Source organism: Chinchilla lanigera, unplaced genomic scaffold, assembly GCF_000276665.1.
Source record: "Chinchilla lanigera isolate Chin_1 unplaced genomic scaffold, ChiLan1.0 scaffold00004, whole genome shotgun sequence".
Taxonomy (NCBI): domain Eukaryota; kingdom Metazoa; phylum Chordata; class Mammalia; order Rodentia; family Chinchillidae; genus Chinchilla; species Chinchilla lanigera.
The window spans coordinates 32,430,821-32,502,536 of record NW_004955405.1 but is presented as its reverse complement, the minus strand read 5'-3'; the positions used below and the strand labels follow the sequence as shown (position 1 = coordinate 32,502,536).

The window sequence follows — 71,716 nt, the reverse complement described above, 5'->3', positions numbered from 1 at the left end:
GGACCCACGGCGACGCCTGGCGGGCGGCCGCGGCCCCTCCCCGCCGGGAGGCTTCCCGGGATGCGCCCTGGACCCCGGGCTGGCGCGGGGCCGGGGATCCCGACTCCCCTCCCCTCTGGGGGTCCTCCCGCTGGGCACCGCGGTGGGGTCGTGCCCTGCAGGGGAGGTGGCCCCCAGAAGTGGAAACCAGGCCGCTGGACTCGCTGTTTTCTGTCAGCTGGAAGATTTGGGGGGCGGGGAGCAGCAGAGCCTAGCAGTGGGGTTCAGGATTGGGTTGCTCCGGGAAAGGGGCTGCTTTGATTGTGGTCAGGCGTGACCGGGATGAGAAGAGGTCGGATGTGCAGAAGAGGAGGCAGTTTCTGTCTGGGATGGCACTGGACACAGTTCCTGTCTAGGGGCGGCTTCCAGCGGGGGCCCACTTAGGGTACAAGCTGGGATTCTCAGGAAGAGACCTTTCTGGTCACTCGCTGTGGCCTAACCCAGGCCTTACCTTTCCTATGCTTGGGAGCTCAAGGGGCAAGGCGGTGACCAGCAGCCCAAGACTGGAGCCCCTGGGGAAGCTCTGTGGTCCCCAAACTGTCCTCCCAGGCTGCGAGTGGAGAGCTCCTGCCTGGCCCGAGTATGCCAGGAGGGATGAGGGTGCCCATGGAAGAGCCCCTCACCCTCAGCCCTGTGCAAAGCCTTCCAGAACCTTCCAGTCTGAGCTCCAGACCTAGGCTTTCAAACTCCAGCGTGCAGCAGCCTGACCCGAGGGACTCGTTAAAGCCCTGGTCGCTGGGCCTCACCCCCCAAGTTCCTCTCGCTGTCTGTCTGGGGCGTTTTTGAGCCCTGGCTAGCGTTAGAGTCACCTGGGGAGCGCTTTGAACACTCTCCAACAACATTCTCAACCCAGACCAATTAAGCCAGACTCTCTGAGGGCAGGGCTGGAGTCCCTTCAAAAAGACCACATTCTTAATATTTCCTCCACCTGCCTTGTTTCTATTTTTGCCATCTCTCTGAAAGATGATTTGTTTACAAATCACTCACTACTATTATGTCAGAGCTTCTAAAGGGCAGGGATTAGATTTTACCGAAGTGAGTGAGGGTTTCTTCCCCAACCTATCAGAGTACCTCACTGATAGGTCGGACATTTTTGTTTCCTGTTAGGGATAACCCACTTGGACAGGGGTACAAGGTCCCTGGACCTCTGAGAAGGATGGGAAGACACGGGGGCGAGGGTGGGGTTCAGGTAGGAGACCGAAGCAGGAGAAGGTCTGGGAAAGAGGGCTGTTTACCAGCCTTTGATTTTCCACAGCTAATTTTCCACTTTGGGGATTATTGTTTTAAACCCCAAGTCAGCTTCTCCTGTCACTCAACAGAACTCACACTGCGCCCCTATATGTTCCAGCTGTCTGTGGACTGAGAGAATGTAAACTTATTATCCTGCCCAGAAACACACACACACACACACACACACACACACACACACACAATTAAGGACCCATGTTGTCTTATTTTAGAAACTGTATACTTGGAAGAAACCAGTCTGAGAAGGCTACAGAGCATATGATTCCAACTGTATGACATTCTGGGACAGGCACCGTGATGGAGACAAAGGACAGGTGGATGCCAGGGTTTGTGGACAGGCAGAGCGCCGGAGTTACAGGACGCTGAAACTACCCAGCATGGCTCTTGTACTTTCAGGTGTCTTGGGCTTCTGTTGTTTGCATTCTAAAAGAAAACTTTATTTTCCATGATTTCCTTCTTGCTATCAAAAAAGCAGCCGAAGGCTGGGGATTTAGCTCAGTGGCACAGCGCCTGCCTGGCAAGCGCAAGATCATGAGTTCGATTCCCGGTACCAGAAAAAAAAAAGAAAAACCTTACCAAAAAAGCAGCCGATGACCCACGCTCCTAGTGCTGTACCTGTGTTGTAAACAGTCAGGAATCAGGATTGTGTGGGTTGTGGATAAGGCTTCTTCAGGAGTTCTTCTTAGCAGGCAACAGTTTAAAGTCGAACAGTTCTGCTAGGTGAGAGAAAGCTGTCTCGGCTTTGATGGGAACTACTTCGAGCTCACCAGAGGCGACGCACAAAATCTGCAAGTTTGAGAAATGGGAGTTGGTCAGTGTGCTCTCTCGAGGGTACGCAGAGTCAGCTCAGCTAAGCCTTAAGATGAAGAATGGAAGAGGGCTGGGTCTCCAAAGGAAAATCAGCTCCCCGGTGCCTGAAGAAGGGGTCTCTTAGTCAGCCTAGGCTGGAGTAATACTGTATAACAAACGACTCCAAGAGTTGGCTGCGTGGACTTCAGGAAAGCCGAATCTCCAAGAAGAGTTCCGGGTGGCTAGTTGGACCTAAATTCAGAATGAAGTCTGCTAACCCTTGGCTGTTGGGGTGAGGCTGCCCAACGTGCCCTCTCTTCCTGGAGTATTGTGGTTTGGATCAAACACGTGCTCAGGGAAGTGTGCATACTTAGAGATGAGGCTTGCAGAAAGTCGCTGGCTCATGAAGGCTTTGACTACAGCAATGGACCGAGCCATGTTTAATGTGCTGTTAGGAGGCAGGGCCTGGGTGGAGCGGGTGAGGCACTGGGGCTGGGCCTTCAGAGGGTAGATCGCTCCTCTGGCTCTTGCCTGGCTCTGCTTCCTGTGTGCCTTGAGTGGAGAGGCTTTCCTCCGCCGTGATGTTTTTGGTTTGCAGCCAGCCTGCCATGGACTCAACCATGAGCCAAAATAATCTTTAAATAATCTTTATCTTTAAATTGTGCAGAGCAGGTATTTTATCCCAGCAAAAGAGCACTGACTAATACTTGAAGACACCACAACCCGACCTTTCAGGCCTTTGCAGGTTCTTATTTCAACTGCTGAGGTGAGCAGTCTTCTGAAAGTCTCATTTTGCTGCTCAGACCTGACTAATGAACTATGACCCAAGTCATCTGTAAATATCAGCCAATCAGGAAGGGGCACGCTTGCATCTCCAAGGCATTTGCATTAGCAGAGAGGGTGCTAATGGGGCAAGAAATACTTCTGTGTCAACTGGGCCCTGTCTCTGTCCCTTCGGAGCACACTTTCATTTTGTATCAAAGCCTGTGACTCCCAGTTTGCAAACTTTTTGTTTCTCAGAGCCTTCCTTCTCGTCGTGCACTCCTTCCTAGTGAGTTTTGGTTGACGGCAGCAGCACAGGCATCCAGCTAGGCTGGGCTTGGCCACGGTCTGCAGAGGCGGAGTGTGCGTCTGCTTCCCACGTCTTCGCATTCTGGCCCCAGGCTAACGGAACAGACTCTGCTGGGGACCTGTGGTTCTCTGGGTGGATAAAGAGCTTAAGAGGGGAAAGTAGGCCTAATAACCCGGGACGCCTATTAACACCTCTTCTTAGGACCAGCACTCTCTCGCTTCTGCTCACATTGCCCTGGGAAAGCAAAGCATTAATGCCAAGTCTCCAGTGGGTAGGACGAGGCAGGCAAGGAAAGGAGAACTCTGAACAAATGCTACAGTAATACGATTGGCTGCCCCATTACTGAAAATTACAGATAGATGAGAAAGCAAAATTAGAGTGGGAGCAGAAAATGAGTTTTAGGATAAAGCAAAAATATTCTAGAACAAAAAAAAAGGTTTGAACTGTATGAATTAAGGACTTGGGGGTGGGGCCTGGAACGTGGTTTGCCATCGTTACTTGGGCAACCATGTCAATACCTCGGGCCGGGTGGGGGTTCGGGCTTGGGGAACAGTGCATGTGTGGGAATAGGAATGTTGGGACCCAGCCCCACACCTGCCTTGTTCTAGCTCTGCGGCCTTGACTGAATTATTCACCCTCACTGAGCCTGAGCAAGCGTTGGTTTTTACTGATTTTTAAAGTGAATGCCAATTTTACATTAAAACAACATGTATTATGGGCTAGGATTTAAAAAAGAGTTCATGAATTTCATCTAAAGGAGCATTTAAAAGCATTTTACAGACTTGTAGGGTGACCCCTCTGGAAACTGGCATCCCTGCCTGTGTGTTGTGAGGATATTTCCTGCGGGATATTTGAGAAGCACAGATTTGGACCACCTTTTCGGCCCTCAGATTGGCCACCCGTGGGCCAGAAATTGGCACAACGACAGCATGTTCGTGTATGGCTTCATAAAAAAAGAATTTGCTTTTTAACTGTAGTTTTAGAAAATAACAACATTTACCGTGTTGACTATTTTGAAATGTATCATTAAGTTTATTCACTTTACTGTGAAACTGATTTCCAGAGTGGACTTGTCTTACTCCCTTCCACCACCCCCAGCTCCTGGCAACCTCTGTCTACTTTTGTTTCTATGAATTTAACAAGATGTCCCATTTATGTGGAATTATGTAGTATTTACCTTTTTTGTGACTGGCTTATTTCACTTCACAGAATGTCCTCACTGTTAAAAGCTGAAGAATACCCCATTGTATATGCACAACACACTGATGGGCTTTGAGGTTTTTGTGAATCATAAGAATTTACATCTTTAAACAGTTAAAAACAAATTTTAGAAGACTAATTTTTTTTTTGAGACAGTGTCTCACTTTATAGATCAGGCTGGGCTTGAACTCACTATGTAGCCCAGGCTGGCTTTAAACTTGCAGTAATCTTCCTGCTTCAGCCTCCCAAGTGCTAGGATTATAGGCGTGCTCCACCATGCCTGCCTCCCCTGCCAAAATGACTAGTATTTTGTAACATGTGAAATCCAAATTTCAGTGCCCATAAAGTTTTATTGGAACGCAGCCATGGTTGTTCATTTACATATTGTCTAACACATATTGTCTAATCCTGTTCTTGCACTACAATGGCATTTTTAATAGCCGTGACTGAGACCATGTGGTATTTAAAGCTGCAAATATTTACTTTCTGGCTCTTACAGAAAAAGTTTGTCAACCTCTGACAGAGCAAATGAGATCGTGAGCTGTTGTGTTGGTCTGGATTTTTAGCAGCGTTTTTTTCTTGTTCCAGAGGAAGCCTTTCCTTGCCACACTGGATGAAAACCTTTACATCTCTCAATTTCATCTTCAAAGGAGACCAACTCCTGGTGCTTCATTTCATTCCCATCTTTGGTCTCCTGAAGAGGTAGAAATAGCTGGTCTCACAGTCCTAGTCCCTGAGAGGGACACTTTGGTCTTCCAAGATTTCTCTGCTCCTGGTGTCTGAACAGACCTAAGCCACTGTTCCCTGTGGTTCCCAGCCCTCTTTGCACAATGGAAGCCCACCTGGCAGTCCCTCGGCTCCTGGGTGTCTGAGGTGGAGTCCAGGAATCTATATTTCTCTGAAGCTCCGTCCAGATGATCTCTTTCCTTATGAAACTCTTATAAAGGTCTTACCTATGCCTTAGACTTCCCTCAAATCTATGTGTATGGTTTCGATCTAAAATGTCCCCACTAGATCTCACGTGTGGAAACTGATTGGGTTGTGGGGGTGCTACACTCATCAGTAGATGGGGCCATTGGTGAGTTTGGTAGCTAAATGTACAGTTAAGAATGGGGCCTGGTTGGAGGTGGGTCACTAAAGGTGTGACCTGGGAGGGTGTATTCTTGTTCCTGATTCTTCCCTCTCCCCCTCCCCCTCCCCTCTCCTCTTCCCCTTCTCCCTCCCCCTCCCCATCCCTCCCCATCCCTCCCCCTTCCCTTCCTTCTTCCCTTCTTCCCTTCTCCCTTCCCTCCTCCTCCCTCCCCCTTCCCTTCCTTCTTCCCTTCTTCCCTTCTCCCTTCCCTCCTCCTCCCTCCCCCTTCCCTTCTTTCTCCCTCCCCCTCCCTCCCTTTCCCCCTCCACTTCCTTTTCCCTCCCCCTCCCTCTTCCTCTCCCTCTCCTTATCCCTCTCCTTGTCCCTCTCTAATTCTCTCTGCCTGCTTCATGGCTGCCATGAATTGAGTTGATTCCCTCTGCTACACCTTTCTGCCTTAGAGCCAACCAACCATGGACAGAATCATACGAAAACCATGAGCTAAAAATAAACCTCTCTTCAAATTTCGTGTCTCAGAGATTTTATCCCAGCAAAGGAAAAGTGACTACTACACTAACCTCCTCTAGGAAGCCTTCTGAGATCCACTAGATGAAGCTCATGACCCATTTCTCCTATAACCTCACAGTATTATGTTTGACCTTTATGGGGACCAATTGACCAATGTGTCCCTGCAAGTCAAATTCTTCAATTCGTTCTTCAGCTGAACAATTTGTCTCTGTCCTGCAGGTTAAATTTGCGAAGAGGAAAATATGCTGTTTTTTCTTATAGATAGTACCCATCTACCAGCAATCGGTGATTTGGAAATTGATGGTAACCATTCAGCTCAAATTCTGCAGTTTATTTTGTCATCCATAGTTCAGCCTGGTTTTAGCAATCACTCCAGTTTGTGCACTGCATATAGTACATCCAGCTCCTCCCTGGTTTCCACCATGGCCAGGTTAACCCTAATGATACCAACTTCCACTGCATCTTGTATTTGGCATATTAAATAAATAAATATATATATATATATCCAATTGGAATAAAAGTAAGCAAAGTACAGGACTATAAGAGGAGAACAGCTCAATGTGTCAGACTTACTTGTGGCAAAATTTATATAGCACAATCAATTTGAAAATAACATTTTCAGCTACATCTTACAGCATATGTTGGAAGAATTTCCTGTTGACTAATACGATGCTTTGAATTTGTTAGTATGTTCCAGTACAAATACTGAGGAACATATTCTTCAGTTGAATAAGTTTCAGAAACAAATTGCTCAGTTGACTCCTTTATGACTTAGTTTTTTATGACTCGCTTCTCCATGAATTTCATATTTCTATCCTTTAATTATTTATTTTGTTCTTTTTTTTTTTGAGACAGGGTCTCACTATGCAGTTCAGGCTGGCCTTGAGCTCACTTTGTAGCCCAGGCTGGTCCCAAATTCACAATGATCCTCCTGCCTCAGCCTCCCGAGTGCTGGGATTACAGGCATGTGCCACCAAGTCCGACCCATATTTCTATCCTTAACACCTGCTCAGAAGTGCTAGATATTTTTGTTAAACCAATCATCAGTAGTCTTAGTTACTTTGTTTGTTACTATGACTTGAGGTAGGTTTCTGTTTGTCTGCCGTGAATTTGTTTTGATGATACAAACCTTGAATAAGTTTCAGAAACAAATTGCTTTGGTATGGCTTCCTCTCTATTTTACTTTGGGGAATATGATGGCTAAACAACCACCACCATAGGGCTACACGAGTCAGAACATTCTGACGATTGTTCTGCTTCTGCTGTCTATTACAGTAAGCACATGTGAACCTTGTCTTTGCTGCCACTTGACACCTGCCTCTCAAGGTGCCAATTAAACCTACTGCCCTTGAATAACTACGGTCCCCACTGTAAAGTTTGGCACAAACAGAAGAGCAAAGACAGGGCTGTTCAGGGTGCCGATCTCCCCTCAAAAATTTGTTGTTCATGGTGTTAGTGCAGGGTACACTTTATGGATCATCCCAATTTGGAGAATTTGGGTTAACATGACAAATCCACTCCAGTATTCCCATTTCCCTAAGCCTCTGAATCACCTCCTCAACAGTAAACCAAGGAATATCAGGTATCTCTAACTCATTCATAGTAAGCCATCTTTTGAGCCATACTTCTGCCAAATAAACTATTAACACCTTCTTTTTACTCTATGACCTGCAACACTAAATTCAGACTCTCTACCTAATGGGTCCATATTAACAAACTCAGCCTGACTCAGGTGTACGTTTTTGCCACCATTGCCCACACTCTTAAAAATCCATCCCTACTTGTGCATCAGGCCTCTGCTTATAGGAGTTAGAAAACTCAAGAAGTTCTTTGGGAGTATACCAGACCTACTCATGGGTCACAATGTGTACCTCACCCTTGGGAGCCTTCTGTGATTTGAGCCTGGTTTAGGCCCAGAGACAAAAAAGGGTGGTGAGGCTGAGTCCTGAGGAGTGTCAGCACTACTATGCTTGGTCAACACAGGATTGTCCTCAGGTTCTGTACAGAAGGACAGCCCAACACCACAGGGGGTGGGAGTGCCTCCACCGATGTGGGTGGGGCAATCTCTTCCTCTGGCAAAATAATCTCATTTTCTGTGCATGTTTTAAGCTCATTATTTTCCTTCACTAGTTTTTCCAGAAATGCTAAAAGCAACCAGCCACCATCATTGTATTTCCCACTGTGTCAAAAATATTTGAAAGTATCATCTATGTCATCACTAAATTCCTTGCCTCTCACAGGTGGCAAATTAGGATAATCCAATGGATCTACATTGCGTATAACTTTAAGCAGTTCACATCATGGACTATCAGTACTCTGCACCTCTACACATTACCAGAAGGAGAGATCATGGCATCTATAGGTCTCATCAAATTAGAGAGCCACCCCAAGAACCACCAAAGTCATTAAAGAGTGCATCTTTACAATCTGTTTCTCCAAAGCCACTTCTAGTACCAAAATATCAGTCAGTGCTCACAAGATTATGAATTTACACGGCAGGTTTACAATGGCTGCAGTCAGGTATGAAAGAGAACAGAAAACCTGTCTGCGTGCTAGAGAGCCAAAGGATCCAGTCAAAAGTCAAAGGTCAAGAGCTCATGGTAGAGTTCAGTGCCAGTCTGTGTCAGGAAGCTAAAGGGCCTTTGCTGGAAGGCTGGAGTCAGTGCTAGAAGCCTGGAGATGGACATCCAAGTGAAGGTGAAGAGCGGAGTTCTTCTGAAGAAACAGCAGCAAGAATTCCTTCCTTTCCCTTTTCATTCCATCCAGGCTAAAAGCGTATTGGTTGGTGCCACCCACAGGCACAGTGAGTCTGCTGTCTTCAGTAAATCCCTGTAGTCACACCCAGAACTATGCTAAGCCAATCAGTTAGGAATTTCTTATTCAAATTTACACAACAGTGAGCTATGACAATAGTCAATAATTAAAGGAATCGCTTACAACAAAGTTTTGTAAATGATGTTTTACAACACTAATTGAGACATATGAACAATCACCAGGAGGGAGAACATTGACCTTTGGGGAAATTAAAACTAAAACCAGACTTCATATTTTTGCATTGAAAAATTGATTATAATTTATTAACACCCTATACTCCCAGACCCACACCGTATCCACACTGTACCATGAGAAGGCAAAGGAGAGTAAGTACATCATTGATGTCACAATTCCAAAAGCTATGGCACCGCCGTCATTTCCATGTACAAAATAGGACCCATCCTGAATGGCCAGTCACCAGTCAAAACCACTTCCTGCATGATATCAGCTTGATAAGTCCAGAAAGGCTCAACTGGTCTTGGGCCTTGGTGCTTTGGGTGATGCCTTGAGTTCTATGCAAATAACAGTTTTGGATTGAAAGGTACAGATCAAGAAAATTGAGTGCTTTATGCTTGATCCTAGAAGGTGTTGGGCAAGGCTTTGTAGGAAACTATAGCTCCCCCTCTTTCTCTAATCAAGCAGAATCAGACAGTTACTGGAAGCTCAGGAAACACCATAAAGGGCAGGAAGTCATGCTGTGCATTAATGGCAAAGAGGGGAAGGTGTGGTTAGGGGGGTTCAAGAACAGCTCCTTCATAGTAGCCAAAGCTACGGCATTGCAGGTCAGCTATCACATTTTTTAAAATCCCTGAAACTCAAACAAGAATCACAGTTTGAAAGCAACAAAGAAGGCCTGGGCCACGAGCTGGCCTGCGGGCATGGGAGTGGATGCAGATCTTCAGAGCAACTAGAAGTTAACACCAGTTTCATAAATAATTAGATTCCTCCTCCTTGGGAATCCATGTGTGTGGATGGGTTGGCTCTGTGAGCATGGTGGCTGGGGGGAAATTTTGGTATAAAATCAGAAGGAAAAGAATCTGTTTCCTGTGAAGCTTCAGGATATTCTGCACCCAGGTTCTTCCTGCTCTGGGGGCTCAGTACAGAGAGGAGAAGGAATTGCCCACGCCAGTGTGGAATCCGGCTTGCCGCGGAACTCAGGAATAACTAGGGGAGACTGTTGGGAAGGCTGAGTTCCCACGAGAGCAGGTAGAGTTCAGCAGTGCCATCGCTGGGTCATCCCTTGTCTTAGGGCATCCTGTGAACAGGATGCTCTACACAGGCCGACGAGGCTGCTGACAGAAGCCAAGATGGAGGAGGAGAAAAACACCAGTGGTACGCTGCTCCCAGGAACCACCACTGTGCTCTGGAGGTGCAGGGTGCAGGGTGATGTGATGCTGTTGGACTAAGTGACTTTAATCTAAGTGACTCCTGTAGGCCACTATGAGGGCTCTGAGGATAGAAGGAGATGCTGGGGTGAAATAACATCCACTCCTGGAAAGTGCTAGTGAATACTCTGAAGAGGGTGAGCCTTGATTATATGACTTCCTTCTCAAAGTAATACATATTTCTTGCTGGGTGTGGTGGCACACGCCTGTAATTCCAGCACTCGGGAGGTTGAAGCAGAGGGATCTCCATGAGTTCAAGGGCAGCCTGGGCCACATAGTGAGTTCAAAGCCACCTAGAACTGCATAGCAAGAACTTGTCTCAAAGTAAGTAAATAGATAAATACCTTTATTTAAACTTTAAAATTAAAAAATATATATTTATTGAAAAAAATGCCATGAATACTCCAAGAGCAAAAATTAATCATCAGAACCTATGTATAATGTCTCACATTTCAAGATATTCTATTAAATAGATTCATTCGGTTGTTCCCTACCACTGTTCTACTGTTTTATATTGGATACAACTGAGCAGCAGGAAGGTTAGGATTTTTGAACATAAGATCACACAGGTAAGAAGTGATAGGTTTGGAACTAAAATCCAAGTTTTCTGACGTAAATTCAAATCTTCTCTGCCATTATTTGCCGTATTATAATAGAAGACCACACCAAAAAATAAAATAAAATAAAATAAAATAAAATAATGAAATAAAATAAAAAGCCCTGGAAGGGGAATCAGGGAAACTATAATCAGAGGCCTGGTTCTATTATTAACTTGTATCCTTTTTCCCGGACTCAGCCTTTTTACCTGTAAAACAGGATTTTAGATGAGAGAATATCTGAGATGTTGAGGGACTACACAGCAGGTCAATCTATAGAAGGCCCGGGAGGGCCCTAGCATTAGGTCACTGTCTTAGTCCATTCAGGCTGCTAACATCAACTACCATAAAGCAGGTAGCTTAAAAATAACACATTTCCTTCTCACAGCTCTGGAGATGGGTCAAGCTGCTGGCAAATTCAGGGTCTGGTGAGAGCCTGGCTTCTGTTTCATAAGATGTACCTTGTTTCCATGTTCTCACATGGCTGGTCATTCAAGGGGGTCTCTCTCAGGTCTCTGTTTTCAGGGCACTAATTCCATTCCTCAGGGCTGCACCCTCATGACATAATCACCTTCCAAAGTCTCCAGGTCCTCACACCATCACCACTAGGTTTAGTATTTTAACACATGAATTGACAGGAGGGACAAGCTTTCAGACCAAAGCATTACCCACAGTGAATCTGCTTAAGAAGCACATGGTCGTAGTAACCTGTCTGTAGAAGGCTGGGACATCTTAATCTGCTCCCCAGAACAGTGGATTGAGAACTTTATCTCCAATTTACAGGACACAGTGGAATTTACATCTAAACCCAATACACACCTGTATACACAATTGAAACAAGTTTCACCAAACAGTACTTTGCCACTTTTATTTTATCTCATTTATCTGTGCTGTATTTAGATATATTCTACTCTGTTGTGCTTAGGAGATGTTGGTTGCGACCCACCAACTTGATTTCATGATCCATAAATGGTTTAAGGTACAGCTTAAGAAGCTCGAAATTAAGGGGTCGTGATCAAACAAAGCCTGGAGAGAAAAGGGGACCCAGAAGGCAAATGAGCCAAACTTGGCGTAGTAGAACAGAAGCATGTGTAGCTGTGTGTGAGACGCAGTGTCCTCCCTAACACTTCCCTGCACACTGTCTATTGTCTCATCAAGCCCATATTGATTTGTCATGGACCCATCTTCTAAAATAGAATATTTGAAAGATACCTTGAATGTCCTAGCTTAGTTATCAGTGACTTAATTCATCAGCCCATAAATTTCTTAAGGGACACTCAATGTGTCCACTGTGGGCTGCTCTATGTAAAATGATGGGATGTGATATTTTAAGGGGGGTCACATCTGAAGGTCAGGGTCTCACCAGGGTATGGTTGATTCTCCATGGGTTCGTCACCTTCGTGACAGTCCAAGCCTTAGCTGACAGAATCAGACATTGCATTGCACCTGTATCTCTGAGTATGGCCATTTGGCCTTGGGCCTCACCGCATAAGACCTCCTCTAACATTATCTCCAGCTGGTCTTACGCATGAAGTTATCTACGCAGCTATAGATGGCAAGATCAGAAGATGCTTATCACACACCTGTAATCGTATGTCCCGTTCTTCAACCACACTGCTTAAGGTGCACCAGAATTAATATTTTTGTAGGTCTTATAATTATATTGTCACTAGCACAATAATATCACATTGTATTTTTATGTTTTAAGTATCAATTGGTTCAAAAGAAAAACACTTCAAATAGACTACATCTTTTATAACTGTCTTTTAACTTTTATTCATTCAGTTGTGGGGTTGTTGTTGTTTGTTTTTGATTCTAGGTATCAAACTGAGGGCCTTTGTGTATAGCAAGCACTTGCTCTACCACTGAGCTACACCCCTAGGTACTCAAATTTTAAAATACCTGAACCTTAAAAAAAAATAGCGATGGCTTGAATCTTTCTCAGCTTTGAGAGGGCCCGCCCCCAGGAAGACAATATTTCTTGGTAACATTTTTCTTGGAATATTCACAGGAGTGAAAACAGAACATTTTTTTTCTCAAAGTGACTGAAATGTTTGTGCCTCCTGTCCTGTCCAGGGGACCCTGAACACAACCAGGAAGCCAAGTTAACGTTTGAGTTTGTTCTCAGTACCAAGTGATTAGCTTGAGGGCTGTTTCCCGCAGGTCATGATGAGGTTTAACGAACAAACCCGTCATCACAGAGGGTTGTTTCTGGAAACCAGAAAGCCCCAGTCCCCACGTATTGTGCCCCCCATGCCATATTCTGCTGAACAGTCAGGCAAGGATGGCCTTTCTCTTTGAGCTCAACCTAGCCTTGCTTTAGACATCAGACGCTAGTCAAGTAGCTGTTCCAGACCTGAAGATATCAGGTCTTTTCTTGTCACATGTGGATTCATAGATTTGTTTAATTTCATTTTCAGAAAGAAAACTTACTTCTGAGTTGCTATAGTGTAGTAAGTGTTCCTCCAAAGTGTATGTGTGGAGACTTTGGTAGTCAGCCTGTGGTACCGCTGGGTGCTGGAGTCTTTCAGAAGCGGAGCCTAGAGGAAGGAAGTGATGTCATTAGGGCATGCCCTTGAAGGGAACATAGGGCCCTGCTGCTTCCTGTCTCTGTCTCTGTCTATCTCTTTCTCTGTGTGTGTCTCTCTGCCTTTGTCTCTGTCTCTGTCTCTCTGTGTCTCTGCCTCTGTCTTTGTCTCTTTATCTCTTTCTGTCTCTGTCTTGCTGTCTCTCTGTCTTTATCTTTGTCTCTGTCTCTCTGTCTGTATGTCTCTCTCTATGTTTCTGTCTCTGTCTCTCTCTCTCTCTGTGTCTCTGTCTCTGTTTCTGTCTGTCTCTCTCCCTCTCTGCTTCCAGGCTGGATGTGGTGAGCAGTTTGCTCTGTCTCACATTTCCACCTTGATGTATGGCATTGCCACAGGACCAAATACAACTGGGCCAACTGACCATGGACAGAAACCATGAAACTAGGAGTCAAAATCAAGCTTTCTTCTTATTAAGTGGGTTCATCGCAGGTGTTTGTTACCATAACGGAAAGCTAACACACAAGTCCCAGGAGGAAGCTTCATGTAGGCTCCCCACCCTCACAACCCAGCATGGTACAAAACAGACTTGAGAAATTTACCAAACTAACATGGAAACTTAAAAGGGGAAATCTACTCAATACACATAAACTGGATAGAGAGTGCTGGGTGGAGAGAGCCACAGATTCAACAGGGACTTAGGAGTAGTCAACAATCTTTGGAGGCCACATGCTACATGGGGTCAGATAGTCCTAGGTTCAAATTTGGCTGTGCAACCTTGGGCAAGTTCCTGTATCCCTTCCAGTCTCCTTGTCTGTTTTCCTGTCCACTGAATGAGCTTGATAAGATCTAGTTAGCAGTGGTGAGAGGGTTAGAGCTCAGATGTACATAGAACCCTACAGACAGTGGATTTAATAAAACATCTTCATTATTACATTCTCAACCCAGAACATCTGTTCTGTAGTCAAGCAGTTGGACCGATCTCCTCCAAATGGAAATCTGACCTATTACTTAGGAGCTTCCCATGTCTCTGCTCAAAGATGAAGATCTCCAAGAGTCCTCTAAGGCAAGGCCTTGGGTAATGCAGCCTCAGTACCCCCTATCATGGGTATTTCCTCTCTCTCCACTGCTCCCTCTACAGTGGGCCACATGCTTCCCTGCTCTTTCTCAGCTGTTTGTCCCTACTTAAGGCCCCTGCTGTCTTGATTTCCTGGAGTTGCTGGTTCTCCACCAACCAGGGCTCAGCTTAAATATCACGGTATCAGAAGTCTTTCCTACCCACGTGCTCTCCAATTCACTCACCTCTAACTCATTATCCTGCTGGTTTTCTGTAACACTAGCATCTATTTATCTTTTTAAAAATTTTTTTATTTATTGTCTGTCTCACCTCCTCGAGAATGTAAATTCCCCACAGGTTGATATCTTCTCTCCGTTCTTCAGATCTCCCCCAAACCAAGACAGAGACTGGCATTTATTGGGTACTTGATACATATCTTTTGAAGGTGTATTGTTGCTGTTATCATTAGCATTTGGTGGCTGGAATTTACCTGAAGATTCCTTGGGTAATGTATGTTACCCAGAAGAAAAAAGTGGTCCCATGCCTGAAATACAAAGCTGGTGAGAGGGCAATTTCAGGAACCAGAGGAAGGAGGGTATGGGGTCTGCAGGGCATCATTTCATGTAGTGGAAAGAGCTCTGGATTTGGAGCTAAAAGGTCGGAATTCCAGACCTCATTTTATCACAAGTACCTTTGTTCCTTCACTTCTCTGGTCTTAGTTTCCTATACATATAGTTTTAAGAAGGTTGAATTAACCAGGCCTTAAATATTCCCTCATTCTTCTTTTGGTCCCAAGCGCTTCAGGAGCCCGATTACAGAAGACATGGCCCTGTCTAAAAAACAGTACTTACACCAGTCCCGAATAGAAATGACATCAAGAAACCCCAGTCACAAAGACATAAATCTGTTAGGGGTTGCACCTCAAGTTCCTGAGGAACAGAGTTTTGCCAAGTCCAATGAGGCCTGAGAAGGCTGCAGGCCACCAGGCCAGGGCCAGAAGTGCATGTGCTAAGGCTATCGAGGCCGCCTAAAGGCCAACACCCCAAGGTGTGTCAGCTGCAAGCTCCATCCACTTGCTTCCCTCCCTGGGCTCTGGAAGTGTGCTTGCTCCCACACTGCTGAGGGGTTCAGGCTCTGCCAGCCAAAGACTAAGGGCAGGGCCCAGACCCAGGTTACAGCTCCAGCTTGGTTCACTCAGGCACCCAGTGGTGACCAGGCCCTCTGGCAGGCTCCACAGTAAATGCCCCTGTCTGTCAATGGGAGGACAGAAGGATTAATGTCACTCCTGGGGTGCCGTCTGCATGGGGCTGGTGTCCTCCAGTGTTGTTTGTACAAATAAACCTGAGGCAGGGACATTCAGCTGTGAAATTCTGCTTTTAGGTGGGACCACCTCCAGGGAAGCCCTGAAGCAAGTGTGTGAGATGTCACAGGACAGCTGCAGAGAAGGGACTGATGGGTGAGCCACTCTCCATGTAGAACCACTCAATCTTGCCACCCACCCATTCCATAGTCAGACCTTCCCCAGCCACCTCACTTCCGGAACAAGGTCTGAAACACAAGTGCTGACTGATTGACTGAAGAAATGTCCCATGGAACCAGCAGAGATTGGGAACTGACAACTTGGTGACTCAGGAGAAAGGACCACTGAGTCACCCAAGCCACTTCCTGCCTTGTTCAGGCCTTCAAGTCAGGTTCCAGGAGGGTGTCGATGAGACTCAGAAATGATACTCCAAGATGGTGCTTTGACATGTTGGACTAAAGAGGCAGCCTCAAAGTCTTGCTGATCTTCTCAGCACCCCCTTTCTCACTCCTCTTTCTCCCCCTAAGAGCAGGAAGGGGCTTTTCCTGAAGTTCCCTTATCTCCCTGAAGACCAGGTCCACCACAGAGGAACACAATTGGCTTCAATCCTTTTACCAAAACATCATTAACCAAGGCAGATTAAACTCATATCACAGAGGAAGAGACTGAAAATCAAACACCACACCCGGAGCCAAGTGGACCTTTGTCCCAGACTTTGTTCCCAAGGTTCATTCATTTCCTTTAACAGTCATTGATTCCCCCTCTGAAGTTGTCTACAGCCCTGCTACCCCAGCTCCCCTCTGTCCTTTGTAGAAGGGCATTTACCTTTCTCCATGTGGCCCTTTCTTTGAGTTTTTATGCTTTGAATGGCTTTTGTGCACACACACATTAATAAATTTGTTATGGTTTTTCTCTTGTTAATCTGTCTATTGTCAGTTTAGTTTCCTAGACTATAACCTTAAAACCTTTGGAAGAAAGGTATGAACTTCCTTATACTAGAAAACTGGCAGAGTTTAAACTCTAGTAGGTCTACACACAGCAGTGTGGCAGGTGTGTGTCTCAAGGAGAGGCCCTCAGGGTCAAATTGGGGGTGGGGGTGAAACAGTCACTAAACCTGTTCTCTGCGACAAACCCAAGCACACAGCTAAGAGGTCACACAGCCTAATTCCTTTCTAAGAGCAGTAACATCATCTTCTGGAATGTCAACTATAAGAGAGGTTGTATCAACTGTTTTTTTCTGCATAACAAGCCATCGAGTGGATTAATCCGAAACCATTTTATTGTCTCACAACTATAGACGAGCAATTTCCAATGGGTTGGCTGAGTGATTCTCTTGTGGTCATATGGGGATCACTCAGGTAACTGCATTCACCTGGGAATGTAACTGGGGTTGGGTGCTCCAAGATAGCCTCACCAAGCATCTGATGCTTGGTGCTGCTAGCTGTGGGCTGGTGCTCTCTCCCCACGAGACCTTTCATCCTCAAGAAGGCTCGTTCAGGCCTGCTTTCACCACCACATCATTGCAAGAGTCGCAGTGTTAGATGCAGGACTTCTTAATGTTTACACTGAAACATAATGTCACTTTTACCCCATCCTATCAATCAAAGCAGTCACAGGGCTCGCCCAGATTCAACAGGAAGGAAACAGATTTTACCTCTTGATAGGAGAAAAGGCAAAACTGTGTAGCAAAGGGAGCCAGCATGCACTGAGGGGAGAGATCGTGGCCATCACTGCAATCTTCTATGGAAGCTGTGAGGTTCATGCCGTCCTCTCTTCTACAAAAAACAACAGTGCAATGCAGGTAGGTTAAATGCCTTAGTCACATTCACAGACATTTGGTGGCACATTTAGAATGGAAACTCAGCTTTCCCACCTTTTGGTTCAGTGCTTTCCTACCTTCAAGGACTTCCGCTCTGTGGCCTTTCTCTTCTTTATCTGATCTAGTGACAGAGGCAATCTTCGGGACCATACCACTTCTCGGGCTTCCTCTTCCGGGTTAGCTGACTGATACAGTTACAGATTTAGGAACGGAACCCAGGAACCGTGTTTCTGAGGCTGCAGCTGCCTTCATTCTATGAATCTCTTTAACAAGAGAAGAAGACTCCGTCCTTCTTCTGGGTCTTTGGAAACCTACCAAGCCATAGCCGGGCTGGACAGCCCACACTCATTTCAGTGAGTTCTGTTACAGCCATTTTATCAAGTATAGCTTTGAAGTTGTGGGATTTTAAGGCAACGTGTGTCTAGCATATCTTGGAAGAGTTGTAAACAAATCTGTTAGACATCATACCACTCCAAAGAATTAGTTCACCAGCAGAGTTTCTGAGAGTGAAGGCTAGAGGGTCTAGTAACAGTTATTTCACATTTATTGAGCTCTGGCTACATCCAGGTACTGGACACAAGTACATGCATGAGCTCAATCAATCCTCTTAACAGCCATGTGACACAGGTGTTACTATCACGATTCCTACAGTTGATCTCTCAAACATTTTCTGTGTCCAGTGGCCAAATCCAAGGTCTTTTTTTTTCTCCACCAACATCAACCCCCTTAGCTGTCTGCATAATTTGAAAACACATCCTTATTGGTCCACACATTCACTCCCCCAGGTGGTAAGACCTGGTCTAGGGGTAGAGAATCTAGCAGTAAAGAAATCAGAAACACTTCTTGTCCCTGTGCACTTTTCTGTGCAGGGTCGACAGGCATTGACCGGTAATAGCCAGCAGGATGGGTAGAAAGAAGGAGCTGGGGAGCCCTCTGAATGTGTTCGTCTCTCTTTGGTTTCTGGCAGCTGAATTTTCCAGATTCTAGTTCCTGTTTTGCTGACTGCTCTTACACGGAGTCCTTTTCCTCCATGTGCCCTTGAAGTCCCAGGGCTGCCCGCAATCTGTCCCCAGAGCTCTGCCTTCAATCCTCTATGCCAGTCCCACAGATCTGGCCACCACCTTGGCCCTCCTGGGATACGAATCTTGTCCTCCTCCCTTCTGGATTGCTGTGCTAGACCTGGGCAATTTCCAGTGCTTCATGACTTCAACACCTGCCCAGGAGTCCCAAACTTGCTATCGGTCTCACATTTCTAATTCCTTACAAAATGTAATGGACACAGGCAGACCAACGCTTTGGCCATTCAAACCTTCTGCCTGACAATGTCAGTTCCCCCTTTATTTATCTTGACCTTTTCAGCTTGCTCAAATCCTCTTCACTTCAGTGACAAGCAGCTCTTCTGGAAAGTCCGCCCCACCTTCTTCAAGGGAAGCAAACGCCCTCGTCCTTTGAACTCTTCTGCAGGTTTCTTCTTGGCTTCTCCCAGACCTCTCACTTTATCCACTAATGTCTATAAATTTTGTGGGGCTGGCTTCTCTGCCAGACTCCGTGCTCCGAGGGCAGGGACCAGGTGTTTATCTTTACCTCCCTGTGTGTTGCACAGCAGTTAATTTATTGCATACCAAACTGGTATTAGTCGACTTTCTGACATTATCACAAAATGCCTGAGATGACCAGCTTAGAAAAGGCCTATCTGGGCTCAAAGTGTTAGAGGCTTCAGTCCATCATCAGTCGGCTCCTTAGCTTTTGGACCTGTGACAAGTCAGCAGGTCATGGTGGGGATAGCTTACGGCATGGCCAAACAGCTCCCCTGATGACTAGGACGCCAAAGAGGAGAGGAAGGGGTTGCAGTCTCATGGTCTTCCCAAATGCTAAACCCTCTGACCAGGCCCTGTCTCAAAAATGTTCCGCTGTCTCCCAGTGGTGCCACCCTGGGGACAAACCCTTGACACATGGGCCTCTGAATTGTTGAAATTTTCTCCATTCTCCAGCCGAAAGCAGCATGGTTTCATGGGACCACAGTCCTTTTAGAATTACCTGATTTTAGAATTGTCCGATTGTGCTGGCCTCTGTCACAAGACTGTAGACAAGTAATGTTTCTTAAGCAGAACTACCTCCTCTACAGTTTGTCCTTTACCTGCCAACATCCCCAGTATCTGTCACGTGGTGGAAATATTTGTAGTCTAGAGTCATTCTGTTGCCTTGGTTCATTCCTGGTGAGAGAGTCATTCATTCATTCAGGTACTTACCGAGCAGGTGCTGAGTACCTTCTTTGCAACAAGCATTACTCAAGGCAAAGTCTCTGTCCTCAAGGATCTTTAATTCTAGTGAAGGACATGAAAATAAGCAAACATAAATAAATAAATAAATGAATAAATAAATAAATAAATAAATAAGAAAACATCACATTGAATAAGAGCTACGGAAGGAGTGCACAGGCTGAGGAGCTGGAATGTCACCCGGAGGGCTGCCTCTGGGGAGAGAAAGGCTCAGGGTTGGTCTGAGGAGGCAACGCTGGAGCCAAGACACGACTAATAGGAGGAATCGGGCGCGAGACAGTCCAGAAGAGACTCCAGATGAGGGGGACACAGGTAAGACACCAAAGGGGTGTAAGGTACACTGAGTGGAGTGAAGAAGCGAGACAAGATAGGGCAGGGGAGGTGAGCGGGGGTCAGGTTAGAGGGTCTCCCTGGCATACGGGGACTTTTGCTGCTATTTAAAGCAAATTAGGGGTCCATTGAAGGATTTACGCAGAGGCAAGACCTGATCTAATTTATCCTGTGAAACTAGCTCCCTGCAAAGAGCATGGGGAGGACGGAGCACACACAGAAAAGTGGGTTAAAAGATTTTTAACCCTAGTTAAAAGATTTTGGGTTAAAAGATTTTTCTAATAGTCTTGGCCGCTGTGCTAGGGCTTGGGGCAGGGTGGGAAGAGACGGCTGTTCTCCGTGTACGAGGATGGTACTGTCTGCTCTTGCTACCGCTGGAGGCATCAGACCAGCTGGGAGAGTCCTCCCAGATGCCACTGCATGGCCAGGGGCCTTGAAAAACCCAGATGTAGCAGGTGATTGAGAGGTGGCCCCTGTCTTCCTGTCTCTCACTGCCTCCTTGGCCCTTTCTTCTTGCTCAACTCCACGAGAAGGAGACCTTGCTCTGCACCAGCCTTCTGGAGCCCTGGGGAGACTGGCTGCATGCAGAAGCGCCTCAAAACCAGGAGGGCTGCAGGGTGCGGCAGGTGTGGGCATCAGAGTTAGGCCGTGACCAGCTGCCAGAGCCGTGGGTGCCCACTGCACTTCTGCAGGCCTGGCACGTCTACTTATCCCTGGACCACCTTGGACTGCCTTGTTGTCGCCCTGACGGGGACGACACACTGTTACCCCAGAGTGAACTGGATAAGACTCTGACTGCAGCCTCCTTTCTCCTTCTGTCGCCACCCCTGGCCCTCCAGCACAGTTCACCTCCTTGCTCCTCTGCTCAAGCAACCTCCTTCCCCCTAGGGACTTGTGGTGCCCTCCCCTGGCCCCTCTAAAATCAGCTTCTTCTACAGGGCGTCCCTGAGGGCCTCCTGCCCATCTGTGTTATGTGTCCTGATTAAATGCATTCAAAGCACCAGGGACTTTTTTTCTTCATAGGACTCGCTGTAAGCACAGTCTCATACTTACCCGGCAGGGTAAGAATGTTCACACTACTGCTAAAATTCTTTTAAAAGATGGTTGAAAAACATTTTCTTTGTAACTGGATTCATCTGTTTCCATTCCTTCTGATAGTGGGATGGGGTGGGGGGAAGAAACTCCAACTCATTACTGAAAGGTAACAGCCTCTTCCGGTTTAAAACAATCGGTTTCCCCCTCAATAATCAGCTAACTCAGAGCTGGAACTTCCTATCAGCACTGCTTCCTTCCCCTGCCAGCTGCTTTCTCTTTCATCCGCCTCCTCAAGACGGGGTGTGTCTGCAGGGAAGGAGCTCTGGGGGCAGGATCGGGGTCCCTTGGGCTACTGGGCAGGGACCCCACCTGGGTGTCACCTCTGATACTGGCCTTGCGCGGCCTCTGCTCCTCCTGCCCACCACATATGCTGGCCTCAGAAACCTCCAGGACAAAGTGTGGGAGGCCAGCTCTACTCTCCAGGACTTGGCTAGAGGTCACACCTGAGCTGCTGTGGTCCCATCCCTTGGCCCACCAGCTCACAGTGTGCTTTGTCAGCTATCTAGGGAGGATGGATGTCGCGGGGGAACTTCTTTGTCCCCTACAGGCCACACATCAATCAGCCAAGAGGAAATGGAGGACAATCTCAGGCTCCTTTCCGTGGAAACAAACCCACTGCCATTTTGTCTCTGGGCAGGCTGCCCCTTTGGTTTGTGGGGTTCCCTGACAGAGAATTTCTTTTGAGTTCCAGGCAGAAAGCAGGGCTCAGCCTCCCTTAAGCTGACCTTCCCTGTGCCTCCTGGACCGTTTGATAGCCCTGTCCTGATGTTTGCTGAGGCGGGAAGAGAGCCAGAGAGCAAAGATGCTCTTCTGACACTTCTGCCTCTCTCTCCCCCTGTTGCCCTTTTGGCACTTTACAGACTAAGGTCAGCTATGGTCTATGTGGCGTGAAGCTGGAATCCAGCTTTGCCTCTCCCTCTGTAAAGGCAACCTTCTGGAAATGCATCCACACACCACACCACACACACACACACACACACACACACACACACACACACACATTACTCTCCCTTTCTCTGCCTTTTAAGGTTGACCCCCAAAAGCTGAGCGGTGACCTCTCGTATCTACCAGACGTCCACCCTCTTTGAACCCACCCAAGCAACGGGCAGGGCCCAGTGGTTGTGAGGAAACAAAAAACACCTCAGCTAAGTTTTTTAAAAAGTAATTTCTGGCCGGGTGTGGTGGTGCACACCTGCAGTCCCAGCACTCGAGAGGCTGAGGCAGGAGGATTGTTGCAAGTTCAAGACCAGCCTGGGCTACAAAGTGAGCTCAAGGCCAGCCTGGACTGCACAGCGTGACCCTGTCTCCAAAGACAAAAATAAAATAAATAAAATAAAAGTAATTTCCTATTAAGCCATTTGTATGACTCTTTGCTTAAAGTCTATTTCTATATTTCTTGTGCTCAGCACTTTAGACTTTGTGGCACATATATTTTGTGTCATAATTTCAGGGAATGGTTTACCTTTAAATGTCAGGGACCGTTTAGTCCAATTCCTTGATTTTAGGAGGAGTCTGCTATGGTTTGAACATGTCCCTCCAAATTCATGTACTGGGGACTTGGTCCCCAGTGCACTAGTGCTGAGAAGTGAGACCTTTAAAATGTGCTTTGATTGGGAGGGCTCTGACATGGTAGCAGATCAAGGCTATTGTCCCAGGAATGGGTTACTTATTGCAGGGGCAGATTCCTGATAAAAGAACAAGTCAGCCTCTCTCCCTCTCTTTCTCTCACAATCTCAATGCTTGCACCTTGAAATTGGACATCCCAGCTTGCAGAACTGTGAAAAATAATGTCAATTGCTTATAAATTACCCAGGCTGCAGGATTCTGTTGCAGCAGGACAAAATGGACTCAGGCAGAACCTAGGGCCTCAAGTGGTTCAACTCACTGTTCAAAATCACACCGAAGCCGCAGGTGTGGATCTCACACTGTGAATCATTCTATCCCTGATTTTTATTACTTTTTTCCGGTTTACCCAAAGTAGGAAATGCTGTTTGTATGGGGTTTCATTTGCCTATGTCTCCTAAACCAAAAGGATATGCTTTTGTAGAAAACTAGTTACCTCAATCAATAGGTTGGTTTACAGAGAGATCTACTCATCTGTCTTCTCCTTTACTTCATCTGGACAGATAGATAGATAAACTGATTTTAAGAATAAAGGCAGCTTAATTTTTATGATTACAAAAACTACATCTCCTCATTATAATACAAAGCAGTAAAGAAATATTTACACTGTTTTCCTAACATTTAACATAGTGCAAGTAAGCACTGATTTTTTGCTGGATAAATATTGATGAAGGAAATAAAAGCTCCTAATAATTGTACTACCCAGAAATACCTATAATCTATACTTCAGCATATACACTTTCCATTTGCACGCACAATTCTTTAAAGAATAGACTAATATATTTGTTATTCTCTTTTTAGATTTCCGTAACAAACACATCAAAACATCCAAATAGGTAGTGCTCCCTTCAAAGAAACTACCTTGGAAGGCTGTGTTATTTCTAGGAGTTGTTGTTAACCACACAATTAAGAAGTTGCCTTTGAGATTGTTGCTAATTATTTTCTCAGTATGAACAAATATTCATCTTTTGGTGGATTTTATTTTGTAGCAGGACTATCATTTGGGCAATGGTGGAAAAGGTGGGGGTTGCTATTTTGGATCAAAAATTAGATGTGAATACAAAGCAATATAAAAATCCTTTCCTAAATGGCCCATAAACTGGTTTTGAAGAGTAGCTCCCCGAAGGGGTCTCCAAATGTTTCCTGCAAAAGCATCATGGGAAAAATGCAGGTCCTCCAAAGGAGGCACTGTGGGAGTGATGGTTTGCATCTGAATGCAAAACTTCCACTAGATGTGGTTTAATGACAATCATATTTGCTGATAGTAATATTTTGTGTAATATTGGACCTTTGCAGGAAAGTATTTACAATCGTAAGGAATTTTCTTTAGTAATCAGGTTGTTTTGTTCCTAGGTAGAAATTTTAGGTCTTACATTTGGGCTAGGATCAAGGGTTTTCTCTCCAGTTGATGTTTTGAATTTATTGCTCCTTGCTTTAGTTCTCCTCTCATTGTTCTCCTTTAATCTGGTACTTAGTAACAGTACAGCAGAGAAGGGAGACTCTCCTGGACTTCTGGACTTTTGTCCCCCTCCCCTCCCCCTCTCAGCTGGCCTTGAACTTGCGGTCCTCCTGCCTCAAGTCCATCTGGGACTCCTTCATACATACATGGTCAGAGCATCAAGGATGACTGTCTTCATTTAAGAATGAATGAAAGTCAGGATGGGTTCAGACCTCAGGGCCTACACCTCTCACTTCTGGCCCTAAACATGGTTTTAGGGAAAGCACACTGAGGACAGGGCCAGGAAGGTAACACAATGAGTGAAGAGGCCTGGATGTAAGAGAAATAGCAGCAAACCCTGACGCAAAATGGCAAAGGACTGCTCGGTAGTTCTAGAGGGCAACAAGGGACGGTGGGGACTGGGGCAGTCAGAGAACCCTGGGTCCATGCAGCGGGGCTCAAGTTCACACAGGGAGCACAGGCTCATTGTTATTAGAATGCCTGATTGTTTAATGTGACAAGCTAGAGATCTGGGGTCTACATTACCTCTCTTGGTTTTTAAACATCAGCAAATAATTCAAACATACCAGAAAGGCAGAGAAGCTTTATGATTAAGAGCTAGTTCTCTGGAGCCAGACTAGGTGGTTCAAATTCTGTCTTTTTTTTTTTTTTCCTGGTCTGGGGTCTGACTCCAGGGCCTTCTCCCTGAGCTACATCCTCCACCCTTCTAAAATTTTTTATTTTGTGACGAAGTCTTGCTAAGCAGCTAAGTGGCCCAGGCTGAGCTTCAACTCACAGTCCTCCTGTCTCAGCCTCCCAGAGTGCAGAATTATAGGCCTGAGTCACCACACCCAGCTTGCTCCGGCCACTTATTAACTAACTGTGCCACTTTAGGCTAGTTACTCAGTGTTATGGTTTCTATCTACATGTCACCCAAGAGCCTCCTGTGGTCGTAGGCAGGGCTCCTGGAAGATCATGGGCGTGTAACAGCTTACTTGCTGGGAGGAAGTGGGCCCTGGTCAGAGGCGGGTCACAAGGGTGTGGGGTTGACTCGGAAAGAAATGTCTCCCTCCCTCACTCCTCTTTTTTCTCTCTCTCTGTGCTTCCTTCCCACCATGCCATGAGCGCTTTCCTCTTCCACTCAGGCCCTTTCATCATGGCTTCCTGCCTTGGAACCTGCCAACTAGGAGCTGAGAACATTCGCCAGGATAAACCCCTCTTCCTTCAAGAGGTAGGTGTCAGGTCTTGTGTCCCAGTGATGAGACAATGACTAAGACACTCACTCAGCCTCTCTGTAAAATAGTTCCCTCATCTGTAAAACAGGGATGGTCATAATAGTACTTGCCTCGTGATTTAACACAAAGGTGAAATGAGGCAAATATACATCAAGTTTATTATATGCCTGACCTACTAAGATTTAGAATGAGAAATCACTGGGCTAAATAAAACACAGGAGCAGTGCTTTGGTCTAGAATCAGGAAAGAAAGCTTTTGGTAACTGAAGAAGGTTTGTATAAAAGCAAGCTTAGCATGTCAGCTTATTCCAAAGCACGCTGAGTTCTGTAATGGTCTGTGAAGCAGGCTGATGTTCAGCGACTCTCCGGTGCAGTCGCGAACACAAGGTGCCCCCTCGTGACTCCGCAGGCCGCAGGGAGGGGGCTTTCCCGCTCCACCCGGGTGGGGCTGTGTCCATGTGGCTGTCTGGTTGCTAAGATATCAGAGGCCTCCACACCGGTCCTTAAATAGGTGCCATCTTGGTCACCCATACCCCTGACTTGGCCACCCCAGTTGCCCCAGCCTCCCTGGAGCTGGGAGCCTGCTTCTGCTCCCTGGCCTTGCATCTGTCTACTCTGGTTGGGTCCACATCATGCAGTTGTTACACATTTTATTTACTATTCCCGCACTTAGGTGCAATGACGTCAAATAAGTTGCAGATGCAAGCAAGACAAGGTCTGTTTTGTTTTCCTCAGACACGTTAACCTTTCTGAGCATTTGTTTCCTTATCTGTAAAATGGGGACAAAGTTAAGGATTACCTTTTGAGCTGCATGGTGAGAGAATTCATGTAAAATGCTTAGCACAGTGCCAGAAACACAGCAACCCCTCTGCCCATCCCCATGAATAATCAGGGGCTGAAGGGCACATGCCTTGATCACCTTTCCTCTTTAAGAAGACTTAATCTGGTCCAGATGGGCTCACTATCCAAGACCTGTGGACTAGCCAGGCACGGTGGCACATGCCTGTAATCCCAGCACTCAGGAGGCTGAGGCAGGAGGACTATTACAAGTTCAAGGCCAGCTTGGGCTACAAAGTGAGCTCAAGACCAGCCCAAACTGCATAGTGAGACCCCGTCTCAACAAGACAAAGAAAAAAGACCTATGGACTTATAACTATATGTTCAAAACTTTTTAACCATAGCAAGTCTTTTTTAAAACAAATCTAAACAATACTAAATTATATTTCAGCTTCTAAGTAATATTTTAAATAGGATTATGTAAGAAGAAATTTTTGAAGTCGGTCAAGTACAGTTTGACATCTTTCTGTCCCTTGGCCAGGCCGTGACCTCCCCGAAGGCAGGGTCCTGTCTGTCTGGGCCACCGCTGTGTCCTTGGCAACTGGTCCAGTGCCTGGCTGTGGTGAGAGCTTACTAAAAGCCACCGGATAAATATGTGGATGTCACTGAGCACAGGAAGACAATGACAGGGAGAAAGCAGCCCAGAGACTGAGGCTGGATGTGCAGCACCTGGAAGCTGGCTGGAAGGCACCGTGGATCCAGGGTTCAGTCCTTGGAAAGATACAGTGGGGGGAGGAGAATGAGAGTTCGGTTCAGCGGTTTCTGTGGGAATGAAGGAATCAGGATCTCCAGGTTAGATGGGCACTGAGGTGGGAGGTCAGAACTGAGTAGCGTGCTGGGCTGTTCTAGAGACCCTCCTCCCTGTCCCCAGGGACCCGCTGCTCTCAGATGTGTTGGGGCTGGTTCCGCAGGCAGAGTGATCGACCGTCCTGCTGAGGCAAGTGGGAATCAGGGCCCAGAGTGCCAGGGCAGTGTCTCATCTCACTCCTCTTCCTCCGTCTCCATCCAACCGGCAGCCTTTGCTAGGAGGACTCTTCCTCATGCACTCGATGTCCCTTTCATGGGACTTAGGAATCTCTGGGGCCTCTGAGGGACTTCAGGCTCAGGTCCTTTTGGTACCCAAAACCACATCTCTCTGGGAATGGCTCCTGGTTCAGAGGAATAGGCTGTTTGGCTTCTGGAGCTAGGGACTATGTTTAGTCTGTCGCTGTACCAAGGTTGTCCTGAGCCGGCTCTTGTGGCTCTTGGGTAGTAAACCGCACCAGGTGACTTGAAGGTTGACTTGTGATACAGGAGTGGGGGGCTTCCAGCGAAAGAGACGTGGTCTCCGACATCCTTCTGATTACTTAGGGCCAATGCCTTGCTGTTAAATGCATAGAAAAGCAGTCTGATTGTCTTGAATGTGTAACCAAAGCCCGGCACCTTGTGTAAATGAACGAGGACTTGAACGTCTGGGAGGATGAAAGCAACACTTGTTGAATACACGCATGCTGCATGAATGAGCTCTTGGCCTCTGGTTTCCTGAAACGCAGGTCTCCCTTATTACAGCAAAGCTCTCTGAGTCTGCCTTAAACCACACTTTCAGCTGGTTTCGGAGCTCAAGGTCACCCTCTTAGCTGTACCTGGGCTTTTATACAGCATACTTCCATCAGCCATCTGCGGCAGGCAGCACAAAAGCTTTCTGTTGTAACACATCCGGAGAACAAGCTATATTTTGCTTTACATACTTAAGTGAAGAATGGGTCCCTGGTTGAACATAATGGAAGTCATTTGTTCTGAAAAAAGCAATTCAGAAAAAGATATCCCCTCAAAAGCTAGAGCAGTCCACTCCCCACTCTCTCCTTGACGTTCTGTGAAAGCTACTTGGGCTTAAGAGCAATTTTGTGGGGGAGAAGGTGCTTTAGTTTCCCATAATGGCAGAGTCCAGGAAGCCTGTCTAATAGCTGTAACTATTTGCTCCTGAGATGTGTGACTGGCCTCATCTGAGGAGTAACGGGCTCCTTTAAGTGCCTGGCAGCCCCCATTAGAGCCAGTTTGGAAGTGGCTTCTTCGGTTCTTAGCTGCAATTTTGAGGCTCTCCATCAGCGGGACGAGGGGAGAAAAACCTCTCACATTCCGGGCACTGCCCTTGAGAAAGCCTTATTCTTCAATTCTCACGGCAGGAAAGCTGAGCACAATTTTTTTTAACCATTTTTGTCCCTGTTCTTTGGAGTTCCCCAAATGGTATCATTTTGGCTTAGTACACAGAGAGGAGGTGAAAGGGGAGAGAATCACCCCAAACTGCTCTTTTTTCTCATTGTGCCCCTTTTTTCTTTCAGATGTGGTGGTGGATGTCATCTCCCGCGTGACAGTCATGGCTTTCCTAACCCTGAAAGCAGGACAGGCTGCAGAGCTCCTCCTGCAGCTTCTCAGCCCTGGGGGGTAGAGGAAGACAGCCATAATGCGGGGGGCAATTCCTGCCCTCACTGGGTACCTGGAGGAACCGCGCATGGAGTGCGGCTCTGCTCCAATGCCAGTAGGAGCGAGATTCTCAAGGCGCATCTCAGGCCCGAAACAGGGTGCCCCGTCGAAGCCTTGCTTTATGATGGGAAGTGTCGAGTTAGCTGCCTGTGTCTTTGTTCCAGCTCTTCTAAGAGAGGCCCAACCCGTCCCACACGGGACTTCAGGGAAGTTCATACCCTCCCCAGAAGTGACCAATGGAAAAGACAGAGCAAGCCCTGGCCAGGCCAGGATGCAGTCTCTGGAAACAGGTTGTTTTTGTCTCCACTGCCATAGAAAACACATCCTCTTGACTTATTAAGGAGGGAAACGGCATCATCACACCCGCTGGAGGTTACCAAGGTGAACAGAATCCAAGATTAAAATCTGCCAGCCCGGGGATGCATGGAAGCATGGAAGGCCCAAAGAGGAAATCGAGTTTGCTATTGGTAAATTTTTTTTGGACGCTGTTTACGTTTGAACTTTTCGCTGTTTTCCTGTCGAAACTTCCGTCCCCTCTTCCTGAGTCCCCACAAAGGCCTGGACAATGCAGTGCCGGCGCTGCCATCGGACGCGGCCGGGCCCCACCTTCCTCCTTCCTGCGGGGATATCCTCTCCTATAGAAGAGGTAAGAATGCAGGGTTCATGTGAAAATGTTATTATATTCCTTATCTCAGTCATTTCGGGCTTTGCCGTTTGGCGACAATCAGTCCGCCTGGCCACATTTACAATAGAGGTGGCCCCGGTTCCTAGTTTTGGCTCTTGCTGTTTTCTCAGCTGAAGAGGGCAAATGGCTGTTTAAATGCTGCTTGTTTTCCAGGATCTTATCAGGGGTTCATGTCTAAGGCCAGAAAGAGAAGGGAGGGCTCCATTTTTTTTTTTTTTTTCTCTTTCCTCATTGTTTCCAACTGAATTGGCAGGAAATGGGAGTCCTCCACCTGTCCCTCTTGGGAGCAAAATTGATTCGATTCCATTTTTCAGATGTATCCGCTACCACCAGAAGCTGGGGACGTTTCCGCTCACCCCGAGATGAAGGTGTCCTGCATTTGCACAAAGGACATCTTTCAGAATTGGAAATGAGTCAGTGTTCAAGTGGAGATGCGAGGTACTGATGCCATCATATACCGGCCCACGGAACTTGGGCTTGCAGTACCCTCACACGCATCCCTTGTTAGTGCCTTCTGGGACTGTGGATCTTCACCACCTCCAGTAAGTTTGTGTGAATGTGTGTGAGCGAGCAAGTATGCGCCCGTGTGTGTGTGTGTGTGTGTGTGTGTGTGTGTTTGTGTGAGTGTACACATGCACGCACACCTGCATGTATGCTACATCAACAGCATAGATATTCAGGCACTTGGAATCATGGGTTTTTATATAAATCAGAAGAGTTTCCCACTCACAGCTGCCTGACAACATAAGTTTGAGACAGGTGTCAGGTCCAGACAGAAGCCAGGTGCATTTCACAAGAATCCTGGTCACCCCAGTACCTTCCACTTAACCCAGTTCAGCCAATTCAGTTAATTTGGACAAGAACCAGGGTCTGCATAGATGCTTCATTTCATACAAAAGCATTCCAGATGAGGGAATCCATTGTTTTTCTGCCTACAGATAAAGTCTAAGCATTAGAATTATGTAAACCACAGTGTTCCATAAATAGAAGGACTTCCTGTGCAAAGTTAATACTTCATCTTTGAACTTAGAACCTGGGAAATTATGAGATAGAGGCACAGCACAGTCCATTTCTCTCTATCCTCAAGGGCACAAAAAAGCAGCAGAAGCAATTTGGTTCCATGCTGGAGGAATCCTGGTTTGCCCAGGCTGTGTCGCCCTGAACCCAGGGTCCTGGCTGGGCCCAGAGAAGTGGTGCCCCACCTCATTTTGAATGGGAACCTCAGCTTCTCACACCGTCTGCTCACCTGGTGACTGTGTGGGCCCCTCTGCTGGAAGAAAATATAGGCAGGCTGGGAGAAATTCGCCAGCCTCCCCCTTCCTCGTGTGTCCCTGGGCCCCATGGAGTGGCCATTGCTCTCAGATCTCTCTGCAACTCTACTCCCTTAGCTGTGTTTGATGAGAGGCACCCTCACCCCTGCAGTCACCCTGGGACACTCTATAGAAACCCAGGGGACCTGCCAAGAGCCACCTGGATAGTGTCTCCACCCCAGCAAGACAGCCAACTAACTCTGCAGCAGCCCTGCTCAGGAGTTAGATGAGTGAGAGGAAGACCCTTACCATCCTTCCGTTGTACCAGCCAGTGCTTTCCTCCAACCCTGAGATTTTCTTTCTGTCCTGTGCCTCCCCAGGTTCCTACTCCTGTTATGGTAGTTGGGCTCCTCTGTGCTGACTGGCTCTGAGAAAGGGTGTTACAACCGCAAACAGCTGGGAAATGACTTTTCCTAACTTTTAATTTTCAAATTTAAGTTCATTCAGAGAGGGGAAAAGGCAAAACATTTGGTAGGAATGTCATAAGTAAGAGCAGAATTCCTCACCAGCCACATCCTTTGAGCTTCAAGAATCAGAGAGAGCCGAAGGGAAAGAAAAACTGATGACAGATAAGATTTGAAAGGATTCCAGGGCAGATTCAGCGTCCACAGACCATCCGGGATCCATTCATACGACCGCACATCACTCATGCCCAGAGGCCGTGCTACGCTTTATCCTTTGAATCCTGGTGAGGACTTCCTAGGACAGCTGTTGGCATTTTTCTCACTGACCATTTAGCAAGAATGACAACTATGAGCTCCCCCAGCCTTGGCTATGTCACAGTTGGACTTACCTCATATGAGGTCAACTCAAAGCGCAATGTTTCACAGTGCTTATAACCCAAGAAGGGTGGCACGCTTGGGCACTTGGCAAGGTAATGCCATGGAAGGAAAAGTCCTTCACTCCCACAATTGAAGACTGAATAGAACCAACTTAAGAATTCCCCCCAAACAACAGTGGTTAAGCCCCACCTATGCCAAGCCCTCTTGATTATATGCTTCTTTGGCTTTCTACACGGGGCCACATTGCTCTTCCATGTGGAAGAACTTTGGCCTACTTCCCATAGACCTGTTCTGGTGGTCTATTTAGGAGCTTCTACCTCTTATTATGTTCCTAGCCTCTGCCCTTGACCTTGACCCTCATCTTAGATATTGACCTAGTTTTCTAGATTCTTATGCCCCTCATCATAAAAACCTGACCTGACCTCCCCAGCTCCTGGGTCAAGGTTTGTAATAGCCATCATCTGCCCTTTTCTACTGGGGTGCTGCTTCCAATGTTTCAGCCCCCTTCCTTCTCTTGTGCACAAGAGTCCCATAGCTAGGCAGTCCTAACCTCCCAGGAACTCTCAAACTGCCCCTCCCTTTTGCTAAGGTAAAGTGGGTTATATACAGAACAGAGTTGGGGCCACAACATAAGTACATGAAGCAGGAGGTTCTGTCTGGGATTAGTCAAGGTACTATATTATAGGTTAAGTATCCCCTACCCAAAATGCTCAGGACCAGAAGTGTTTCAGATTTTGGGTCTCTTTCTTTTCTTATTTTGGAATATTTGCATATACTTAATGAGTTACCTTGTGAAAGGGACCCAAACACAAAAAATTCATTTATGCTTCATATATATTTGCATGCTTTGTATTCAAAATGTCCACCATTTTATGTGACTGGGTCATAGGAGCATTATGATCATTGTGGGGTTAGTCCAGCGATCACTGATGAGTTCATAGCTAACTTGCTGTTAGAAGCTGGGGCCTGACTGGAGGCAGGTCACTGGTTGCACAATCTGGAATTGCATATTCTTGTTCCTAGTTCTCTCTCTCTCTTCTCTCTCCCTCCCCCCACCCCCATCTGCCTCTCTCTCCTTCCTGGCTTGAATAGTTTTCCTTCACCCAAGCCCTTTCACCATGTCCTTTCTGCCTTGGAGCTGACCATGAACTAAAACTGTAAGCCAAAATAAATCTTTCTGCCTTCAGTTGTGAATGTTAGACATTACCTCCCAGTGATGGAAAGTGACTAATACTACACCTATACAGATATCCTGAAGGTAGTTTGATACAACATTTTCAGTTTTGAGTATGAAACCAACTTTGGGTCCATTGAACCATCAGAGAGCAAAGGTATTACCCCACCCATGTGATTCTGGGCCATCACCATCATTTCCACTGCTACTGATAAGCAGTCCTTTTCTTATATTTATTAGCAAGTTTTAATGCAACCCATCACCTGGGATCAGGTGTAGAATTTCTTACTCTTTCCTCTCATGTGACTGGCATGGCTAGACCATCCTGGGAACAAGCCAGCCCTCCTCCTCCCCAAAGGAAGGGGAGTGGATAGTGACTCCAGGCTCCAAGAAAAGGCTTCTCCTACAGGCTAAGGGTAGGATCCATTCTATGAGTAGGATCCAGCCTAGGGATGGGATCCGGTTTCTTCCCCAAACAACAGTGGTTAAGCTCCACCTACCCTAAACCCTCTGGATTATCTGATTCTTTGGCTTTGTACAGGGGGCCACATTGCTCTTCCATGTAGGGGTTGGACCCAGTTCAGGGGTAGGATCTGGTCTAGGGATGGGATCCACTCTAGACATAGGATCCAATCTAGGCGTACATTCCACAGGAATGCAAGCAGAGGCCTTTAACCAGAGAAGAAAGGCTACAGAAAAGCCACATCACTCTCTGGCTCTAATGTTCTCTGATCCTCTTTGCATTAAAAAGATGAAAATGGAAAACATCCAGTGGCGGTATGACTTCCACTTATATCACGTCCATGGCACATTGGTGATTTTCATCTTTGTACTTTCCCCTTGCCCGGCTCGGCTTCACAGAGGCCTCATGAGGCTTGATGAATGTTTTTAAAATGTTCTGAGGGTCTCAGATGAAAGTCATTACAAAAGTGCAAGAATGCTCATCATCATGAACCCTAATTGGATGAGCAATTCTGTTCAGCCTGAAGTGAGTATTCATTACACTTAAAGGCACAGGAATGTGAAATTACCATCATTCTTCATGGTGAAATTACAGACATATTCAGAGTTTTTTTTTTAAAAAAAGGAAAAAACAAACATCAAGGAAGTCTGAGTGACAATGAAGGCAGAGTAGTTAGCAGAAACAAAGCAGGCCCTCAACCAGGTGACAGCATGATTGATTTTTGTGTCAAGATTTCAGGTCAAGCCTATTAAAGGAACTGCTTGGCCCATGTGCTGGCCCTTTGGTGCCCTTCCTCTGGATTGAATCCTGGCTAAAATTAATGGGGCATGAGTTAGGGCTAGACAATTTTTATTAGAATACAGAGGTTTTTAAAATGGCAAATTAGGGCCCCTAGGGGTTGTAGATTGGAGGAGAAGAATGTTCTAGAACATTTCTTCTACCAATTGCCCTAGCAATCATACCCATCTTTGGAATCTTACTGCCTGGCTTCTAATCCTGAGTAAACTTGAGGCAAGTTATTTAACCTTTGTGTGGCTGTTTCCTCATTTGTCCGATGTAACTAGTGAAAATGCCTGCTTATGGGGTTGGTGTAAGGACGAATGAGCTCATATGTGGATGGCAATGGCACATAAAAAGTGTTACTGGGGAGTTCACTATCATTCCTCTTATGATCATCCTTACTGTCATTATATTCTATCTTCAGAAACTTCTTGAATCTGGAACCTTCTAAAGCCTAAATGAACTGTACATAAACCCCAGGGAAGGTCTAGGGGACTCCTGAAAAAAAAAGAGAAAGGGAAGGAGCAAGGAGCAAGCAGCTGATATAAAAATATTTTTTAACAGGTTTTCACCTATTCCAAAAGTTTCATCATGTTTTTCTACCTCATTCCACCCAATCTGGGGCCATTATTAAAATCATATTTGACCCATTGAACCCTGAGTCTGTTCAATCCCTATCTTTAGCCCAGTAATTTCAGTTGACATTGGCTGTGGCGACATCATTTGACCCTTCTCTACTTGTTGTCATGAAATTTTCTCAGAAGCAAGATTTTAGATTGGAAAAGAGATGGGTAGTAGTAATATTTGCCCATTAATTTTAGCCTGTGATGAGATTACTCTTCTGGTTCTCTTTGATTGTGGTGGTGTGGGATTAAACAGGATCAAATGGCTAGCTCTGGGTAATGAGCTGTGTGCAGTGACACATTTTCAGTAATAGTTATGTGATTCGTTCTATGGCCTGGTATAAGATCCTAGCAACTTAGCTTTGCTCCTAGGTCTCAGATTTTACTTTTTGATCCATAACTTCAATAAAGATTTTCTCAAGTTAGTCTAGGCTCTTGTTATGGTTTAGATCTAGATTGTCCCCCCAAATTCTCATGCTCTTGGAAGGTGACTGGATCATGGGGGCGCTATACTCATCAATGCATTAATCCACTAATGGACTCAACAGCTGAGTGTGCTGATAGGATGTGGGACCACGTTGGAGGTGGGTGACTGGGGGCATTGACCTGGAAGAGCACATCTCCCTTCCCAGCTCCTCCATTCTCTTCCTGCTTCCTGACCACCATGATGAGAGCAGCTTTCCTCCACCAGACACTTGCACCCTGCCATTTCTGCCTTGGAGCCAGCTAAGTACGGACTGAATCCTTTGAAAATCATGCACCAAATAAACCTTTCCTCCTTTAATTTGTGGATGCTGGATATTTTGTCTCAGCAATGAAGAAATTGACTGAGATGGACCCTCAGCTTTCTTATGACCACCTCTCATGGCGCTTGCTCTGCTTCCCTAACACGGCAGTTCTTCACCCTATTCTTTGCCTAGTTAACTCCTATTCCTTGAGGGTAATTGTTACTATTTTTCCGCAGAGCAACAAAGAAGTAATTATGAAATTTTAAAACTCGATTTTGTGTTCATTAATTGTCAAACACAGAGAAGACATGAAAAGACCATATGAGGATCAATGGTGGCAACCTGGGAAGGCCCAGGATTACGACAAGGTCCTTGCACACCAGGACAAAGAGTTTCAGAACTGTGGTCTCAGGGCCATGCGCAGGCCTGGATTCACAGCTGCAGTCACAGTGTGTGATTGTGCCTATCTGAGATGTTCCTGCATCACACACATAATGGTGAGCAGCTGGAAAAACCTAGTGGCCTCCACTCTGGTGCTGAGGCATTTAGTTACCATGGATCCATAAACCACAGTGCTCGGCAGTCACTATGCATTGACACAGACAGGTAAGTATAACACATGGGTGTGTGGAACAAAGAGCTTGCAGAGTAGCACAGGTGGTGTGATTGTTTGTGTAACAATTCATAAAACTTCTAGAAATATAGTCACTAAAGCAAGAGCAGTGGCTCTGTCTCTGGGGGTGGGATGACTAGGGTGGGGGTGAAGGAACTCTTCCACTTCTTACTGTATGCTGGATTTCATGGAAGAAGCATTTATTACATCGCTATTGTTCACTGAGTGCTTACCGAGTGCTAAGGATTCCATGAAATTCATGCGATCATTCTCACAGTACAATGCTGCAAAGAAAGACTTTTATTCTCCCTATTTAGTAAGGAAGAAAACTGAGGGACAGAGAGGTTATTTGCCACAAATTATAAAGCTTGTAAATGTTAGAGCTGCGATTATCTCAGGTATGCTGGCTATAAGATGTGTGCTCTTAATCAGTACACTACAATCAAAACAAATGTATATTTGTGGTCCTGAGGATTGAAGCCAGGGTCTCACATGGAGATACATTCTCAGTCCCTTTTGACATTTTACTTTGAGACAGGATCTTGCTAAATTGCCCAGCCTGGCCTTGAATTTGTAATCCTCCTTCCTCAGCCTCCTAAGTAGCTGGGATTATGGACGTGAACTACCACACTCACCTAATAATAATGATTTTTAAAAGCGTGCTTTTCCTTCAGGACACAGTGGAACTCTCACTTTTGTGATGCAGTTTTGGACCGCACCATTCATTCAACCAATGTTTCCTAAATACCTGGTGTGGGCACGGGGCCTGTTTGGGATCTGCAAAATGTGTGAGTCAAATATACAAGTCTTGACATCCAAGAGCAGGGAAGGATACTGTGACCTCCTCAGTAGACTGTGCCAAGAGACAGCAAACAAATTCTAATAAAGGTTCAAAGGAAATGAAAAAAAGAACAGTACTTGCAAGTCTAGGAAGCAGAGTCAAACTGTTTTATAGGAAGATAGACCTCTTGAAAAATGTGGGGAAGACCACTGATTGGGTCAGAATACATACAAAGTGCCTGAAAGGATGCTGAGTGTTTTGAATACACAAACTCATTTAATCCTCAAACCAACCCTGAGACTTGGTATTTCACCTCAGTTTATAAAATGCCAAAATAGCTGCTAGGTAGGTAGCACACTGGAGGTTTGAACCCAAGCAGTCTGGCTCCAAGCCCCGCCTCCCTAACTGCTTATCTATTTTACATCTTGTTGGCATATGTGTCTGGAGCCACTATAGTGAGTGGACCATGTGCAAGAAGGTGGGTTAGAAGGTACTACAATATCCTTGGCCACCATCCCAAACTCCGGCAGCATTTGTCCAAGAGACTCATTTGATCCTTCACTTGAGTGTCAGCTTTCCACGTGTGTATTTGTGTTCTCACCTCAAGTGGATGGGAGCAACCAGGAGCAGGGACCTTATAACACATGTAAATTATAAAACACACACACACACACACACACACACACACACACACACACCAAGGAAAAGGGTTTAAATGAATAGTTCCTAAAATTCTGTCATTCCCCAATTCCACTGGACCTGGATCTTCACTATATTTATAGAAACAATCTCCAATACATGGAGCCTTACAGTTTTACAGAACCATTCCAATTCCCACTCTTAGAACAACCTTGGCTATAGATAGAAGAGCACTACAGAAGGGAAAATAGATTGGACACGGCTAAATGTCCTGTCCAAAGTCACAGAGTTCCTGAGCTCCAACCTACATCTCTGATTCCAAGCCTAGCGTTCTTTCTAAAGCTAGAGAAAACTCCACATTCCCTCCGAGAGTGCTCTCCTAAAAACACTTTGCTTCTGCGCTGTTTGGTGCTTTGGAAACTCCATCTGTCTTCCCAGTGCAGAAGCGGGGAGGCAGGCGAGGCTAAGCATGCTTTCAAGGTGGGCAACACTGAGCACAGATTATCAGCATATGGGAGGTGGAGTGGGTGGGAGCTGGAGTGTGGACCCCACAAGATGCTGTCCACATCTTACGTCCCCTCACGTCCCAGCTTCCTGCACCTTCCAGCTCAAGGTTGCATGGGATTTTGCTGCCCTTGCGTTCATCCATGAACACTTTGATGTGGACTTTGAGCATGATATCATCCACTCTCTGACTCACTTCTACTTCAAAGAAACTAATTATGAATGAACTCACCCCAGGTATGTCAAAATCCTGGAAATCATTGGCAACTCCCTACTAATTGCTACAGGAAACCATTTTGGAGATGAAAATACTGTTTGTGGCCACATCTAGCCGGTGCCAGGCGCGTCTGGCCACTCAGTAATTGATCATTGTTGAGCAGGGACTGAGCCAGGCCTAGTCAAGGAGCCAGGGACAGAGCAGTGAGCAAAAGAGGCCAGATTCTTCTTCGCAATGAAGAACAAGAACATAGGAAATAAGTGAACAGACAAGGAGGTGTACCAGGTCCTAAATATGGCAATATAGGAAGCAAAACAGGAAACATGATGAGAAGTAACTGGAATGACTTCAGACACAGTGGCTAAGGGGGTCTCAGGTCAAGGAGAGCTGCGGGAAGGTCATTTGGGCAAAGACATCCAGGATCTTAGCTTGTGATGGACTGAAAGAAGGTGATATGACTGGAATGTAAGGGAGAGGGAGAGGGCGAAGACACCATTTTACAAAGGAGGAGGCAGCCTGCTCACAGAAGGTCTTTGTACACAGGAAAAATGGGTCATGTAAGATGGAAATCAGTAAGGATATTAAGGCAAAATGGTTTGGTGTGTGAGTTGGTTGTGGCTGCTGAGTGGAGAGTAGCGTGGAGGAAAGCACATCTTGGTCCGCCTGGGTGACTACAACAAAATACCATAGACCAGATGGCCTAAATAGCAAACATTTATGTCTCACAGTTTTCTGGTGGCTGCAAAGTCTATAATCAGAGTGTTGGCAGACTCAGTTCTTGGTGAACACTCTCTTCTGGGATTGTAGTAGGCTGCCATATTACTATGTGCTCTTCATGACTTCTTCAAGGTACACGTGAGCTCAGAGAGAGAAAGGGTGATGGAAATATGGTGTCTCTTCTTATAAAAACACTAACACAAATCCCATGATGAGGACACCACTATCATGACTTCGAACAAACCTAATTACCTCACAAAGTGTTCTCCTAACATCACCCCAGTGGAATTAGGGCTTTGAGCTATGACTTTTGAGGGGACCCAAGCATTCAATTCATACCAAAGCAGGTGGGAAGAGGAAGAGGGAGCCCCTGTAGAGGACCAAGCTGAGTGCAGCCGAGTGGAAGGATGTGAGTGGATCCAGCTTGTCATGTGGAGCTGGAGCCCACAGACTAGGCCCTGAATAAACATTTCCACATGTGTTTACTTTTTTTCCTTCCTTCTCTTCCTCCCTCTCTACCTCCTTGTTTTGCTCGTTGAGCTCTGACATAAGGTATTTCTTAGGTCACTGGCATGCTTTCCTTTAAATGAACAAATACGAATGATATCCAAAGCTGAGTACATTGAGGTTGGTTCTGTGTCGAGGAGAGAAAAATGTAGCGTGTGAAACACCCGACCTTCTCATCATTTCCGATGCCTTTTCTACTCATTTCAATTTAATTCACAATGGCTCTTGATTGATGGTTATGAGCAGGGCAGTAGGGCTGGTTCTGGAAGTTCAGAAAAAAAAAAAAGACACAGCCCTAGCTCACAAGGCTCTCACAGTCCAATAGTGGAGGAAGATGGGTGAGGAAACAAAATATGACACAGGAAAACAAGTGAAACCTAAGAAATACGGGAGACAGACAGGACCAAAAGAGTGTGGGAGAGGGGATAACTCCGAGAGAGAAGAAGGGAAAAAAAAGCTACAGGGAGCAGCTACCTGGTGGCCGGAGTGTCAGGGAGAGATGGTGCCCTGTGGACAAGGGAGAGAAGGGTCTCTGAGCACGGGAAACACGGCGGGCAAACACTTGGAGGAGTGAATTATCAGGGTTTTTTGGACGCACCGCAGGCCACCATGGAACAGAAGGGGATGAGGTTGTCACTGCCCACACGGACTGGACCACAGAGGGCTTTTTTTATCAGGACGAATGAGCTCGAAGGTCCTGTGAGCGATGGGAAGTCAGAGATGTGTTTAAAACAGAGACACCATCGGATTTCGTCAGCTCCGCATCGCTGCCGAGCACGCCTTAGGGCACATGCAGACACACACGTTACATGAGAGCATTGGTGAAGGTGTGTGAATGAGCCACTTGAAAACGCATGGCTCCAAAGAAATTATAGGATCTGGAAAAGGCTGAGAGTGAGGAGAGGAAAAATTACAGCAGCACAAGCAGGGATTCTCGGCCCCAGTCCAGCCCCTGGGAAAAGTCCGCCGCGAGAAGAGCAGCTGCTGTTATGTCTGCAGGCATCGTCGGCAGCAGCCCTGCCTCCACAGAACAGGCTGATTCATGCAGATGTAAAGACGAGGGGTGCCCATTTTCCAGGGCTGCAATGCCAATTCCAGTTGCAGTAAGAAGGTGACGGGAGCCTGGAGGCCCGGTCGTGCCAAGGTACACATTTCCAGCGGGCACATTATGAAGGCATCCAGTAAAAAATCCTAATTGTGCTCGGAGGACTTCATGGTGCTTGGCAGCTGGGCGTGGACAGAATGTACATTTTCCAGGGTGTCTGCATCTGGAGGGGTCTCAGAGGGCCTGGCAGGGGGTGGCATGAAAGCCTGCACCCATCGATGCATGAAAGCAGTGTCAATTTTAATTCCACTTAGATATATGTATTTGAGATGCCCCATAAAACTTAGCCAAGGGAGTGCTGCCAACCAAAGTCCAAGGAGGACAGCATCACTTCACGATGTTTCCCCTCTGCAGAGTGAACTCGGAACGAAAGCAAAAATCCACCCAGGGCTTCCGAATGATGTTATAGCCCTTTTTTGCATGTGTGTAGAGATGAATTGCCTCGGATTTTGGAGTGGGTTAAGAAGCAAAACTAGGCCCAAGCCATGGCTAGGAAATGAAGAGGACATTGATATATCATTTGGGAGGAATCTCTATTGCCAGCTGCTACAAAAGTTTTATAAATCTGAGTTGCACAATAATCTTGAATATAGGTGAATTTCCTTTTTTTTTTTCTTTTCTTTTCCGGTACCGGGAACCGAACTCATGACCTTGCGCTTGCCAGGCAGGCGCTTTTTGCGGCTGAGCTAAATCCCCAGCCTCTGAATTTCCATTTAAATGTAAGACTAAATAAATTTTAAAATCTGTTTGTCAATTGCACTGGCCATATCTCAAGTGCTCGATGATTGGCTACCTCCTTGGACAGCATAGGAAACTTCCTGTGAAGCGGAAAGTTCTGTGGGACGGTGTTATTTACATACGAGCTTCTTGGTGCTTTTTGTCTCAGACCGTGGACTCTGAGCACTGCTTTTCCTGTGGTTGCAGTGACAGACACAGCTACAGTAGTAATCGTGGCGATGGCCCACATTGTTGAATTTTCTTTGTTCGGCACAGTGTTGCTGTCTTTCTGTGTCTGGCAGATTAAATCTTCAAGAAGTTGGTTTTCTCACTGCGTTTCCTCCTCCCCAGCCCAATAGCCAGGAGGGTTGACACATCAGTCTTCACATAAGGAGACAAGGGTCCCAGACCCAAAGGCCACTGAAGGCAACTTCCCTGCTTGTTTTCCATACAGAAGCTAAGTTTCGAACGAGTTTATCCTGAGTCTTATGGAGGAAAAAGGTGTGAGGAAGGGAACAGAGAGGAGAGAGAGAGACCGAGGCAAGTCCTCTATATTGAAGAGACAGCACAGGTCAGAAAGGATTTGGGGTGGGTTCATGCAGAATTTAAAATGAGGGGAAGTTAGGCCCTGTTCCCTGAAAACCAAGGAGTGAGGCTTCCAAAGAGACCAAGCTGCTTTCACTTTGACCTTGGGCTTTCAGCCTCGGAGCTGTGAGAATGAAGCTCTGAGGTTTAAGTTCCCCATCTGTGATGCATATTAGACAGCCGAGCAGAGGGTGTGCTCGCTGTGCTGTCCCAGCAGCTCTCCCTGGTTAGTCTTTCCAGAGCCTCTGCCACCCAGCAGCCCCGACACCATGCACACGTGTCACCATGTCACTGAGCCACACTCCTGTTCAGGGGCATGCTGTACAAGGGCTGATCAAAATATATCTCCAATGTTTACATTTTAAGTATTTGTTATGGAGAAGGCACACTGTCATTAATCCCCCTCAGAATACTCCTTGTTCCTTCTAACACACTCATCCCATCATTCTTGCCGCATTCGGAAGCAGTTCTGGAAGTCCTTTCATAAGTGTCGTTAGAAGGGATGATCCAAACTAGCAGTACATGCTGCCGTCAAGTGCCGTTCAGTGGAAAGGGGGACTCTTAAAAATGTCAGTGTGTCCTCATCCGCCTTACTCACTGGGTTGGCACTGTGCAACTTTTAGCTCTTCCTCAATGTCAACATGACTGTGAAAGGTCAATGGTTTAAATTGACTAGGGCGCTGAGGCAGCCACAACAGCACACTAAAGACACACAAGAAAGAGAATTTCCAGAACTGCTTCAGAAAGGGCAAGAACAATGAGATAAATGTGTTCAGAGCAAGGAGGTGAATTTTGAGGGGGACTAATGACAATATGTCTTTTACTGTTATAAATGTTTTTAAACAAAGATGTACTGTCATTTTCCATCACACCTCATGGCCCGTGGTTTTGACGGGTGGGAGAAGAGACCCTGTCAGGTTTAGAGGGTGAGGTACCTGGAGTGAGACCTCTAAGGGGTGTGAGTGGGAGAAAGAATCATCCCCTGAGGGAAGGGAACAGAACCTGGCTTCACTTGCCAGTGAGTGTGTGTGTGTATGTGTGTGTATGTGTGTGTGTGCTCTACTAAGCATGTGCAGAGCTATGTGAACCTGGCTACACTAGGCCTTGGCTGAGATGCCTGAAATCTCCTTTTCCACCCAAACCTTCCCAGAAGCCTTCACTGAGGTATCACAGTTTGGATACAAAATATCCCCAAAAGCTTATGAGTTAAGAGCTTGGCCCAGTGGAAGGTGCTGTTGGAAGCTGGAGGACAGTCTAGGAGGTGGGGTTTAGCTGGAGGAAGTAAGTCAGTAGGGCATGGCTTTGAAGGCTATGTTTTGTTCTCATTCCATTTGCCTGTCTTTGCCTCTTGTCCACCATGAGATGAGCGGCTTCACTGCATCACATGCTCACCGCCACGATGCTCTGCCTCACTATAGGTCCTGGAGCAATGGAGCCCAGTGACTATGGACTGAAACCTCTGAATGCCTGAGCCAAGAGACCTTTCCAACATCAAGTTGTTTATCTCAGGTATTTGTTATAGCAATGGAACTCTGATTAACACATTAGGTCTCTAAGATGAATGGCAACAGGATAAAGGTGTCCCTTTAGAGAAGATACTGCGTGTGACCTGTGGCTTAATCCACCAACAGGCTTGGACAAAGAGGAAACTAGCAGGTGGAGTGCATCACAACTCATTGGTAGAGGGTGTGTTTAGCATGAGCACAAGAACCTGGGTCGATCCTCATCGCCAAACAGAAAAAGAGAGTAGAATTCCATATTCTAGCAAGACCTTAGAGAAGACAGTGAGCTTGGGATTTCCTGGGGAACCCAAGGGAACCAGAGACTGAAGACAGATTTAATTTTACTCAACAAAAACAGATTCTATGAGCCTTCTTTCACATTTAAGGCTGTGAATGACATTCGTGCTTTCTGTGTGATTCACAGTCAGAGTCCCAGAAGCAAATCAGTGACCCATCCAACTGAAAAAGGGTTAAGGGCCACCATTTACAAAGATATGGGGCGGGGTGGAAAGAAACCAGGAAGAGATCATCATGACACCAGGAGCCAGCAGCAGCTGGTGTGGTAACCTCTGCACATGAAGGTTTCCTAGAAGAACTGAAGCTGCAGGAGGAGGAGCTGTGACCATCAGTAGAGTTAAGTGATCACTGTCCCCAGTGGTCTAGTGTCCTGGGGAAGAGGTGTCCAGTCCCACTCTCCCTCCTTGTGTTGTCCACTGCACCAGGCCTGACGGCTGGAGCCAATAAAAGCTGAAGAGTGAGAAAGCCTGGGTCAGATCATCCTCACAGATCAGCTTCCCAGGCTCACAGCAAGGGGAGCCACAGGGACAAAGTGGGAAATCCGGCACACCCTCTGGACACCCCCAGCAGTTCTCCAGTTAGGCCAACTATTACCCCCATTGTTATCCCCATCTTAGAGGTATAGAAGCTTTGATTTGGGGAGGACTTGAAGCGGTTTATCTCACTAGATTCTAGAATGTCAGCTGTAGAAGGGCAGAAACTTTGTTTTTCTTGTATCCCCAATATCCAGAAAAGTACCAGGCTCACGGCAAATGCTTCTTTGTTGAATGACTGAATGAGTGAACTCCTTCAAGATCTGACACACATACCATGTGGAGAGCTGGATTTGAACCCTGCTGGTGTACTGGCAAAGCTCGTAGGCCTGATGATCACATCAGTAGTCCTAAAGTGAGGTCTGTAGATCCCTGCTTGCCTGAGAGTTTGTAGAGATCATTCTAAAATTTGGTGATTTTGTGTATATATTTCAGTGATAGCCTTAAAAAGTTACTGTTAGTCTATCTTGGATCACTTGGGTTCATTGATCCCATAAACAGGGACCACACCAGATGTCCATGGTCTGTTTGGATTCATGGTCCAAGTCTGTTTGTATTCATTGTCCTCTTGGCATTAAATGGTGCCACTGTAATTATCTAAGGCTAATGAGAAAGGAACATGGGCAGACTTGACTCCTAAGTGACAGCTGAGAAAGCCACATGGCATCACAGAATGCTGTACAAACAAGACGGGGTAGGGTCACTGGAAAAATAAAGCTGGTTACTGGGGAGGTCATGGCTGTAGTGCCTGGGGACAGTGCTAATCCAAACACCATCTCTCACATTCTTGCTATTATTCTGAATTGTTTTGCTTCTTAAATTCAGTTTGTTTTATAGTTGCATAGGAGTTTAGATATACATTTATGCTTATCTAATTTGGGGCAACTTTCAATTTCAATCAGCTGCTAAATTTTTTTTTTCTTTCTGTCTAAAATATTCCCAGACATTACTCCAGTGCAGGAAAAATTGTGCTATGCTATAAAACATGGTATGAAATGTTAGAGTTGGGCATGTTGGTGCATGCCTATAAACCCAGCACTAGGGTGGCTGAGGCAGGAGGATCACCATGAGTTCAAGGCCAGTCTGGACTACTCAGTGACTACATAGAAAGACCCTTCCTCAAGACAACAACAGTGACAACAGCAACAGCAACAAAGAATGGTAGTAGCAGGTACTCTCAACTTAGAGATGAGAAAGCTGAGTCAAAAAACCATAATTTCTCTCTATAACTGAAAATAGTTATTGTTTATTGAGCTCCTATTAGTCATAACTCTGAGTTCTTTATGTGTTTGGTCTCAAATCATCCTAACAATTTTGCAATGTGAATATCATTTCCCCATTTCATAGATGAGGACGCCAAGGTGTATAATGTGTCTGGCACACAGCTAGAAAATAGAGCACAAATGTTCAAGCCTGTCTGTCTGACTTTGTCTTCCCCGATCCTCAAAATAATTCTTAAGACTGTAGAAAGATGGCAAAAACACTTTTTGATGTGAATTCCATTTTTCAGTGTGCAACGGGCTTCGTAAAAATGAACAGAGGTTTGTGGATCTTAAAAAGTATCCTCTACTTTGTGAGTTCTCATTCGTGGGCAACACAGTTATTGCTGTCATCTCTGGTGCGTGGTGTGCTATAGAGACTGACAGAAACATTTGCAGCTTGACGCGGATACTGTCTAAAAGTTTGCTCCTCTCTGTCCTGATCCGTGGACCATTTGTTACTAACGTGAGGAGTCACTGGGGTGAAGCTGAGAGCTCAGCTCTGATGATTTTACATTTTGAGCATCTCTGAATGTAGCTTCTCTGTGTGGACAAAATGTTACCTCTGCTGAGTCTCCTGGTGTCACCAGGCTACAGCTCAGATGAAGGGGACTCAGGAGCTCAACATGGGGTTGTAAAGAGCTGCGGCCCTCTGGCTACTATGGCTTCGTGTGGAGATTTACTAAACAATGGCAGCTCATCCAAGCTGGTAGGTGTGTTAGAGGTCAACCTCAAAGACAGAAACAGTGAACAACACAATCCCTTTGGCATAGTATGCTCAGAATCCACAAAGAAAACTCACACATGCCAGCTCATGTACACTTCACATCAGGGGTGTAATTCTCAACTTAGAGATGAGAAAGCTGAGTCTCAAAAAAAGGTTAAATGCCTTGTAAAAAAGAAAATTCACGCCAATGGTAGCACCACTGGTTGACATACAATGAGCACTCCATTATTTATTTATGATGAACACAATATTTCAAGTTGCTTGGGGTAAGAACAAAGAGAAGGGCATCACCGTGACCAGTAATGATCCCTCCACAGCCAGCCAAAGGAATATGAGGATTGATCTCCATAGGACTGATACTGTCTGAATTTTTCTTGTTCAATATCAACCTTTAGAGTAGGAGAGGTAACCTCTGTCCTGAGAGTGGAATCCCAAGAGATATTGCCCCCTCTGATTTTCCACAGTAAAATTGCTATGAATCAGAAGAGTAGGCCTGGTGGTAGATTTGCACACAGGCAGCACACACATAGCTGGGCACACAGTATACCTGCACAGCACTATGTGTCAATTTGACCAGAAACCTCAAAAAAATAAATTAGTTGCTTAGGATCTTTTGTTCTGTGGTAGGTTGTTTTTCCCTTTGCAATCAACTTTTCTTCCACATCATGTTAGACTTTTTTTTTTTCTTTAAAAACCTTTTCTGAGTTGACTTGGAAAATGAGATTTTCAGAGCAATTGGAACTCCTCTTTCTCAGATGGAGTTGACCCTCCTTCTCTCCCTCACTGGGAATTTTCCCTGAGACAGGTTTTCGAAAAAGCACTCAGAGTCTTTTCAACACTCTGTGACTGCTCACAAGGCACAATTGTTTGTCTTCATCTCCATTGAGCCGGGAACAAAATCAAGGCGACAGAGGCTTTAAAATTCAGACAGGAAGTTCTGCCCTTTTGACCCAGCAAACCCAAAGGAAGGTGAGGAGGAAGACGATAAAGAAAAATACCAGGAGGAGGTTTGATATATGTGCCTCTCATGTACCTTCCATATTTTCCCAAGGGATTTTTTCAAGGCGGGAGCAGCCTTTTTAAAGGTGATTGGTGAATGTCAAGTGAGCCATGAGGCCGTTATCCACTTCCAGGCACGCTTCTTTTCATGTAATCCCTTTCGCACAAGCATAACTAAGGCAAGTCCTTCAAAGAGAGTGGTAGGGAGGAAATGCTGGACAGTCCCACCCTACTGACAGAAATGTACTTTGCACCCTCGAATCTTCCATTTCCCATGTCCTTCCCCTCCATGTTTTCACATCTTTTTTCCCCCCTTTCTTCCCATGTGGTTACTCTTACCCTTGTTTATTTTGGTCTTGCTTTCACCTGTTCCCTCTTGCACTTCTTCTTCCGTCCTTCCTCTTTCTGCTGTGCATCCCCCAAGCAATTTCTCTTTGCTTAAATTGTCTCTGTCCTGCTTCTCTCATTTCTATTATTGGTTCTCAGTGGGATTTTAAGAAACTGTGCAGTGTTAGAGGCTGCTTTGCGAGCTGTGTTTAGTAGGTCCAGGGCTACACAGCTAGGTATGTGGTCCACAGATGCCTGGGAGTAAACTAAGCTACAGCTGCATCCACCACACCTCTGTCCAGTTTACCGCACTCCCACCTTGGCTTCTTTGGTCCTCCTTCTCTTCATCCACCTGATCACCACCAAACTGCAGCGGCAAGCAGAAACCCTGAAAGGACACCCAGGATTTGGAAGCAGATTTATTTTACATCCACGAGCACTGATTGGGACTGTTCCCAAAATATCAGGCCCCAAAGGCCCAGGGAGAGAGGTTTTTATGGAGTTGAAAGGGGAGGTACAGAGGCAGAGTACTTGGCTGTCTTTTGTTGGTTCTTACCATATACGTCATAGTGACCAGCTGTGTATCACAGCGACCAGCTGTTTCTAAGAGACGGAAGAAACAGGAACTTGTAACAGGAACTGTTACCTGGGCAACTAACAGAATAGCGGGGGGGGGGGGATATTTTCTGCTACAAAACTAGCTCCCTCCCTCTTCTCATTCCCCCAAGACCTATTAATATCACTGTGATGTCTTCTAAATGTATTTCTTCCCTTCCATTCCCCACACCCAACCCAAACCTTTATCATCTCTTACCTGAGACTGTTTTATACACTCTAATGCTGCTCTGGTACCATCAGTTCCTTCTCCTTCCCATACAGTTTGACTCCTTGAAACACTGGTCTGATCGCCTCACTTCCTTTGCTCCAAAGTCTTCAAAGGCTCCCATTTGCTAAGGGTAAATCTATACCCTACAGCAAGACATTCAGGACCCTTCACCATTTGACTCAAACCTACTCTTTCCACCCCATCACCCAGCTTGCACTGAACTGAAAAATGATTTGTCTTCCATGATTTACTTCCATGAGTAAAGTAGCTGGAATTCACTGCCAAGGCCCCCAAATGAAAATATTCATATTCTTGACCCAAGCTGTGTCTGAGTTTTCAATCTGAGTCCTAGACAGGTACCAAATACTGTGTAATTACATGACTACTGGCAGTCTTTTGGGGTCCCCTCACTTCATCTGGCCCACTTTTCCTCATTAATACCACGAGGCTTAGAGGGTTTCAGAATCAGCCTTTAGCATTCAAAGATGATGACTAAGACATCCAGACGCCCCAAGCCAGGTGCCATGGGCTACGGTACCTTGCTGTGTTACCGCAGTACGAACTCTAGCCTCTCAGTTGTGTCTGTCTGGAGCCATCGTGTCAGCCAGCGATGACATCAGACCCTGGGAGCACTGACTCATACTGCCCAGACCCAGGACGAGTCAGGTTTGTACCGGAAAGCTCTCTTATTATTAAGCAGTGGCAAGAAAACTTCCATCTGCTCTCTAAAACACCTTCTCCCTAGAATGGTCTGTGCATGTTAATATACCCTCTAGATTTCTTTTCTTGGTAAATCAAATTAATTATCAAGATATTTTCTGGACAAATGGAATTAGAACAAGAAAGGCACCAGGCGTGGTGGACACACTTGTAATCACAGCACTCTGGAGGCTGACAGGAGGACTGCCGTCAGTTCAAGGCCAGCCTAAACTATACGGCAAGATACTGTCTCAAATAGAAAGCCAAAGAAAGAAGCAAGAAGAACTCACAATCCAGCAGACATTGTTTCCAGTCTATGACAGAGCCTGATGAATTCTGTTTCATTCTATGAGTCTGTCAGGAGGATGGCAAGCAACAGAAACTGACTAGATGCATGGACCACTCCATCTGAAGCAGCCTCCCCAGCTGGTCTCCATCTCACCACCCTGCTTGCTCTTTTCACAGCACTTGTGGAGTCCGTAAGTACCTTGTTTACTTCTGGGTCATCAGTCTTCCTTGTTGGACTGCATATTCCATGCTTGGGACCAGAGAGACTGTCATCCTTGTTTGTTGCTCTGTCTCCAGAACTTAGGGCAGTGCCCAGTTCACAGGGTAGTCACCAAAATATTTACACTCTGGGAGCAACTGAGATGGAGGGTCCATAGCAGGTGCTTCTAACCCTTCCTTTTAGGCATCTCCATGCTATAACTTAACTCTGGCTGCATTCGTCTCTCTGTGTTTCTGCTCCAGGTTTATGTGCCTGGAAGGAGAGAGAGGCATGGACCCAAAAGAGGATCACATGTCAGGACTCTGGAATCTCGAGATGGGCTGTGAAGCAGAGCATCACAGGGAGCGAAGGAGTGTAGCTCCTCAGATGGCGCCATGGCAGACACATCATGCATCCCACATTAGGATCACTGGTACCTGCTAGTTGGATCCAGAAATTCTGTGCTCCGGAGAAATCTCCATTAAAACTTGCCCCCTGGTCTTCCATTGTCTCCAAGCCTTCCATCTTGGTGGATTTATTCCTTAGAAGTCTCACCTGTTCAAAGGCAACAGATATGCTGAAGCCTCCAGATATGATCTATGCACTTCCTGCCCAGCATATCCTAGGATATCTTTCTATACATTTGTTTCTCATTTTTCAGCTCATGAATAAAACATATGTCTACTTTACATGGGAAGAATGTATGTTTCCACTTAACCCAAATCCCTTGTTTTCTGTAAACCTACATTTGGATTACTTTGTTGTGGCTGACACTCTTTGTTGTCTACCCAACAGCCACTCAGAGCTGCAGTTCACTTTGCCTGGGGCCTGAATCATCATGAGCATCTTACTTCTTTGCTTATGATTGAACTAGAGGACACATGCATGAAAAATAATGCAAAGTCTACTGAGGGCTTCTGGAAGGATTCTTCCTCTCTGATGAGAGAGTTATATGTAGAGAAAGGGTTTTGTACTTTTGCCTCCTTTTTTCTTTTCCAGTAGGGTTGCCAACATGCAAGGATATGGTATTTGGAGCTGTGGCAACCATTTTGTAAATATGTGGTGAGAAATAAAAGGACAAAAGCAAACTTGAAGAAACGGTCAGGTGGAAGAATATAAAGATCTGGGTCCTAGATCACATTTGGAAGCATGAAAATCAACTCTGGATTTCTCAAGTATATGAGAGATGTCTATATGGCTTGGTCACATTTTGTTACATGTATTTTTCTGATAGTCCTGTGAAGAACAAGTCCTTCTTCACTGTAGTTCTTAGTCCTTGACTTTAGCACACTTGAGGTGCTCCTAGTCCTGGGTAGTAAGTGCTTAATGTGAGATTAGTCTGAGGAAGGCAGATTTACTGTGCTCCTTTACAAATACTCTTCACTACTGAAATCTACTTCTTAGGAATTGAGCATCATGAATATGTGAAGGAATACTAACTAGTCACATACATAGTTCATAGATATTATTAGTATGTTACTTAACTTTTAAAAAGTTCACACTGTAATGTAGTGAGCCCCTGAGCTAGTGTGATTTTAGGGTTTTTTGTTTTGTTTTGTTTTGTTTTTAGGTTTTCTTTCTTTGGTTGTTTTTGTGTGTGTGTGTTTGTTTTTTACACTATTGAGGATTGAACCCAGGGCCCTTTGCACTGAGATGCATCTCCAGCCCATGTTTTTCTTTTCTTTCTTTATTTTGTTTTGAGACAAGGGTCTTGCTAAGTTGTTAAATTGCCCAGTTTGGGTTTAAACTTGTGATCCTCCTGTCTCAGCCTCCACAGTGCTGGAATTATAGGCATAAGCCACCATGTTCAGCTTGATTTTAGTATTTCTATACAGAAGAGAGTTAGGAGTGGCGTTTAAGAGGGACATGGCAATGAGGTATTGAAGCCACGTTCTCACTGTACTTTAAAGATTGGGAAGCAAGCAACTGTCCCCAAGAAGGAGTGGGAGAAGAACAAAGGCACCCCACCCCCACCTGTTATCGTCTTTGCTTTTTGTCCTAAAAACAAGCTGCCTGTGCCTTTTCACAGCCCTCTGAGAAGTCAAGGCTTCAAACCTGAAGGTTCTGTAGCACGGGAACCCACCCGAGGTTCCAGGGTGGGGCCTGATGGGACTACGGGGCCTCACCTGCGCCATCTAAGTGACGTTACCTTGCTGCATGATCACTAATGCTTAACATAAAGAGGCTGAGGCTCAGAGGGTTTCAGTGGCTGCACAAAACACACAGCTAAGCAGCAGAGCCAACTCTATGGCCTTGGCCTCCCGATCATCACCTTTCCTCTTCCATCAGGTTGGTCCCTTTTTAGAGACGGGCCCTTTGGGACCAAGCACAGTGTGGCCAAGAAGCACAGTTCCTCCACCAGAAGGAGCCTTTTTCTACCAGAGAGGAGGAGCAGAAAACTGGAGGGTTGGGGGTGTCGTCTGATCTCAGTGGATCTGCAAGGCGGTACCCATTGTGTCCCCAGATCTATGTTCTGACCATGTGTTTACCCAGAAGGCTGCCTGCCTGCGGCCCCGTATTTGCCCGTGTGACCCTGGGCTTAACTGGACCAACCCCATCAGGAAGAACTTTCAACACTGGCATGGCAAGGAGAAGAGGTAGACACATCCTTCACATCTCCCTGTGTACATGGTTTGGAGGAGAACACTTCTAGTTCCTCAGTATGCATAGGATCTCAAAAACAGGGTCCCGGATCCCAGTGAAAGGGAAGTGAGTCTTCAGTCACGGGCTGCCGGCTCCAGTCAGTAGAGGGTGTCAAGTCAAAGGCAGCCTTGGGTTTTCCAAGCCCCAAGGGAAACCAAGCTCCAGGAGAGACATGGAAAGTTAGAACGGGGCCAGAATAGAGCCAAGGGGACAGAAAGCCAGTGGAAAAACTTGTGTTGACAGACTGACGGACTGAAAAGTTTTATACATAAACGTGAAGGGAAGGAAATTCTGACTTCTCCACTCAGGACCGGGCTAGTGATGTAATCAGTGCAAATGAGACACAGTGGTCCAGCAAGCATGCCAAGAATGCAAGCTGGAGAGGCCTGGGTTATTCCGGGTTGCCATGGTTCTTAGCCAAAAGTAATAGAGCCAGGCAGGGAAGGGAAGCAGCCTTATACCTCAAGGATGTCAATGCATACCTTGAAAGCCAGGACAAAGGAGTCTTGTTCATTCCCTGACCATGTTGGCCAATGTGTAAAATTAGCTGTGAAGTGTAGCATTTAAAAGCACAAGAACTGGAGCCAGACAGATTGGAGTTCAAATCCCAGGCCCACCATTTACTTGCTCTGTGATGCTGAGCGAGTGACTTAACCTCTCTAAACCTCGGTTTTCATCTCTAGGCGAATCGGAGCATCTAATTGGTAAAGTGGTTGTAAGAATTAAATGACAGACGCTCTAAAAGGTGCTTAACCTAATGCCTGACATAGTAATAGCTCAATCTTTACCTATTCTTTACAATAAAGTAAATATTGGTAAAAGCAAAGAGAGAATAAACAAAGTAGGTTAGTAAGCACACTTCATGTGCATGATAAAAATGCATTGAATGAAGGAAGAGGAAAAAAGTAAAGGGTAGGGGGCGGCGGCTGAACCTTTGGTCAGAGGGAGGAAGGCGGACGAAGCCTTCTGAACACTTTTACCAGTTTACATTAGTTTGGAGCCAGGTGAGGAAGTCTGAGCCCTTAAATAACCACCTGGAAAATAAAAGATGCTTTATGGGACACAGATTTTCAAACACGTGCTCATCCATGAGGCAATTTCTTTGTTTTAAAAAACAACAGCTGTAATATCTGAGAATATAATTCCAGGAAGGGCTGTGCCACTAACTGTGTGACGTAAGGCAAGTTATTAAAGTCCATCATGCCTTTCCTCCGTCAATAGCAAAGTGAGTGACAGTGGTCATACCAACTTGATACAGTTAAATGTTTTCGTAATTGAATGTATGTCAATTAGTATGTACAGAGCTGTTAGAAAACAGGCAGGCACAGAGTATTAACTCCATTTATACATTACCACCAGGTAACCCCTATGTGTTGTGCAAACCTTACCAACCTACCCGGTACCTTCCTACCTAGTAAGTCAGCCTGCTTATTGTGTGCATATTCTTCTGCTCATGCACGTACAGCAGCCCCTTTATCCACTGGGAATATACGCCACAACGCTCCATGGGTGCTGACTTTGCAGACAGGACTAAGCTCTATATGTTATCTTTTCCCTATATATGAGTACCTATGATCAAGTTTAATTTATAAACTAGGCACAGAAAGAAAAGTAATAACTAGAACAATTGTATGGAGGAATAAATAGAACGATTATGTGAGTGTGATCTCTATATGTGTGATATATAAAAAATATATATGTATACATATCATATATCTTTTGGTACTATGCTCTGCCTTCTTTTCTAATGATGATGTGAGATGATACAGTGCCTGGATGATGAGACAAAGTAAGCAGAATGACATGAATGACGCAGAGGTTGTAATAGAATGTTAAGCTACTGGATGAGGAATCCTTGAACACAGGCCTTTGACAGTCAGTCTGGTCACAGAGAGAGCTACTAAGTGATTCATATACAGTGTGGATTCGCTGGACGAAGTGTTAATCACATTCTGGGCAGGATGGATGGGAATTGTGCAAGATTTCGTTACCATACTCAGAATGGTGGGCTCTTTAACACCATGAGTTGTTTACTTCCAGAATTTTCCATTCTATAATTTCAGACCATAGCTGGCTGTGGGTAAGTGAAACTGTAGAAAAGCAAAACTTTGGATAGGAAGGCAGGGGAGACTACTGTGTACTTGTATAAATATGCATTTCTTCTCACAAATGGGGTCACTCTGCTGTTTTTTCACGTAGCTACATGTAATGGAGATTTTCCCATTTGTCAGCCTCCGTCAACTTCCGGGTCATGTCGTCTTCTCTGGGGAAGACCGTGGTTCCCTGCTACTTCCCATTTAATGTTCTTTCTCCTTCCCAGCCGTGTGAGCTCACTCACCTGCAGCCGCCTTCCTTGTTCTCCAGGTCTGTGGACCTCCCCAAAGCAGTGTACACTTTTCCAAAGGGTTAAAAACAAAGTGAATTAAAATAGGAGAGGGGAAAAAAGCAAAAAATAAAACCTAAAAATAAGTTGTCCGTTTGAGTCCAAGTGGGGAAGGGAAAAAAGGATCTCATTTACATTGGCAAATCTCAGCCCCTCTCCCTCCTACCCAATTCCAGGCTGGAAAAGAAGATTTTCCCTGGTTTCCCTCTGCCGCGTCCACACCATTACTCACGCAAACTGGTAACCTTGAGGCAAAATTCAACCTTGCGAGGTAGTTTGCCCAACAAGGTGAATTAGTTGTCATCACTTGAAAACCAGGACACTTTGTGTAGGTTTCTGGATTCTCTTGAATGAGGAAAAGCTCTCATGACACTGAGCCTACATTTCTGTAGGGCAATGGTTTTGAAGCTGAGTAAATCTTGCTTCACATAGGTGGAACATGTGTCTGCCAGGTGAACTTGGGCTTCACTGGTTTCTAGCATATGGTACCGGGGCATGGTTTGTTTATTTACCTGCCTGGCTCCTGTAGGAATTTTAGTCCAAGTAAGGAAAACGATGTTTCTGCTCTCAACTCCCCACATTCACGGGGAAACTGCTCTCCAGTCCTCCTTTCTACCAGATGGCTGATACCTTCTGGGTGACCTCATTGGCATGAGGCTTGTCCACACCCCACCTGAGGCCAAGGCAACGTGGTCAGAGCAACCTGGTGGACCTGAGGAACCTGAAGATGTCATACCAGGGTGGAGAGGTGGGATCAGGCCATTACTTGAAAATGGAGTAAAATCATAGAAGGAATGTGATGGGGAGCAAGCAAAGCCAAGGCTGGGAGGGTTTGTGGAGACAGGATAGAGGGCCAGGTGACTCCACTCACTCAGGGCTGAGTAATAGGACAGGGCTTGTAAGGAAAGCCTTATCACTTGTATATGAAAACCAGAGCTCTCAGACTCATGTCAAGGCTTAGCCCACAAATGTTTAACCTGCCTTCTTTCTTGTGAAAGACTCCATCCATGTCTACTAACTCCTTTGCATTACTTCCAGCCCAGCCCTGATTCTGCAGGTTCTCAGTTTCAACCCATGTGTTCTGTTCTTTTACGGTACTATCTCCCAACTCCTGCCCTCCAAACCTTGACCTTCACTGGACGGATAACCACTTCTCCACCCAACACTGGGCCCCCAAGGGCTGCTGAGCCAACCAATGCCTGGCTCAACACCCAGTGTTATCAAGACTGTTCCTGAGTGAAGGTGAAGACATCAAAATGCCCCCTCCACCCTGGTTCCAACCGGTCATCATCATACGTGTCTTATTTCTGCTCCTCTCAAATGAGAAGACCCTGGCTCCTATCTTGGGGACCATCTCCTGTGATCTCTTCCAGCACTTTGCTTTTTCACCAATCCTTTCTGCCTCTCCTATCTCCAGGTTTACCTCTGAGTCCCTGGACATCTTCCCATTCCTCCTATCTTGAAAGAAAAGCACCCAAGAACTTGGGTGGAAGTGATCGCAAGATGATAACATTCAGGGTGCTAAGGAAGGAAGGAGAGAAATCAGCAAGATAAAGGAAAGGAGCTGCAGGAAGGCACATTTCCACCAGCATGGGATCTTGGCAAGAAAAAGCTAATGGGAACAAAGTCAGAGGGACACAGCCCCGAGGGCGCAGGGTGCACTTTTACATCATGTGTGCAGGCGGCACGATGCCCTTCTTGTTTCAGGACTAGTGGTTCTCATGCGGTCTTTCTTTCAATTCCCACTTTGGGCCAAGGAGGTGATAGCAGGGAGACCAGATGGGTGAGGAGGGATTTGGGGGCTCTAGGAAGTGCTGGCACCAAGCCAGGGTGGGGTGTGACCTGTACCCCAAGAATGAAGGGGAAAGCAGTCGCCAGTGGCTGCAGGACCAGGACGGATAGGAGTGTGTGTACCGCCTGGCAGGAGAGAGTATTGTCCTGGGAGGAATCCTCCTGAAAAGGTTGCTTCAGGTCATGGAGTGCCTTAGAAACACACCCAAGGATGGGCACCACTGAAGGAGGAAAATGACACTATTAGCAGAAAACCTGTGTGACAACAAAGAAACAGACAGCCCTCAGTGTGGGAGAAGCAGGGAAACAGCCACCAGAGAAAAGCTGAAACAAAAGGACAACGGGAACAGCTACCAGAGCTCAGGATGTCACACAAAGAACTCCGTGGCCACCTGAGCAGAACAGATGCCCCCTTGAAAGGTTCTGGAGGTGAGGCCAGCTGCCTCAGCCCTGCTGACAGGCCTTCCTCAGCTGGCGATCCAGAGCCTCCCCACAGCCCTGTTTTCTCCATCCCCAGAGTCCTCCAGCCCAGACGCCTTTACAGATGTGGCCAGGATCAAACGTGACAGTGAATGGGAAAGTGCCTTGGAAATGACTCAGCCACAGCTCCTGACAGCGTGAACCCTGGGGAAGGAGGCCCAGCGGGCCACTGCACTTGGCACCACAGGACAAGTGGGCTGGCACGAGGATGGTGCACCCAGGGCCCACACCGGGCGGAAGTGAAACTCTGAAGGCAGGGGAGAAAAAAGGAAGCACTTTTTAAAGATGCAGGAGGCAACCGCCATCTGCATGAATAATTCCAACCCCGAGTTTTCAGGCTTAACCCTGGCAGGGGGTTCTCCACTGGGGTTTCCCTCTCAACAGGCTCAGTGGAACAATGTTAGATTTTCTTCAAAGATGATAGAGTTCTTACAAGATGGGGTCTCTGTCTTGCAGACAGGGAAATGATGACCAATGATTACAAGTCATCTGCCTCACCAGGGAAGAGGCTGCATGTGATGAGGGAGAGAGCACAGACTGGATCTTGGCTGGTCTGGGTTCAGATCTTTCCCTCAGTGGCCACGTGATACTGAATTCATAGCAATGTTGCTTTCTACCTGTGAAATGGTAAGGACTGTGTTGATCTCAGTGGATAAACTTTTGTGGGGTTTTTGTGTTTTGTTTTGCTTTGTTTTTGGTACTGGGAATTGAACTCAGGACCTTGTGCTTGCCAGGCAGGTGCTGTGCCATTGAGGCACATCCCCATCCTTCAGCAGATGAACTTAGAAAGCACCCGATCCAGTCCTGAGCTAGGTTTTTGTTTTTTTCACATGGACCCTACTCCACATGGAGAGGGTTTGTGAAGCAGTCAGTGAGGAGAAATACTAGTCGGTGACTCTAATGTTAGTTTAAGGCCATTAACAATTGTTATCTGGGGCTGTAGTAATTAATTTGTGTGTTTATTGGTCACGAGGGGCACCAAGTTTAGTGGAGGTCTTAACATACTGGAAGAAAGAAACCAGGTCCTAAATCCCCCCAACAGGCAAGAGAAGTCATTTTACAAAAGTAGAATAAAATCTTTATTAAGGGAAAGCTGTGAGGCTCAAAGGTCATGGAAACAACCTAAAGGTCATGCTAAGGAATAACATTTAACTGGGATCAAGCCTAGATGGTATGAAACTTGAGATGGGCTCTTTCAATATTCCTTAGACTGGGCCAAGTGGGACTTTGCTTTTTAAAAATATATGGAGAAATCCACAGAAAAGTCACCATCATAGGTAGAAAATAAAAGCATTTTCTGAAAACAAGCAAGAGAAGTTGGGATTATTTAACATGGAAAAAAGAAGACATGCATGTGTGGATTGGAACGTAAGGAAGACCGTCAGAAGAAGAAAAATGGCCGGCTGTTTTCCATGTCCATGAGGGCTAAGAAGTCTAGGAAGTGGGCTGAGATTGCAGCGTAAGGGCGGTTATGAATACGAAAGCACTCCTAATTGGACTCCGGAACAGGCTTCTGAGAATGACAGTTGGATTCTCTTAGTCATGTTTGCTAAAAATACTCTAAGTACTGATCTGCCAACAGGCAGGGAGCTGGACCTGATGATTTCTGGAGCCACGCATTGTATCATTCTTGCCGATGTCTTCTTCACAAGGCCTGCCTAATTAGCCAATGAATGGAACAGTCATTTGGCCTATATAGCCAGTTTCCCAAAGCACCCACCTGATGGCTTTTTATCTATTCATTTATTAAACGGGCTGGTGGTTTTAGGGTCTAGTTGACATAGCTTATAATTTTATAACATTCATTTTACTTGACCCAGCATGAACACGAACCTATAAATCATATTACGCTTGTGGGTTGTAGAGTAGGCCCTATATTGATTACACTGTTAAATAGCTCAGTTTATGACCTGGCTGATACCACTACACACCTGCTCTAATATGAACCGGTGACTCAGACCAGAGCAAACAAGGTGAGGAAATGATCCGGCCTTTCAATTTACTCCAAGGGTTTGCTCCTTGCATCAAGAATATATTAGTACATTCATGTTGAAACCAAACATCTGAGCTTGAATGTGGCAGTGGGGGTTTGGGAAAGAAGATGTGAGCCTGCTGTTTCTGGCATTGTACAGAGAATAATGCATCCTGCTTTCAAGTCAATTTACTGAATTATAGATTGTGAAGGCCTCAGTCCACCGGAATCCTCTGTCCTGTACCGTAGGAGCATCGAGCTTGCCTGCTGCTGGGGGCTCTTTTGTGTCTATACCTTAACTTTATGCTCATACTCTGAGTGGAAGCAGAAACATAGGTTGACTTTATTATCTCTTGAGCATTCAACTTCTTTGCTAAAAAACGCTCCTCTGAAATGCTCACATTATAAGCACTTGTAATCACTAGTTCCCTGGAATTCTTAAAAGGGACATAAAATTGGTAAAATCACTGATACCCGTACAACATGGTGCACGTTCAAAGGTAAACAGACGTGTCAAAGCTGAATTCTATACAGTCCCTCTTATCTAGTTTTGTTCCTGTGGCAGTACACCTGCTCGTCCTCTAACAGCCAACTTCACGTCTTCCTTTGATAGTACTGTCCCTGAATCATATCAGACCCAAGATTGTCCCACTAATGATGACGCATCTTAGCCTTCATTGAGCCTGGGTGAGGTAAAGAACAAACATTAACAGATGAGATATTTAGACAGAAATAATATGTGCCATTCTGGGCCATGACCTTGAAGGAAAGGATGACACTTTCCACTTCTCTCTTGTCCTTTTCCTGCGGGTTTGGAGGCAGACATGGTAAGCAGCAATTGTCATTCATAAGGAGGAAGACCTTTGCTGAGAATAATGGAGAACCATGATGGAAGAAACTTGTTTGCATTTTCATGAAACCACCACAGAAAACCTTGGACTACTTATGTTTTGGCTATTAAAGAAAAATAAACTTCTATTTGTTCAAACTATGATTATTTTAATCTTTGGAACAGTAACCAAACTGGTATCCTAACCAAGATCTCAACCTTTGGACATCAGAACTTTTAATTCAGGTGCTTTTCCTTCAGTAGAAAAGACATATGATTGTTATGGTTTGTGTCTGTGTGTCCCCCCAAAGTCATGGGGCGGGCATTTAGAGTTTGATCAATTATGGGTGTGAGAGCTACACCTGCCCTGGGGTGGATAGTTTGCATATGTAAGGGAGAGGAAGAGGGTGCTTGAGGCCATTCCTGGCTTTTGTGCTTGTTGCTTTGCTGTGTTTTGCGCCAGGAGCTGCAGCCCTCTGCCATGTGCCACTCCGCCTTATAATCTGCCAAGTACAGACTGAAGTGAAATAAACCTTTCCTTCCTTAGTTTTGGGCACCAGGTATTTTGTCCCAGCAGCGAGAAAAAAAGTAACCAAGACAATGATGTTCCAGATAGATAAACAATATATGCACACAAACATTTGAGAGATTTATTAACTAGGAACTTAGTGAAGAACCCTTCAGAAATGATTGTAAAGAACTCATTCCACATTGTGTAATGTGAGTATATCCTTGTGTTATTATGTTTTCATATGTAATGTACTAAAGGATATAGATGTAGTGTACTAAAGGATATAGCCTCTAAGGAGATGCTAAAGACCATAGGCTACGGAGCCAAACAGATTCATCAAGTGACCAGGGAAAGGCAATTAACCTCCAAGTGTCCAGGTGCCCCACACATACAAGGGGGTAGTAACCATTCCCACCTCATTGGCACGATGTAAGGGTTACATGAGATCTTATAGGTAAGCGCTCAGAACCAGGACTTAGTGCCTGGCACAAACCAGGCACTGAATGAATAATAGCTGCTGCTATTACTGTCAGTTCCTCTTGCTCACTGGCAATGATCCTAAAGACCTGTGGCTCATGGAATCATTCTAGAATGTTCTGGATCTACTTATATGTGTCACACATGGTCTTACTCAAAACCTCTCAACAAGACTCTCTGCTTCCCTGGAGTCTCTTACTGAGTCCTAACCTTGGTTCCTGTACATCCTCCAGGTAGTATCTGAAGTTCTACATGATTATATTTCTGTACATTAATTTCTAAAGGAAGTTTGAACAATGCTGTGTTTCTCTGTCTCTCTCTCCGGGACCCATTTCTCTGGGCTTTCTTTGCTGGACGAGGCTGGAATTATCTTCCTCTCTGGTGACCACAGTCATCTCTAGGCATGGCAATGGGGCTGGCAGAGGTGGAGTGACAGAGAAATGAGTGGGAGCTGAACTTTCAGCCTTTATTTGTTCAGCCTCCTTCTAAAGCTCCAGTAACTTTCTTCAAGAGCACATTGGGAGTTGTGGAGCCAGGCTATGTTCACCTCATCTCAGCCCTGGGACCCCCTGGCGCTAGGGGGCCTCCTGGAACATTCATTCCACCGCTATCTCTGTTTGCAAAGAAAAAGATTGAAAGGAGAAGCTGCTCTGGCCCCTGCTCAGAGGTAACTACATCCAAGCTCGGTGGCAGCCCAGGAATGACAGAGAAGGAGCTGCCTGAGTTGGGCAAGCTGATGTCAAGACACTGAGCAGAAAACTGTAGAGCACATCGCAGCAAGAACATCACCACTCAAGGGTTCTGAAGCACAAGGAAACTTTTCTAAACCACCAAAATTAAGAGGAAAAAAATGAGTAAAAGACAGGCAAGGGGAAAGTCAGGGTTATCTCACTCTCCTCTCTAATCACCCTCTTCACAACACTGCCATACAGAGAAAGGAAAGAGCACACAGTCAAACCTGTGGGAAAATGGCATTCTCGATGGGCTCCAGGGAGTTAATTAGTAAATAAAATACAGTGCTGCTTTAATGGATTTTGTGGTATTTGTGGTATTTGTCAGCTTTTTAAGTATTGTAAATACTCATTTCATACCTAACTATGTCCTTGTAATTTTGTGCTCTTTCCCTTAAAGAGCCTCTCCAAAGTTGGGTAAGCTACAGGGCCCACAATACCTAGCTCTTCCCCTGGAAGAGTTCACAACCACTTGGGTGGGAAGAACCCCTCTTGGTGGCACTGTAGAAAGACAGACATACCATGTCAGGTGACGGTTCCTGGGCTGTGTCACTGTTCAAGCCCTAGAAGCAGGAGCCTGGCCCCATGGAGAAGCAGCAGATCCCCAGGTCAGAGTGTGGTTTATGACAAATTCATGACAAATCTTCAAGAAGCAATGAAAGGAAGTTTCATGTTTCCTTCTGACATCTTGCTGTTTTCTGTCTAAATATCGTGACTATGCACACTTACTCCTGCCTAACCGGACAAAAAGATCAAGATAAAAATCTTTCGCTTTTGATCTATCTGACCTCAAAATCTCAGGTGGACTCATTCTAGTGCCACTGGGGAAAGTGACTGTCTGGGAAGTCACAGTCCCTCTCCACTCACTTGTCTTGTGTCCTCCTGCTCCATATAAATGGGCTGATGAGATAGATTCATTCCATTCCTAACCAAGCAATGAGAATAAGCCAAATGTTTGGTGATGATCTTAGCTAACTTTGTCTTTCCCTTAGAAGAGAAGCTGGAGTGGGTGGAGAAGGCGAAGCCAAGCCAAAGGCATGGAGAAGGAAGACCTGCTCCCTATGGATGGAGGTGGGGTGTTCCCTAGCGCTAGATCCCAGGTGTGAAGGGGAGGAGCCGGCTCTCTAGGACGGAGGTGTGGGTGTCACCACTCTCTCTTTCTCTCTCTCTCTCTCTCTCTCTCTCTCTCTCTCTCTCTCTCTCTCTCTCAACACTGAGAACCTCTCCTTTGAACCTCCCTGAACAGCTTGAGCGCCTCCAGTCTGGGCTCCTCCTCCCCACCAGGCCAGTCCCCGTGCAAGAACCACAGCCGTTTGCAATACTCAGATCCTGTCACCCTTCTGCTTAAACCCTCCAATGGCTGCCTGTGGCAATGAAAAGGAAAGTCACACTGTGTTGTGGCCTACTAGATCTTCCGTAATATGACCACTGCTTCTCCTTCTGATGACCTTGTTTGCTGCAGCCCATCCCTCCCACTCTCCCTCCCCTCATTTCCTCATTCCTGCCTGCCTTTCCTCTCTTCTTCCCTCCCTCTCTCTGTCTTCGGTCGTTCTCTTAACAGCTTTATTGGGATATCATACACATACCATACAATTCAAGTCTGTAAAGCGTGTGGTTCACTGGGTTTTGTTTTTAGTATATTGGTGTGCAACCACCACCACAAGCGATTTTAGAACATGTCCGTCTCTCTGAGAAGAAACCCCGCACCCATTAACAGTCCCTCCCCATTTACTGCAGCCCTTCCCAACCCCCAACCCCAGGTCACCACTCATCTATTTCCTATCTTTATAAACTTGGCTATTCCTTAAAAATGCAATCATAGACTGTATGTTCTTTTATGTCTGGCCTCTTTTACTTAGCATGATGTTTCTACAGTTTTTTCATGTTGTAGCACATATCAATACTTTATTCCTTTTTTACGAATGAATAATGTTCTGTTGTATGGATATACCACATGTTGTTTATATGTTAATGCATGGACATTTAGATTGTGCAGTGGATTGACAACTAGTGGTCAATTTGTAACACCCTGCTGAACTGAACCACCGTGGTGCTGGGTGTGGGAGGCCCACCTGAAGTTTGCTGCTGGCAGCATAAGAGGCAAAACGAGAGAAGCTGGAGAGAGGCTGCTGGGAGCTGAGAGAGGTTGCTGGGTGCTGTTAGAAGCTATAAGGATCTGTTAGTTCTCTTAGAGGAGCTCATCGTGCTGGCTTTCCTGACAAACTCGGCTGTTTTCATCATCCATAGAGCTCAGGACCTCTTTGTCACTGAGAATGGCTTCAGTTCACTTTGGGGGAGCTCTGGTCCTCACTCTGAGCATCGTTTCCTGGCTCTGGAGGGGAAGATGGTACACAAGACGGTACACTGCCGGTCTCCTGGAAAAGCCCTTGCTGTGTTGGCTTTCCTGATGGGAACTCGGCTTTCTTCATTGTTGGAGGAGCTCGGGACCTCACTGTCACTGAGGATGGCTGTGGTACCTTCCGGGGGAGCTCTGGTTCTTACTTTGAGTATTGCTTCCTGGCCCCAGTGAAGATCCCTCAGCCTGCTGGCACAGATCCTTCATCCTGTTGGCATAGACTTTCTAGCTTCTACCACTGGCCTATGGGCCTTCCCAGAGCAGATCCGTGAAACAGGCCTGTATAAGATGTTGTCATGGTTGATTTTTTTCTTTTTTTTTGGTACTGGGAATCAAACTCAGGACCTTGCACTTGGCAGGCAGGCACTTGTGCCACTAAGCTATATCCCCACCCCTGAGACATTGTCACGGGCTCTAGGCCTCCAGTTGGACTCATGGAAGGCATTGTTACGGGTTCTAGGTCTTCAGCTGGACTCATGCAGGACAGTGTCATGGGATCCAGACCCTCCACTAGATTCTTTGGTCTTTAGTGTATGGACAGATTTCCTGCACTCTCTTTGTGTATGATTCTTTGGGTGACGATTTTAAATAATCTTATAAAATATGTGTCCTGTATTATATTGTTCCCTTTGTAAAACCCCAAACTAGGACAGGTTGCTTATACTTTTTTGGTTATTATGAATCATGTTGCTGTGAATGTCTGTGCATAAGTTTTTGAGCCAACATGTTTCCAGTTCTCTAGGGTGAACACCTAACAGGAGAATTTCTGGATCATGATAATTCTGTTTAACATTTTGAGGATTGCCAGGCTCATTTCCAAATTGGTAGCACCGTTTTACATTCCCATCAGCAACAGATGAGGGTTCCAGTTTTGCTACATTCTCATCAACACTTGTTATTGTCTTTGTTTTTGGTTGTGGTCATCCTAGTAACTGTGAAATGGTATCTCAGGTGGTTTTGAATTTCCCTGGTGTATGTTTTCTTGTGCTTATTGGGCATTTGTACATCTTATTTGGATAAATGTCTATTCAGATCCTTTGCTCATTTTTAAATTGAGCTGTCTTTGTTCTAGAGTCAGAATATTCCTTATATACTATATAAAATAGACCCTTATCATATATATAATTTGCAAGTATTTTCTCCCTTTCTGTGGGCTATCTTTTCCCTTCCTTAATGGTATCCATTGAACCACAAAGATTTTTCATTTTTCTGAAATCCAGTTTCTATAGTTTTTGTTCTAAGCTAATCTGTTCTGTGTCACATCTAAGAAGGCTTTGCCTAAACTAAAAAATTTACTTTTGTATTTTCTCTTAAGACTTACAATTTTAGTTTCTACTGTAGGTCTCTGATTTATTTCAAGCTAATTGTTGAACATAGTATAAGGCAGGGGTCAAATTTCATTGTTTTATACATAGACATCTAGTTGTCCCACATCATTTGTTGAAAAGATGAATTCTCTTTGACTGTCTTTGCATCTTCAGCCACACTGCTTTCTATCTGTCCAACAAATAAGATGATTCCTGCCTTGGGGACCCTTGCACCAATAGTTTTCTCTCCATGGAACCCTCTTTCCTGGATTTTCACAGGGTGGTTCCTTCTCAGGCTGAAGATCTCAATTCCGAGAGACCCACCAGAACAGGATGTCTAAAGTAGCCTCCATTTCCCTTTCTACTTTTAGTTATTTTTCTGTTTAGTCTTAACATTTGTCTAAACATATAAAATTTTTACAGAGCAGAGGTCATGAAATCCTGTAAGTGGGTAGATAGGTTTTCAACTCCAAGCAGTGCAGGAGTTAGTGGTGGGCACTAAATGTAAACTGGAAGGATTCATACCACTGCACAACCTGAGTACGCTTGCGAGTGAGTGAGGAATGAATCGAGCAGGCAGGGGTCGGGGTGGGGGGTGGGGGGGAGGAGGGGAAGTTACTGGCTGGTTTCTGGGGCCGAATGGAGCAAAGAGCTGCTCTGTAGCCCAAGGTTGGCATTTTCCACACTCTGTACAACAGATCTGGGGCATAATTGGCCCTCACACTGTTCATGTTTGCAATGTTGAAGTCAAGGTTCAGTTTCCACTGAGTTCCAACCCTGTCAGGACGTTTTTCCTGGCCTGGCCCAGGGGATGGTCTGAACCCCATGCTCTCCTTTTCTCTCTCCCAACTGTATTCTTTCTGGCAAAAATGCCCCACCAGCCCTCCCTCAAGAACACAGCTACACAGCTGTTCATTGTCCCTAAGGGCCTGGCAGCAGTCACCCCGGTTGATTCCACAGCACCTGGGAGAGGTGGGTGAGTGGGAGACAGGGACACCTGGCCTGGTTTACCTGCTGAGCTCATCACCACCGTGGCACACAGAAGTGTGTCCAGAGATGGGCAGCCTGCAGGGACAAAAAGCCCAAAGTATATAATCCAACTACAAAACTTATGTTTTTATGACTGTTGAGTAACAGTTTGGCTTTTAGATTTATTTTTAACTGGGGATTAACCCCAGGGCCTTTACACTGAGCTATATCCCCAGCCATTTTTGAAACAGGATCTTGCTAAATAGCTAATTTGTCCTGCTGGACTCAAATTTGTGATCCTCCTGCCTCAGCCTCCCAGAGTGCTGGGATTACAGGCAGGACTGCCACATCCAGATGGCTGTTAGTTTTTGGTTTCACAGAGTAACTCAGTCTTAGTCCTTTTTCCACTGCTATAACAGAGTACCATGGACAGGGTAACTTCTGAACAGTAGAAATTCCTTCATTTGGGGTTGTGGGAGCTGGGAAGTCTAAGACTGAGTGTTCCCTGCGGCAAGGACCTTCTTACTGCATCACAGCATGGTGAGGCAGGACCAGTGTGCAAGCTGGGGTCTCTTCCTTTTCCTGTAATGCCACAAATGCCATGGGGGTTGCATCCCCATGACTCATTCAACCTGAATCACCTCCCAAGGCCTCACCTCCAGTTGCTACCAACAGATGAGTTTGGGGATTAAGTTTCCAACACGTGAGCTTTTGGGACACACATTGAAACTGTAGTAAAATCCTTAGGCAAGGTTTTCAAATCATAGACAGTGGCCACCTGTAGTCATGAAATCAGTTCATGAGCTACAGCCAGTTGTTGTGCAGCTGCATTGAGGGGCAACTAACAAATTAAAATGGTATACACTCAAGGTGTACAGTACGGGATGACTTTTTATAAAAGTAGTAGGGAGCATTAGAATACACTGGTGGTGGGAAACCTACGGCACACATGCTACAGCAAGCTGATTGTATCATTGCAAGCTCTAAAAGGTTTGACATCGCTAGGATAGACCATATTAAGATGTAGTTAATGATGGACTCTGAAACCAGACTGTTAAGTTTGAACCACTGTAGTGTGACCACTTACTATGTAGCCTACGGAAAATAATGTAACTTCTCTGTGCCTCAGCTTCTGCACCTTAATAATATGTACCTTATAGGGTTGATATAAGGATTAAATAACTAAGTATATATGAAGCACTTAAAATAGCACCTGGCAGGTGTTCTAAATATTTTGTTATAATTAATTTTGTAAATCTGAATCGCAGAGTATATGTTTCTTACTGAAGTCTTTGTATCAGTCAGCTCTTGCCACATGGCTGTTGCATAACAAACAATTACAAAAAATAACAGAAGCATTGAACATGAAGCATTTATTTCTAATGAGTTTCAGAGTAGCTAGGTGCTTTCTGCTGGTCTCATCATTCATTTATCTGTAGGTCAGCTGACAAGTGACCGATCTAGGCTGAGCTTGTTTGGGCAGCTCTGCTTCAAGCTCTAGGTCCTGCCATGTGGGCTGTGCTCCACAGGTGCTTCATGTGAAGACAGGCTAAAGGGAAGCAGTTGCTTGGCAGAAGCTCTTCTCATCAGAATGTTCAAGGTAGCAAAGGACAAACCTTGCCCTTTAAGCAGGCTGAAAGCCTCCTCTTGTCTCACGTTTGCTGCCATCCCATTGGTTGGATGACAAAGTGCAGAGAATGGCGCTCCTCCAGTCCTATTGGCCAAAGCTAGTCACACGACAGGCAGAGAAGAGTAACCCATTAGACAAGAACTCAGTGGTCCCAGTCAAAGACTTTGAGAAGCATTGCTCTAAGGCAGGAGCTGGAAAACTCCTACATGCAGGCCATATCTGATGTACTGCTTGCTTTGCATATAAAGTTTTATTGAAATAAAATCAGGCACACTTGTTTAGAGATGGCTGATTTCTGACAGTGATAGAAGTGAGTACTTGCAATAAAGACCATTTGATCTGGCCCTTGACAGGAAGCTTGCTCACTTTTGTTCTAAAGAATGAAAAATACAGGAATGGATGAGAATTCAGCATCAAATCAAATCATCAGTGAGTTCCCCTATGTGCCAGGCACAGAAGAGAGCTGCTGAATGACTGCTCCATTCGATCCAGCGCCTGATTCTCACCACAGCAGAGAAGCACTGCCCTTTGCTCTGCAGCCACCATTGCCAGCTCTGGACATAGGTCTGGCCCAGGAAGAGCCTCAGCGTTGGGACTCACGGGCTCACCTTTCTATTCTTCCTGTAAGGAACTCAATGTTGTGGGCTTGGGTTAAAGACATACCAGCTTTCCAATAGTAAACCGTGGGGGTCTTCCGAATCTTAAAGAAAGTTATACACTCATCCAAATAAAACAGATATTTTGAACCTTTTCTGGACCAAAATTCCCCCTAAACTGGTATCGTAGATGGAGACCCGATATAGCAAACTGATCGAAGTGAAGTTGCTAAGGTCCAGGGTGGGGTGGGGAGAGGACATGTGCTCAAGGCCACGTCCCTTGAGTGACAGCCTCGATGTCACATTCTCAGTCCTCAAAAACCAGGAAACTCTACGACAGGACAGCTCTTTTGAAATTAACATGGCCTGTCTGAGTTTTCTGATTTACCAGGGGACAATTTTACTCCACAAAAGTTTGCTTCATGAGCACTCTTATTGAAAGTAGTATTTGATTTTTTGGAGTAGCAAATTTAGAATCCTAGTTCTACCTTTAAGCTTCTAAGTTGTTTTTTCAAATCTTATTGTGCTATTCATAGGAAAATCTTAATGATCATTTTATGAGAGACTCTGCTTATGGGTTAGTTCCACTCAGACTGAGTCAAGCAATTTTAAAGGATTTTTAAAATTGTATTGATAAATGTAATATATTTTATTGCATTTCAGTGACAACTAACACAGCTTCTGCCACATTCAGACACTGTACTGTCTTCAACAATTAATATCATTAACTTCTTTAATTTTCTCAGCAACTCTAGGAGACGTTTTATATTATCACCTCCATTTTATGCACAGGGAAATTTGGGTACCAAGAGTAATTCTCACAAGGTCATATAGTGAGTAATATCAGAAAAACTTTTTTTTTGAGGCAAGGTCTCTCTGTATAGTCCAGCTTGGCCTCGAACTCGTGATCATCCTCCTGTATCAGCCTCCTGAGTGCTGGATTACAGGTATATACCACAGAACTACTTTTTGAATCCATGAAGTTGGGTCCCAGAGTCCAGATTTTGGCTCTTACCTTCTACATTAATTAGCTGGCGACAAATTAACTAATGAAAAAGAAAATCCCAGCTATTTCAGTCATTTTTGTAAAACTAATAAAATTACACTTATGGTGTAGCAGGTTCAAAATTATTTTATGTGTTCCATAACTGATTACAAACTTACTTCTGTAAAAGTGACTGCCTGGTGCCTGCTTCCTTCCAGAAATGTTCCCTGTATCTCTTGAAGGTCAAAGCCGCTAGAATGGTCAGCGCTGTTATCAGTTATCAGTGAGGGATGCAAAGGCGAGCCCAGCTGTAGCTCCTCAGGCCGGATGTGCTTTGTCAGGACTGATGAATGCTTCCGGTTCATCTGAAACTGGAGAAGCAGGGGCTTCTAGTGGTAAGCTTGGGACTGACTAATTTATCATTGGAGCAGCATGCTGAATGGTCAATGTTGCCATAGGGAGCTAATGGAAAATTGGTTCATTGTGTTTGTTCATAAAAATTCTGATACTAAATGCTTCCGGTAGCTCTTGTCCTCTGGTGAATCACCCTATCCTTTTTCTGTCCCATCTGCACAGTGACTCAGTTTCCTTCACTTTCTCTGCTTGGCAGAGGTCTCTGTCTAGTTCTGGGTTGACAACTGGGCATTGTAGTTTAGCAGCATCCCTGGCCTTCCCTACTAGACGCCAGTACCACCTGTCCCAGCCCAGACTGTGACAGCCAGCAGTGTCTCCAGATACTCTTAAACATCTCTTGCGTGGGGAGGGGCAGGTGTGCGAAGCCCTAATCGGGAGTCATTAGGTCACCGAAGAGTTGGACACCCAGCTCCCACCCCAGTTCGGTACTCAGATTAGAGCTTCCTGTGGAGCCTGTGCTGGGAGCCCTGACAGGATAAACCAGGTCTCTAGCAGAACAGGGCAGAATCTGACAACCTCGGAGGTGAGAACTTAGACCTGTTGCTTTTTGTACAGTGTGAGCAATTAGTGAGATTATTCTAGTTTTTAAAGAAGAAAGTGTCCCAGTTGGGACCTTCTGTGAAGATTCCCAGGAAGTGGTAATTATTTACCAACCACCCCAAAGACACAATACACAGAGTTTTAAAATTTGGAAAATGAGAGAGAGATAGAGACAGAGAGACTCCAAATGCAAAGTCAGAGTACAACTGTACGAAGTCCTAATCCAGGATAGGAAAATAACATCTTGGTTAAAATCCTCATCCCCCAACTCACTATTGCAGCCCAGCCTGGGAACTGAGGCCGAGCAGCCCAGCCCCGCAGACGTGCCCCATGCTGGCAGGAAGGATTCTCAGTCCCAACCGCTCCAGTCGCGTTTCCGCAGAGACGCCTCGCTAATTACTGCTCCTGAACCTGTCTGCATCACACTCCCCCGACGCAGCCTCGCAGATATTTAACCTCAGGCCCTCGTCACTGCGCCTCGTTCGATCATTCCCACTGCAGCACCCCTAGGAGCTGGGACCGGACTAGAGAATAATAGCTAACAGCTGTCCAGCGGTTACGGCGGGCCAGACACTGTTCTAAGCAATCATTGTTTTAGAGGCCAAAGAGGATTTCCTCTTTCCAGGGCTGCCCACTGTGCTGCCCGCTGCTGTCCCTGCGAAACAGAAGCAGACCTGCTGCGGCCAGCGGCATCTGCGCTTGTGACCTTGGCTTCAGCTCCTGTCGTCTGTGCATGGAGAAGCGCAAAGACTAGAAAGCCCGGCCCGGGGCTGGGTGGCTTGGAGCTGTCCCTGGGATCCAGCTGAGCGGGCCCAGGGAGGGCAGGTGAGGGGTGTGGGGAGCTGAGTGGCAGGGTGGGGAGCAGTTCTCAGCCCCCAGTGACCTTCAGGGTTGGAGCGAGAGGAAGAGGAAGCAGATTTTTGCTGCTCTGCGCTCATGGCTTCCTGAAGGCGGGGCTCCTGTTCCCTAGCCTTCCTCTGGGCCCACATTTAGCTCACGCACTCGCAGACCCACACACGGCACAGAGACAGAGCTGGTGACACCCAAGAGCCCGCAGTGACTTGTCGTCAAACTCTGCACTCTGAAAACCAGGCCTCGTCTCACATGCGAGGCTCCGACTTCGCAGTAACTTCATTTCTCTGACTTGGAAGCCAGCTCTCTCCAAAGAACTTGGCCCAGACCTTGGCCTGTGTGAACTTCTCTAGCTTCCGGCTTCCACAGCAGAATATATTTTGAGTCAAAATTTGCTTGTTTGAATGCAGAACGTCTCTTTTTCCCTCTCCTCATTTCCTGTTTCCTCTTCTCCCTGTCTCCGAAGCATCTGCACAGTTATCAAAGAACTGCAGTGCTACTTTCCAGAACGTTCTCAGGTACAGCAGTTCCTCAGGCCTGTGCACCCAAGATCCAGGCCCAACCCAGGCACCGAAACCTGACCCACTGAGACAGCTGTGTTCCTAGGAAGGAGCCTTGTATATTTGGGGATGTACGTAACTTGGCCAGTCTGATCCAGCTCTCCCTCTGGAAGAACAAGAGTAAGAAATATTTGCTCTAAGATAGTGGAGACTTCAGGAATTTGAAACTGGTGTCACTGGTGAAACTCATACTCTTTGATGGACCCAGTGGCTGACTACGTTCTTTCTCCCTGATCTCCCTCCTCCTTCCCCAGACTGAAGCGGAGCACAAAGCAGAATAGAGAGTGAGTGTGCAAGGCTTGGGATCCGGGCAGTCCTACCTTCTCCCAGCATCATCGCTTGGGATGGTTACTCAGTTTCCCCATTT

General features: G+C 45.9%; 2 long non-coding RNA genes across 2 annotated transcripts; one reads left to right on the top strand and one right to left on the bottom strand.

Annotated features, from left to right (window-relative positions):
* Window positions 1–13,135: 13,135 nt before the first annotated feature.
* On the bottom strand, window positions 13,136–35,056 carry LOC102008179. The gene is made up of 6 exons (XR_001235728.1): window positions 31,239–35,056; window positions 19,691–19,765; window positions 17,519–17,626; window positions 17,277–17,397; window positions 14,653–14,866; window positions 13,136–13,283 (listed from the first exon to the last, which is right to left on the bottom strand). It is a non-coding gene; the product is annotated as an uncharacterized LOC102008179 (long non-coding RNA).
* LOC102008492 lies at window positions 27,527–50,020 on the top strand. The gene is made up of 4 exons (XR_259420.1): window positions 27,527–29,383; window positions 29,737–29,964; window positions 49,190–49,315; window positions 49,587–50,020. It is a non-coding gene; the product is annotated as an uncharacterized LOC102008492 (long non-coding RNA).
* The last annotated feature ends 21,696 nt before the right edge of the window (window positions 50,021–71,716 follow it).